The sequence below is a fragment of the Aphelocoma coerulescens genome, chromosome 26 (assembly GCF_041296385.1).
Source record: "Aphelocoma coerulescens isolate FSJ_1873_10779 chromosome 26, UR_Acoe_1.0, whole genome shotgun sequence".
Taxonomy (NCBI): Eukaryota; Metazoa; Chordata; class Aves; order Passeriformes; family Corvidae; genus Aphelocoma; species Aphelocoma coerulescens.
In genome coordinates this window covers 1,073,700-1,134,647 of record NC_091039.1, presented here as the reverse complement: position 1 = coordinate 1,134,647, position 60,948 = coordinate 1,073,700, and the positions used below count along the sequence as shown (strand labels likewise).

Below are 60,948 nucleotides of genomic sequence, written 5' to 3'. Positions count from 1 at the left end.
ACCTTTTGTAATTAAATCAAAACCCAATGAAAATGCCTCGGCTCATCCCTGGGGAGGCCCCTGGCTCTGCCACCCCAACCTCAGCTGGTCCCTGAGGGTTCCAGGTCTGGCCCCCACCCTGAAAACCCAGCGGGTGCCTTGGCTGGTCCCTGGGGGCCCCTGGCACTGCCTGCCCCCTTCCAAAACCCAGTGGATGCCTCAGCTCATCCCTGGGGTGGCCTTGGCTTTGCCCCTGCCCCCAACCCTGGCTGGCCCCCAGGGGGAGCCTGGCTCTCCCCTGCACCCCCTCCCCCCCCATATTGCATGAGATCTCCCAGGAAGGGGGGGTCCGGGTGGCCCCAGAGCCTCTGGGTGGGTGTGGGGTGGTTTGGGGTGTCACCTCGGGGTGCTGCTCACCGCCGTCTTGCGGGGAGGCCGCAGGCGGGCGGAGGGGGGTCCTGGTTTGCACCCCGTGGCAGCAGTTGGGGGGGATGCCCGTGCCACCCCCGCGCCTGCAAAGGGGAGAGAAGCCGTAGGGAAACTGAGGCATGGGGGAAGGGGCATCCCCTGTGCCCCCCCAACCCCACTTCATCCTTACCTCTGGGGGTGGGGGTTCTCCCACCCACTGCTGGAGTCCGGGAAGACACCTTGGGGAGGGCAGTGGGTGCCGGGGAACAGCCGGAGGGGACAGGGGTGGTGGTGGCTCTGGCGTGGGGCTGGCGGGTGGGTGGGGGGCAGGGGACTGTGCCCCCCCTCGCCCTAGGCTGCCCTGGGGAGAGAGGGGGGGTTGGGGCACGGCCCAGGAGCCCCCTTGGCCATGGTGTCCCCATCCCCTGGCCATCACTACCTGCTGTACCCCCCCGGGGGGGCTCCGACCTGCCCCGGGCACCAGCCCCCTGCCCCTGGGGAGGGCACGGCCGGGGGGGGCCCACACGGCTGGGAGGGAGCCCCCTGCCCCCGGAGGGTCCCTTCGGCGCTGCTGTGGAGTGACGGCTGGGGGGTACCTGGAAATAGAGGGTGGGGACATGGGGACATCACTCAGTGAGTGCTCCCCATCCACAGGGCTGGGGGGGTCGCGATGCCCCTTGGAGAGTGGGGAGGCACGCACTGCCCCCCATCCAGGATGGCTTTGTGGGGGAATCTGGGTGTTCAGCTCGGGTGGGACACGGCCAGACTGGGACCCCTGTCGCCGGGGGTCTCACCTACCTTGGGGCCACTGGTGGCAGCAGAGGCACCCCGGGGCTTGGCGGGGGGGCAGGGGCTGGGGGCAGGTCCCCGCGACTCCACGGTGGGCAGGAGCGCCCGCACCGGGCTGTCCTTCACCACGAAGGTCTGGCGGCGGGGGCTGCGGGGGGTGCCGGGGGGCGTGGCGCCGGGTCCCGGGGGCTCTCCGGGGGCGGGAGGGGGCAGGTGGCACCCCTCCAGCTGTGCCGCCAGGCGTGTGGCCTCCCGCACCATCTCTTCCAGACGGGCCCCGCGCAGGGGACTCCAGCGCCCGTTGCCGCCCCCGTGCCGGCACCCCCCGCCCGGGCTCTCCTCATCCTCCTCTTCCTCCTGGCTGCGGATGGGGCGGGGGGAGGGGGAAAGGTGGTGTCAGCCCTGCTTCCCCTGCTGTGTCAGCCCCCAACGCCACTGCCAGGAAGTCATCCAGGATCCCATCCCTGGGGTGACACGTCCCCAGGGACCCCCAGAATTGCATCTATGAGGGGGGCACGTCCACCGGACCCCCCAAGACCCTGTTCATGGGGTGACATGTCCCCTAGGACCTCATCTTTGGGGTGCCATGTCCCTCGTGACCCCCAGGACCCCAACTATGAGTTGCCACATCCCCCACAACCCCATCCATGGAGTAACACGTCCCCTAGGACATTGACAATGAGGTGCCATCTCTCCCTGTCCTCCATGTCCCATCCTATTCCTCATGTCCCCAACTATAAGGTGCCCTGTCCCCACTACCCCCCCCATACCTGTCAGACGGGGACAGCACCCCGAAGTCGAAGCTCTCCTCGGTGACAAATCGAACATCTGGGGGGACACTGAGGGTGAGCCCCAGCCGCCCCCCCACCCCGGGGGGGAAACACGGGGGACATGCAGCGCTGGTGCTGCCGTACCTCGGTCCTCGGCCATCTCCTCGGGGCACCGGGGCCACCTGCGGGAGCTGGGGGGTCACCACCGACCCCATCGGGGTCCCCCACCCCTGTTCCTACCCGCCCCCCGTATCCCCAACCCCCCGCGGGGGCCCGGTGCCACCGGGCAGCGTGCGGGTGACGCGGCCGGTGCCAGGCGCCGCCGGGCTCGGTGCCACCGGCACGGGGACAGGGACGGCTCCGCCGGCGCCAGGAGGCGGGGATAACATCGGCGACCCCCGCCCGGGGAACCCACAGCCCAGCACCCCCAGCCTGCGTCCTCAGGGCCACAATGGGGAGTCCCAGGCCTGCACCCTGATCCCTGCGAGTCCCCAGTGCCACAACGGTGGTTCCCAGCCCCTATCGGGGGACCCCAGCCCAACACTGAGAGCTCCCAGCACTGGGAGGTCGCAGCCCCACACCCGATCCCGGGGGGTCCCCAGCGCCCCATTTTGATCCTCAGGGGGTCACAGCCCCACACCCTGGGGCTCCAGCCCCACACCCCGTTCCCGGGGGGTCTCCAGCCCCACATTTTGATCCTCAGGGGGTTCCAGCCCCACACTAGGGGGCCCCATTCCCGTACCTAGGAGTCCCAGCCCTTCACCCCAATCCCTTGGGGACCCCAGCCCCACACTGAGGGGTCCCAGTCCTGCATCCCGATCCTGGGGGGTCCCATCCCCATCCCTAGGCCTCCCAGGCCCTACGCGGAGGGTCTCGGCCCCATAATGGGGGGATCCCTTCCCCACACCCGGGGAACCCCCCAGCCACACACCCCCAGCCGGGAGTCCCAGTCCCACACTGGGGGGGTCCCAGCTCCAGACTAAGAGGGTTCCAGCCCCACCGACGAGTCCCAGTCCCACACCCCAACCCCTTGGTGACCCCAACCCCACACTGAGAAGGTCCCAGCCCCCACGGGGGATCCAGGCCTCACAGCCCCATCCTTGGGGGTCCTCAGCCCCTACCAGAGGGTCCCAGCCCCTCACCGCGACCCCACGTCACGCCACCCCCGCACGGGGCGGTTCATCCCCGCGCCCTGTGCCCCGCTCTCCCCCCGCTCTCCCCGCAGCCTCCCCCCTTCCCGGGGGTCCCGCTGCCCCCCGCTCCCCTCCCCACCTCACCGCCCCCGGCTCCCGCTCGTCGCGCGCGCCGAGGAGGCGTGGCCCAGCGTGGGGGGCGTGGCCTCGTTCGAATTCCCCCTCCCCTTGCGGCTCAATCGCGGCGCGCCCGCCCCGGGTTCCGATTGGTCGGTGCCCTTTAAACCGCCACTCTGACTGGCCCGTTCCCTCGCCCTCCGCCTCGCTGATTGGCTCTCCCCTCTCCCGCGTCCCGCCTCCCATTGGTGCCCGCCGGGCTGGGGGCGTGGCCCGGAAGCGCGGGGTCCTTCCGCCGCCGGTGCCGCCGCAGCATGGCCGCCGTCCCGCCCGACTCCTGGCAGCCGCCCACCGTTTCCATGGAGACCACGTAAGGGCGAGGCCTTGCCCCGGTACCGGCACTGGCGCGGGAGGCCCCGCACACCCCTGGTCCCGCCCCCTTCCGCCGCACCGGGAGTACATCGGTGTCCGCCCCCTCCCTCCCCGGTTCCGGGCAGCCCCCGGTGTTCCTGAGTCCGCGGTCCTCCCGGTACGGGGCAGTCCCCGGTGTCCGTGAGCTCCCGGTACCGGGCAGACCGTGAACTCCACAGGTGCTAAGAAGCTTCCAGTGTATCCCGGAACGGGACAGCTCCGTTATCCCCCAATATCAACCAACCCCGTGTCCGCCCCGGCACTAGAGAGCCCCTGGCCCCCCTCCCGTGTCCCTCATGGTGTCCGTAACCCCTAGCCCCCCTCAGTACGAGGCAGGTCCCAGTGACCCCGTGGTGTCCCGTTAGCCCCGGTGTCTCCCGGTACCGCACCGGAGCAGCCGGTCCGGGTTGTTTCCCCTGGTACCAAGCGCCATCCGTGTCCTCCGGGGGTCCCATTATCCCCCAGCCCCTGCAGCCCCCATTGCCCCACCCCCTCTCTCCCCTGTGCTCCCTGTCCCTGACTGGCCCTGCCGGGGGGGAGAGGGGGTCACGTTGAGGTGTTTCCTGGTACCCTTCCCGTTCCTGTTCCCATTCCCAGTGTTCCCATTTCCCATTCCCAGCAGGGCCTGCTGGTGCTGGAGCTGTACTGACAGCATAGCCTCCTGACTTGGGTCTGAAACTGGGGCTGGGGGTCGCAGTGGGATGACCCTGTCCCGCAGCTGCAAGAACTGACCCCACAGGCGGAAGACTTCACAGCAGGGTGACCCCATCTCCTGTTTCCATTCCCGGTTGTGTTCCCCATTCCCACTGCCGTTCCTGTTCCCGGTTTTCCCATTCCCAGGATGGGCCTGCTGGTGCTGGAGCTGTACTGGCAACACAGCCCCTGGCTTTGGCCTGAAGCTGGGGATGTGGGTATCACTTTGAGATGACCCCATTTCCTTTTCCCATTCCCATTCCCATTCTGGGTGCCCTTCCCGTTCCTATTCCCTGTGTTCCCATTCCCAGGATGGGCCCACTCGTGCTGGAACTGTACTGGCAACATGCCCCCCGTACCTGCAAGAACTTTGCTGAGCTGAGCCGCCGCGGGTACTACAACGGCACCAAGTTCCATCGCATCATCAAGGACTTCATGGTGCAGGGAGGCGATCCCACGGGTACCGGTGAGCACAGGCCCCTGAAATCTCCCTGGGACTCTCCCCGGTGCCAGTGGATCCTGCTGACCCCCCGAATCCCCCTGCAGGCCGTGGTGGTGCCTCCATCTATGGGAAACAGTTTGAGGACGAGCTGCACCCTGACCTGAAGTTCACTGGTGAGCAGGGCCAGCACTGGGAGAACACTGGAGGGGCACCCCGGGGACCCCCAGGATCTCACCTATAGGGGGGCAGGACCCCTGGGAACACACCCGTGGGATGGGATGTCCCCTGAGTCCCCATCCATGGGCTGACATGAGTCCCAGGACTCCAGTCATGGGGTGACGTGTCCCAAGGAGGCTGGTCATGGGATATGTCCTCCAGGACCCTGGCCATGAGGTGGCATGTCTCCCCTGTCCCCCAAGACCCTGTCTATATGGTGACAAGTCCTCTGTGTCCCCCAGAACCCCATCTATGGAGTGACATGACCCCCAGGAGCTTGGCCATGGGATGCCCTGTCCTCTATTTTCCCATTCCTGGGGTGACGTGTCCCTGTGTCCCACAGACACCAGGATCCTGGCGATGGCCGGTGTGGGGCTGGACACCAACAGGAGCCAATTCTTCCTCACTTCCCCTAAGACCTCTCCATTGGGTGACATTTTTCCCATGATGCCAGGACCTCAGCCATGGGATGACATGTTCCTGAGACCCCATCCATGGGGTGGCATGTCCTCCATGTCCCCCAGGACCCCATCCCTGGAGTGGCATGTCCCCCAAGACCCTGGCCATAGCGTAGCATGTCCCTCAGGGTGCCAGGACCCTTGGCCCATGTCCCACAGGCACTGGTATCCTGGTGATGGCCAATGTGGGGCTGGACACCAATGGGAGCAAGTCGTTACTGATGTCCACTGTGACCCCTCAGTCGGGTGACAGGTCCCCCAGGAGCCTGGCCATGGAGTGAAATGTCCCAAGGATCGCAGCCGTAGGATGATGTCCTCCAGGATCCCAATCTTGGGGTGACATGTTTCCCATGATTCCAGGATCTTGGCCATGAGATGACATCCCCCACGGGATGACATGTCCCCCATCATGCTGTGGGGTGGCTTGTCCCCTATATCCCCACCCATGAGATGACATGTCCCCGTGTCCCCCAGGTGCCGGGATCCTGGCAATGGCCAATGCAGGGCCAGACACCAATGGAAGCCAGTTTTTCCTGACCCTGGGCCCAGCACAGTGGCTGGATGGGAAGCACAGCATTTTCGGGAGGGTATGCCAAGGAATGGGGGTGCTGGGGCGCCTAGCCATGGTGGAGACCAACTCCCAGGACCGACCCCTCGACGATGTCAAGGTCATCAAGGCGTATCCCTCGGGGTAGGGGGTGGGGGGTACCCTCTCCAAATTGTACTGCTCGTTTGTAATAAAAAAGGTTGGATGTGGTGGGGCCCCCCCAGAGTGGTGGTTTTTGGGGGAGGCTATGGGGAAGGTGTCTTTGGCATGGTGGGGGTCAGGGGGGTTGTGAGCCTCCCCAGAAGGGCTTTGTGGGTGCCCTTGCAGGGGTGGGTGTCTCTCCCTTGGGACATGGAGCGGCAGCCAGACTGGAGTGGCCCCAGTTCCTGGGGGCAGAGTGGGTGCCAGAGACCCAAATTTACCCCTACTGGGTTGTGTCTGTGTGTGTCCCCAAAGTTTCCTGGGACCCCCCACCATGGACCTGTTGGATCAGTGAGCTTTGGGTGGAAAGGGGGGGGATGGTGCTGTCCCCCAGAGTGGGCTCCCCACACAGCACTGGGGACCCCCAAACTGGCAGTGGGGTCCTCATGCCAGCACACAGTGGGTTCCCCCAGTGGGTTCCCCCCCTGGCGCTGGGTGACCCCCCCAGCACTGGGTGTCCCCTCTGGCTCTTGATGTCACCTAGTGCAGGACCTGGGACAGTACTGGGAGCTGCTGGGTGTTACTGGGAATGGTGCGGGGGTGATACTGGGAGCTACTAGAGGAATAGCAGGGGACTGGGGGACTCTGCGTCTGCAGTTGATGGGGCTGTGGGGATACTGGGGGGGTTCTGACTAAGGGGAACTAGGGCAATCGGGGGCTCATCCTGGGGAGTGGGTGGTACCGAGAGTGTCACTACAGCACAGGGGGGCGCCCTGGGAGTACCGGAGGAGTGCTGGGGTACCAGGGAGGGGGCACCGGGGGTTCGGTCTGGGGGTGATCCCGGGGCAGTACCAGTGGTCCCTGGTGTACCGGGGTCTGGAGGCAGCCTCGGGGGCAATCCCAGGGCAGTAGCGGTGGTCTAGGGGCGAGCCCGAGGCTGATCCTTGGTACCGGCATCCGGGGGGTACTGGGGATGGGGAGGCGGCACCGGGCGCCTGAGGGTGATGCCGGGGATCTGAGGGCTATCCCGGGGACAGTACCGGCGGTCCGGGGCGGTACCGGGAATAGGGAGGAGGCCCCGCGGGCGATGCGGGGGAGGTGCCGGCGATCATGGGAGGTACCAGGGATTTGGGGTTGATCCCGGGGCAATACCGGGAATCTGGGAAGGATCCCGGCGACAGTACCGGGCTTCCAGGGGGAAACCGGGCTATGGAAGCGGCTCTGGGGATGGTGCGGGGGGCCATCCCGGGGATCTGGGGGCGATTCCGAGGCGGAACCGGGGCGGTCCCGGGGATTTGGAAGTAGGCCCGGAGGCGGTGCGAGGGTAGATCCCCGGAATCTGGGGGTGATCCCGAAAATTTCGGGGCGGTACCGGGGAAGGGGAGGCAGCCCCGAGGGCGATCCCGGAGGCGGTGCCGGCGATCTGGGGGCGATCCCAGGGGCGGTCCCGCGCCGGTCTCGGTCTCCCTGCTAGCGGTCCCAAAGAAGACCGGGGCAGTCCCTCGGTGCGGGGCCGGGACCGGGAGCGGGCGGTGACCGGGTCCCGGGCGGGGACAAAAGCGGTCCCGGTCTCCCGGCGGGCGGTCCCGAATAAGACCCCGAGCAGTCCCTCGGTGCGGGGTCGGGGCCGGTGCCGGGAGCCCCGGGCGGTGCCAAGGGCGGTCCCGGGGCGGAGCCGATCGCGATCGCGGTGCCGGTGCCGGTGTCGGGGCAGCGGCGGAGCCGGGGGTATGGCGGGCCTGGGTGTCCCGGAATCGGGCGCCGGCCCCGGCCCCGTCCCGGCCACCCGCGTGGAGCTCACGGTGTCCTGCAGGTAGCGGAGCCGTGGCGGGAGCCGGCATCGGGCGGCGGGGGCGCGGGGAGGCGCTGGGAGGCACTGGGGAGCAGCGGCAGCTGGCGTTGGAAGATGCTGGGAGGCACGGGGTTGCACTGTGGCGTAGGGGTAGCTGGCGTTGGAGGGTGCTGAGATGCAGAGAGGCGCTGGGAAGCACTGGGGAGCGGCGGCAGCCGGCGTTGGAGGGTACTGGGATGCATTGGGAGGCACTGAGATCCCTTGGGATGCACTGGGAGGCATTGGAGAGTTGGGAGCAGCTGGCGCTGTAGGGCACTGGGTTGCACTGGAGCGCAATGAGATGCACTGGGAGGCATTGGGAGGCACTGGAGTGCCGCAGCTGCTGGCGTCGAAGGGTGCTGGGGTGCACTGTGATGCACTGAGATCCCCTGGGATGCACTGGGAGGCACTGGAATGCACCGGAGACTGGGAGCAGGTGGTGGTGTGAATTGCTGGGCTGTACTGGAATGCTCTGAGATGCCCTGGAAGGCAGCGGGAGACACGAGGGAACGGGGAGCAGTCGGCGTTTTAGAGTAGTGGGAGGCACGGGGAGGCACTGGGGAGCAAGGCCGCTGGCGTTGGAGGCGCTGAAATGCACTAGGAGGCACTGGGATTCACTGGGAAACGCTGGAATGTGCTGGGAGGCATTGTGGAGCATGGGAGCACAGGCGGTGTCGGGTGTGGGGACAGAGGGGCACTGGGTGACCCAAGGGTGTTGTGGGTGGGGGGCCCTGAGGGGAGTGGGGGTCACGGGGGGGGGCATTTGGGGGTCTCTGGGGCCAGGGTTGCAGGGGGGTCAGGTTGGACCCTGTATCCCCTGCACCCGCTGTTACTCCTTGCCCACCCTGAAACCCCTGAATACCCGGCCCCCACTGCAGCCCCTGTGCCCCCTGCCCACCCTGCACCCCCTGTACCCTCTCTCTGCAACCTGGGGTCCCGCTTTGGTGTCCTGACACGTGGCACTCTAACATGTGTCATGCTGTGCACCTTGTGCAGATGTGTGTGTGCACCCCAACGTGTTGTGGGGCACATCTGGCAGTGCACCCCAACACCCAGCCATGCTCACCAACACCCTGCTGTGCACCCCAATACACGGGTCCCCAGCGCATGGCCCCCCAACGTGCGTCAGTCATGCTTTGCACCCCAGTCCGTGTCCTGGGGCACACCTGGCTGTGCACACCCTGCCACGCACCCTGTCACACAACTGGGCACAACCTGACACGTGGCTGTGCACCCCAACGTGTGTTCTGGGGCACATCTGGCCACATAAGGGCTACACACAGTCGCAGGCACAGCCAGGTGCTCACACTCACACTCACACTCACACACTCACACTCACACTCTCACACACTCACTTCCCGCTGCTCCCCCAGGCAGCTCCTGGACAGGGACACCTTCTCCAAGTCGGACCCACGTGAGTGGGGCAGGGGGGATGGGGTGTGTTTTAGGGTCTCTGGGGGTGTTTTGGGGGGACTCTGGGGGGGTTGGGGTTTCTGGGGATTTTGGGGTCTCTGGAGGGTGTTGTGGGCTTGGGGGATGTTTGGATCTCTGGGGGGTTTGGGGGTCTCTGGGGGGCTGGGGGGTCTCTGAAGTATTTTGTGGGGTATCTGGGGGTTTTGGGGGGGTCTCTGGGAGCATCAGTGTCTCTGGGGAGTGTTGTCTGGGGGTTTGGGGGATCTCTGAGGTGTTTTGGGAGGTCTCTGGGAGTGGTGTGGTTCTATGAGGTTTTGGGGGTCTCAAGGATGTTTTGGAGGGTTCTGGGGGTGTTGGAGCTCTGGGGAGTGTGGGGGTCTCTGGGGGTTTTGGGTGGTCTTTGGGGGTTTTGGAGGTCTGGGGGATTTGGGGAACCTCTGAGCTGTATTGGGGGTGTCTGGGGGGATCATAGGGGCTCTCTGGGGGGTTTGGGGAGTCTCTGAGGTGTTTTGGGGGAGTCTCTGGGGAGTTTTGGGAGTCTCTGGGGATGCTGGTGTCTCTAAGGGTTTTGGGGGTCTCTGGAGTGTTTGGGGGGGGGTCTCTGGGGGTGCCCTCCCCCCTGACCCCTCCCCCCGCAGTCTGTGTGCTGTACACGCAGCGCCCTGGCAGCCACCAATGGCGGGAGGTGAGTGACCCGATTGGTGGGGGGCAGCCAATCAGCATGTTGGGCTGTGCTCAGCTGGCCAATCAGCATGTTGGGGTGCACTCAGCCGGCCAATCAGGATGTTGGGGTGCTGGCTGGCCAACCAATCATCAGCATGTTGGGGCAGTGGCCAATCAGCATGTGTGTGTGCCAACCCGATGGCCAATCAGCAGTCAGGGGCCCTGGCCGCCCCCCAGCCAAGCAGCGGGAAGGACTCTGGGCTATCGGCTCGCTGGGGTGCTGGCCAAGTGGCCAGTCAGGGTGTTGGGGTGGCGGGCACTTGGCCAGTCACCAGTGAGCAATCAGCGTCTGGGGGTGCAGCACCTGGACAATGAGCACGCAGCCAGTGCCCCGGGGCACAGCAATCAGCCAGCCGGCGCCCTGGGGATCTGGGGAGCATGGCGAGGTGCTAGGCAGCCAGCCAATCAGCTGTCGGCACGCAGCCAGGCCCCGTCCCCCTGTAATTAACAGGGTGTTAATTGCGGGGTAACGAACAGGGGGTGGGACCGGGGGAGGGGCGGCCCCGCGGCACAAAGCGGCACCTGGGCCCACCCCGCCCCTGTCCGCCCCATGTGCCCCGGCCCGAACCCGCTGTCCGCCCTTGCCCCGCCTCATCCGCCCACGCGTGTCCCCATGTCCGCAATCCCATGTCCATATGTTCTCATGTCGTTGTGTCCCCATGTCGCTGTGTCCCCATATCTGTATGTCCCCATGTCCCACTGCCCCCATCCCTGTGTCCCCACCCTCATTCCCATGCCCCTGTTTTTCCTGTCCTGTGTTCCCATGTCCTCATGTCCCCATCCCTATGCCCCCATGTCTCTGCATCTTCATGTCTCCATGCCCCTGTGCCCACATCACCACATCCCCATGTGCCCATGTCTGTGTCCCCATATCCCTGTATCCCCATCCCCCATGGCCATGTCCTGTGTTCCCATGTTCCCATCCCTACGCCCCTGTGTCTCTGCATCTCCATGTCCCTGTGTCTCCATGTCCCTGTCCCCACCCTATGTTGTCCTGTCACCCCATTATCCCTGCTGTCCCTGCATCCCCCAGTTTGGCCGGACCGAGGTCATCGACAACTCCCTGAATCCTGACTTCCTGCGCAAGTTTGTCCTTGATTATTGCTTTGAGGAGCGGCAGAACCTGCGCTTTGACCTGTGAGTGACCCCTGTGGCCCCAGTGTCACCCCCAGTGTCACCTCCATGTCCCCCAGGGTCACCCCCTCACCACCCCAGCACAGGCCCCCAGAGTGTCCTTGTCTCCATCCCTGTTCTGTCCCCACTCCTGGACCATCACCACCCTTGTTCATAACCCTGTCCCCATCCTTGTCCCATCCCATCATCATCCCTATCCTATCCAGTCTACATTCTGTCCCTGACCCATCCTGTCCCTATTCACATCCCATCCCTGTCCATTCCATTGTGTCCTTATTCTACCCCATCCTGTCCCTGTACCTATCCTTGTCCCATCCTACCCCTATTCTTTTACCCATCCCATCCTGTCCCCACACCTAATCCATCCCTATTTGTGTCCCATCCCTGTCTCATCCCATCCCTGCCCCTCCCTGTCTGCCTCCCATCCCATCCCATCCCATCCCATCCCATCCCATCCCATCCCATCCCATCCCAGTCTCCATCCCCATCCCTGTCCCATCCAAGGCCCCCCATGTCCCGTTCCATGCCAACGTGTCTCCTCTGTCCCCAGGTATGATGTGGACTCCAAGAGCCCTGACCTCTCCAAGCACGTACGTGCAGGATCAGCTCTGTTCCCCTGGCCTCCCTGGGATGGGCATCCCCCTGGTAACACCCAGTGTTCCTGATCCTGCAGGATTTCCTGGGCCAGGCATTCTGCACCCTGGGGGAGATTGTGGGCTCAGCCGGCAGCCGCCTGGAGAAGCCCCTGACGTGAGCCCCCCCTTTGCCCCAGTGTCCCTATGTCCCCGTGTCCCACCCCAGTGAAGCCCTTGATGTGAGCCCCTCTTGTGCCCCCAGTGTGCCCAGCGCCCCCAGTGTGACCGTCTTCCTCCTAGAGAAGCCCCTGACATGAACCCCCTCATCTTCAGTGTCCCCATGTCCCACCCCCAGAGAAACCCCTAGTGTGAGCCTCCACTGTGGTCCAGTGTCCCCAAGGTTCCCAGTGTCCCCATGTCCCCCCACTGGAGAAACCCCTGATGGTCACCCCCCTCAGCCCCAGTGTCCCACGGTGCCCATGTCTCTGCCCCAGGGAAGCCCCCAGTGTGAGCCACCTCCCCCACTGATCCCAATGTCCCCATGTCCCCCCCTGGAGAAGCCCCTGACATGAGCCCTCCCTGGTGCCAGTGTCCCCAGTGGTCCCCAAGTCCCTGACATGAGCCCTGCCTGGCTCCCATGTCCCCCAAGGTCCCTTTTGGTGTGCCCAGGATGGACCCAGACCCCAGAGCTGACAGTGGCATTTTGGGGGACTGGCTGTTTGTCTGCGGGGGGGGGGGTGGTTTTGGCAGGAAAGACATTTTTGGGAGTCTGGCTTTTTGGTGGGGATTGATGGGTCTGGCTTTTTCTTGGGGTGGTGGCTTTTGGAGGGAATGTGGTTTGGAGAGGTCTGGCTTTTAGAGGGGTCTGACGATTTTGGGTGTTGGCTTTTTTGGGGGCAGTTTGTTTTGTGGGAACTGACTTTTTGGGGGGCTGAATGTCTTTTGGGGACAAGCTTTTTTGAGGGGAGGAACAGCTTCTTTTTAGGATGCTGGAATTTGGCAGGGGGCGGGGCTGGTTTGTTTTTTTTTTTGGACACTTCGTTTTTTTGGGAGGGGGTTTTTTTCTTGGGTGGGGATCCTCCCCATGACCCTTCAGCATGCATCCCTGCAGGATGGGGACAGCCAGTACGCACCCCCGGGGCAGAAGACCCGCCCCGGCCGCCTCCAATGGGTGAGTTTTGGGGTGCCCAGTGCGTGGGGGACACCCCCAGGACACCATGTGTGCCCCCACCATGCTCACATCCCATCCCGGCAGTGGCATTCCGGGGAAGAAGTGCGGCACCATCATCCTCCTCGCTGAAGAGCTGGGAAACTGCCGGGTGAGCCGCGGCAGGGCAGGGGAGGGAGCGTAGCTTGGGGACCCCCCAATATCGGGGGTGGCTGAGACACACCAGCCCACACCCCAAAGATGAGGGTGATGGCTGACTATCCCCACCCTGTGTCCCTCCTGTCCTGGATCCCTTCTTCCCTCATGGAGCAGCCGCCCCCGCAGGATCCCACGCCTCAGGGGGGTGCAGGGTGGATGACGCCTCCCGATTCCACCCCCCAGGACGTGGCCACACTCCAGTTCTGTGCCAACAAGCTGGATAAGAAGGATTTCTTCGGAAAATCTGACCCCTTCATGGTCTTCTACCGCAGCAATGAAGATGGGACGTGAGCGACCCCCTTTCAAAAACACAGTGACCCTGCCACACCCCACGGGAGGGCTCAGCCCCAGCACAGGACACCCCGATGTCCCCATGGGCTGGCATTGGAGGGGGTGTCCAAAAACCCTCACTGCGCTGTGGGGGTGACAGATTGGGGGATGGGAGAGTGACCCCCTTGTCCCCCTCTTGTCCTCCCCCCAGTTTCACCATCTGCCACAAGACGGAGGTGGTGCGGAACACGCTGAACCCCGTCTGGGCAGCCTTTGCCATTCCCGTGCGTGCCCTCTGCAATGGGGACCATGACCGGTGAGCGCCAGGGGACTGGGACCCACTGCATCCCCACTTTGGCCTCAAAGACCTCCTTCCCCTTCTTTCCCCCATCTCTAGGGTCCACTAGGACCCCTGAACCCCCTTCCCCCATCTCTGTCATACCCAGGGACCCCCTGCACTCCCATCTCTGTGGTCCTCTGAGACCCCCTGAGCCCCCTTCCCCCCCACCCATGGTGCCCCAGGACCTGCAGCCCAGTCCCGTCTCTATGATCCTCCAGGACTCCCTTCCACCTGTCCCCCCATTTCTGTGGGCCCCCAGAACCCCGTTTTTCTTCTTTCCCCCATCTCTCAGGTCCTCTGGGAACCCCTGCACCTCATGTCCCCATCTCTGTGGTCCCCAAAGACCCCTTTCACCCCTTATTCCATCTCCATGGTGCTCCAGGATGCCCTGAAACCCCTTCCCCCCCTCTCTGTGGTACCTCTGGACCCTCACTCCATGTCTGTGGTACCCCAGGACCCTCTGTCCTTTCTTTCTGTTGTCCCTCAGAATCCCTTCCCCTGTGTCTCTGGTACCCCAGGACCCCCTTTATCCCCTTCCCCCCATCTCTGTGGTCCCAAAGACCCCTGCACACCTTCTTCTCCATCTCTGTGGTACCTCAGGACGCCCTGCAGCCCCTCCACCCTCTCTGTGGCCCCCTGAGACCCCCTTCCCCCACCTCTGTGGCCACCCGAGACCCCCAGAACCCCTTCCCCCGGCTCTGTGGTACCAGCAGCACCCACCCTCCCGGTGTTACCCGTTTCTGCCTCAGTTTACCCATCTGGGCAATGGGCATCACTGCTGTCACCGAGCCATTCCCCCCCCCCCCCGCCCCAAACCAGTGTCACGAGCTGTTGTCCTCGCAAACAGCTCCTCACGCCGCTTTGGCCCCGTGTTGGACGTTGCTGTGGCAACGATGGATAAAAATATCCCAACGAGGAGGAGGAGGAAGCAGGAAAAAGCCCACAGAGGCGTCAAAACAAATCCCACAGGGAGTGGGGGGTTGTGTGTGACTGGTCCCCGGGGGAGAGGGGGGGGATGGGATTTGGGGGTGTCGGGGGGTGTTGGTGACCCTCCCCCCGCCTTGCAGAGCCATCAAGGTGGAGGTGTACGACTGGGACCGTGATGGCAGGTGAGCTGTGTGTGCTCCTGGGGACCCCCCACACCCTGGACCTGCACCCCCCGGGTTACGGGGACCCCCCAGGTGATGGGGACCCCCCGAATGGTTGGGAGCCCCCCATCCCTGCATCCACGGGGAGATGGATCCCCCCCGGGTGATGGGAATCCCCCCTGGCTATTTGGGACTCCCTGGCTGATGGGAAACTTCCTGGGCAATGGGAAACCCCCCATTCCCACCCCCCCGAGTGATGGGGATCCCCCGGCTGATGGAGAATCACCGGCCTCACAGCCACGACTTCATCGGGGAGTTCACCACCAGCTACCGGGAGCTGGCACGGGGCCAGAGCCACTTCAACGTGTACGAGGTGAGGGGGGATGGGCACATGGCTGGGGGGTGCTGCACCCCCCGTGGGGGTCACAGTCCCACTACTGCACCCCCAGGGGTTACGGTCCCCAGGGTTCCTGTGCTGCATGCCGGTGTGTTGGGGTCCTAGCACTGCACCCCTTGGCGGGTACGGTCCCCAGGGTCCCTCTCTCTGCTGCACCTCTGGGCGTCAGGGTCCTTGTGTGGGTGCTGCATACCCCAGGGTCCCCATGATGCAATCCTAGGGTGTTGTGGTCCCCAGGGTCCCTCCCAACGCTACACCCTGGTGTGTCATACACCCAAAGGTCCTCCTCCTCCACTCTGAGGTGTCATGGTGCCCAGGCTGCTCATGCTGCAGCCATGGAGATTTACAGTCCCCAGGATCCCTGTGCTGCACCCCGGGGTGTTGGGGCCCCCACACTGCACCCCTGGAGTGTTATGGTCCCCAGGGTGCAGCACCCACAGCTGCTCCCTTGAGGGTCCCGGGTCCCCAGCCCCCACCATGGATCTGCAGCTGCACTACAATCCCCAGGGTCCCCACATGCAGCCCTGGGTGTCTCAGCCCACCATGTGCTCCTCAGGGTCCCTCTCTGCACCTCAGCACAGTGCTCCCACCGCTGCCCCCCGGGCATTCTGTGCCCCCCTGTCCCCCAGGATGTGACAATCCCCATGCTGTTCCCTGGGGCCTTCTGTCCCTGTGAGGAGCAGCCCCCTTCCCTCCCCTCCCATCCCCGCAGGTGGTGAATCCCCGGAAGAAGATGAAGAAGAAGAAGTACCTGAACTCGGGGACAGTGAGGATGGGATGTGCGGAGGGGGGGACACAGGGGGTGTGGGCACTTTCCCTCCTGAACCCCATGTCCCCACAGGTGACCCTGCTGTCCTTTGCTGTGGAGGCCGAGCATACCTTCCTGGACTACATCAGGGGCGGGTGAGCAGGGGGCCCCCAGCACCCCCAGCTGCACCTTTGAGGGTCCCCAACACCCCCAGCTCCTTCCTTGGGGGTACCCAGCACCCTGAGCTGCTCCCTCAAGGGCAGGGAATCCCCAGCATCCCTAGCTGATCCTGTGGGAGTCCCCAGCATCCCCAGCCCCTCCCTCACTGGCAGGGAGGTCCCCAGGACCCACTGTTGCTCCCTTGAGGATGGGGGGGGGGGCGCTTCCTTCTATCCCCAACTCCTCCCTGTGGGGTCCCCAACACCCCCAGTTGCTCCACTTGGGATCCCCAGCACACCTAGCTCCTCCGTTGAGGGTCTCAGCACCCCCATCCAGATGCCTCCTTGAGGGCAGGGGGTCCCCATCACCCACAGCTGCTTATTGGTAGTCCCCAGAACCCACAGTTGCTCCTTTTGGAAGTCTCCAGCACTCCCAACAGCTCCCTTTGGGGTCCCCAACACCCACAGCTACTCCTTTGTGGAAAGAGAGTCTCCACCATCCCCATCTTCTCTATTTGGGGTCCTCAGCACCCCCACCCAGATGCTCCCTCGTGGGCAGGGGCTCCCCAGCACCCCAAATTGGTCCTTTGGGGGTCCCCAGCACCCCCAGCCACTCCCTTGGGTGCAGCATGGTGACACCTCAGTGCAGGGACACTTGGGGGTGCTCTGAGTTGGGGGATGGGTGCACCAAGTCCAGCCTGTGGCCCCAGGGGTGTCCCCACCCCAAACCCATGGGTCACCCCGTGTCACCCCAAGGCCACTTTGCCCCCCCAGGACCCAACTCAACTTCACAGTGGCCATCGACTTCACGGCGTCCAATGGTGAGTGGGGGCTGTGTCCCCCCAGGGGGATTTATTTGGGGCAGTTGTAACCAGTTTGGCGTCATGGTGGTGTTATCCTTGTCACCAGTTTGGGGCCATGGTGGTGTTGTCCTTGTAACTGTGTTGGGGACATGGTCGTGTCTCCCTTGTCACTGGGTTGGGGTCATGATGGCATTGTCCTTGTCGTGGGTTTGGGGCCATGGCAGTGTTATTTTTGTCACTGTGTTGGTACTATGGTGGTGTCATACTTGTCACCAGCTGTCACTGGGTTGGGGATTTGGTGGCACCATCATTGTCATTGAATTTGGGACAGAGCGGTGCCATTCTTGTCACTGGGTGGGGGTCATAGCAGTGTCATCTTTGTCACTTTGTTGGGGACAGAGTGTCATCCTTGTCTCTGTGTTGGTTTCATGGTGGTGTCATCCTCGTCACCAGCTGTCACCAGGGTGGGGATGTGGTAGCATTTGGGGACATGATGGGATTATCCTTGTCCTTGTCACTGTGTTGGAGAGATGGTGTCATCCTTGTCACTGGGTTGGGGCCATAGTGGTGCTGTCCTTGTCACTGTGTTGGGGACAAGATGACCTCATCCTTGCCACTGGGTTGGGGCCATAGTAGTGCCATGGTTGTGGGGGTGCTGGGGATGTTTTGGGGGTGCTGGGGGGATTTTGAGGGTTCTGGGGGGGGGCTTTGGGGGTGCTGGGGGGTGCTGAGCCCCATGCCCGTGCAGGGAACCCCTCGCAGCCCACGTCCCTGCACTACCTGAGCCCCTTCCAGCTGAATGCCTACAGCCTGGCACTGCGGGCTGTGGGGGACATCATCCAGGACTACGACAGTGACAAGATGTTCCCAGCCCTTGGCTTTGGTGCCAAGGTCCCCCCGGATGGGCACGTGTCCCACGAGTTCCCACTGGTGAGGGGCCAAGGAGGGACAGGACTGCGGATGAAGGGTGGTGTCCTTGTCACCCAGTTGGGGACATGGTGGGCTAATCTTGTCACATTGTTTGGGACATGGAGGTATCATCCTTGTCCTTGGGTTGGGGCCATGGTGGTGTCGTCCTCATCACTAGTTTGGGGCCATGGCAGTGTTGTCCTTGTCACCAGATTAGGAAGGGGCATAGTGGTTGTCCTTGTCACCAGTTTGGGGTCATAGTGGTCTCATCCTTGATCACCAAGTTGGGTAAATGGTGTGTTTGGGTTGGATTTGGATTGGGGATATGGTGGTGTCATCCTTGTCCTTGGATTGGGAATATAGTGGCATCATCAGTTTGTCACTGTTTTGGGGTCATGGCAATGCCATCCTTGTCACATTATTTGGGACATGGTGGTATCATTCTTGTCACTGGGTTGGGGACATGGTGGTATTATCCTTGTCACCGTATTGGGGATATGGTGGTGTCATCCTTGTCACTGGGTTGGGGCTGTGGCAGTGTCATCCTTGTCACCAGATTAGGGACATGGTATTGTCTTTGTCACCGGGCTGGGGACGTGGTAGCATCATCCTCGTCACCAGGTTGAGGATGTGGTGATGTGGTCTTTGTCACTGTGCTGGGCATGTGATGGCGTTGTCCTTGTCACCAGTTCTCACTGTATTGGGGACATGGTGGCATTATTCTTGTCCCTGGGTTGGGGATGTGGTGGCATTTTCCTTGTCACTGGGTTGAGGCCATGGCAGTGTCATCCTTGACCCTGAGATGGGAACGTGGTGGTGGTCTCCCTTGCCACCACATTGTGGACATGGTGGGATCATCCTTGTTAGCATTTGGGGGCCATGGCAGTGCCATCCTTGTCTGTGCGTGGGGTCTGTGGTGTCACCCTGTCCATGGCTGGGGGCTGTGGTGTCACCGTGGTCCTGGTGACCCTGCGGCAGAATGGGGATGCATCAAACCCAGCGTGCCGCGGCATTGCGGGGGTGCTGGAGGCATATCAGCGCAGCCTGCGCCGCGTCCAGCTCTACGGCCCCACCAACTTCGCCCCCGTCGTCAACCACGTTGCCCGGTAAGAGGGGCCCCGTGCCCCGGGGTGGGGTCCCTGTGCCCTCTGGCGTCACACAGGGTCCCCCCAGCTCGGCGGCCACGGTGCTGGACGGGTCCCAGTACTTTGTCCTCCTCATCATCACCGATGGTGTCATCTCTGACATGGCCCAGACCAAGGAGGCTATCGTCAATGTGAGACCCCTGTGGTGGTGCTGGGGCAGGTGGTGGCACCCCTGGTGCTGGTGGGGGGAGCTGTAAGCCTTGGGTGATGGGGGCAGTGGGGAGGGATTGGGACCCTTGGTGGGGTAGGAAAGGTTGGGGACCCCTGGGTGCTGGCGGGTTGAGGAGGGGCTGGAACCCTTAGCAGGTGGGAAGGGGCTTGGACCCCTGGGTTCTGAGGGGTTGGGGGTGGCTGGGACCCTTTGGGTGATGGGGTGGGTGAGGAGGAGCTGGGACCCTGAAGCTGGGTGAGGGGGGTGGGTTGGGACCCTTGCTTGCTGGAGGGATGGAGAAGGGGCTGGGAGCCCTGGGTGCTGGGGGAAGGTGTGGACCCCTGGGTGTTGGAGGCAGTGAGGAGGGACTGGGAGGTGGGAAAGGACTCCTGGGGTCAAGAAGGGGCTGGGACCACAGGGTTTGGTGTGTAGGGGTGTCTAGGACCCCTGGGTGCTGCAAGGAAGCTGGGGAGGTCCTGGGACCCCCCCAGTGCCGGTGGGGGGGGGGTGTCTGAGACCCTTGAGTGATGGGGGGTGCTGAGGGACTGGAATCCTTGGGGGAGGGGGTGTTGGCACCCCTGGGTGCTGTGGTGGGGGCGCGGCTCATTTGGTGGTAGCATCATTAAATTTCGTGAGACTCCTTTCACCCCCCGGCTCCCTCAGGCTGCCAAATTGCCCATGTCCATCATCATCGTGGGGGTCGGCCAGGCCGAGTTCGATGGTAAGATTTGGGGGCTGGGGGAACTAGGGGAAGGCTGGGGGGATGGGGGGGTCCCTTGGCCACTGGAGCTATGAGTTGAATGTATCAGCATATAAGGGGCTCAGCACACCCCAGTGAGGGGACTTGGGGGTTCTGGGTGTGGGGTTGGGAGGGACATAATAAGATCCCACCCTGAAGTGGGGAGCACTGGGGTGCTGCTGACCTCCCCCCTGCATCTCCCCCAGCCATGGTGGAGCTGGATGGGGATGACATCCGCATCTCTTCCCGTGGCAAAGTGGCCGAGCGTGACATCGTCCAGGTACCGACCGACCTCACCAATGAGAGATTTGGGGACCTAGCAGGGTGGTGGTGGGGGGTGCCCTGGGGACCTCAAATCAGCCCCGTCACTCCTGGGGTGCACTGGGTGGGACTGGTGTGGAGGGATGACAAGGTGGACTGGGATTTGGGGGGCACTGGGACATGAGGGGGATGCTCTGGGACAATGGGATGCAATGGGTTTGGGATGCACTTAGATGGGGGAATGCACTGGGATTTGGGGGTGCACAGGGACATGATGGGGGGGCTTCACTGGAAAAAGAGGGTGCACTGAGATTTGGGATGTACCTTGGAATGGGGATGCAGTGAGACATGGTGGTGTATTAGGATATGGAGGGGCACTTCAGCATGAAGGGGGTTGGTACTGGGAAATGGGGGGCCACTGGGACATGGAGGGGCAAGTACTGGGATATGGGGTTGCACTGGGACATGAAGAGGGGGTGTACTAAGACTTTGGGGGGGGCTGTGCTGTGAAAAAAGGGTGCAATGAGACTTAGCATGTTCCTGGATGTGGGGAGGAGCCTGGGACCTTAGGAGGCACTGGGACATGGGGGAACATTGGGATATGGTGGGGGGGCCACTGGGATATGGGATGTACCTGGATGGGGGGGCACTGGGACATGAAGGAGGAGTGTATTGGGGAAGGGGGGATGCACTGGGGAATGAGGGGGGCACTCGGATGCGGGGGCACTGGGACATGAGGAGGGTATGCTGGCAATTGAAGGGGGCACTGGGGTATTGGGATGGACCTGGATGTGGGGGGCAGTGGGACATGGGGGTGTGGCAGTGGGAAATGGGGGGGGCACTGGGATGTGGGGGCTATGGGAAAGGGGAGGCACAGGGATATGGAGGGGCATTGGGGCTTAGGATGCACCTGGATGTGAGAGACACTGGGACATCAGGAATGGGGAGGGGACACTGGAGCTGCCGTGTGTGAGACACACGGTTCCGGGGGCTTCCCGGCCCTGGACCCCCTCAACTGCTCTGCCCCCTTGTGCCCCCCAGTTTGTTCCATTTCGTGACTACATGTCGGGGGGTCCCGGCGCGGGGCTGAGCATGGCAGGGTTGGCACGGGAGGTCCTAGCCGAGATTCCTGACCAGCTCCTCTCTTACATGAAGGCACGGGGCATCAAACCCCCCCCCGTCCCTCCCATACCCCCTGAAACCCCCCCACCCTGACTGCCCAGCCCCGACACACCACATCCCCTCACCCTACCCCAGGACCCTCTATCCAGGGACCAAAGGCAGCCATACTCTGCCAGGGACTTGGGACTGTAGGTCCCTCTCCTCCCCTCCACAACCTCGGGGTCCCCCCCCGATCTGGGGTCCCCTCCCCAATCCGGGTTCCCACCACCACCCCCATAAAACAGCTTTTGGGGTTTCCCAGGGGGATTGGGATGGTGTTGCCTGAGCAACACCTTGGCCATGGGACCCCCCCCAATATCCATCCAGGACTGTCCTGCCCGCCCCCCAAAAAGGGGCAGGGGGTCTTCACCCTCCTGACCAGAAAGCCGGGGTGCGCAGGAGCCTCCCCCAAATGTGGAGTGCCCCCCCCCCCAGGGTGATGCATGACCCCTTCTCACCCCACCAGCTCCCCCAAATCCATAGACCCCCCCCCTCCACTTCCTGGGCTGATCCCAGTGGGGTCCCCGGTGTTTTTTGTGTTCCCCCTTGCCGTGTCGCGTGTGTCCATGTGGGTTTGTATTGAGTTGCCTTAAATTGCAATAAATGATTGTGGCTTTAATTACAGCCCCCTCCCCCAGGACTCCCCAGCACCTCCCCTAAAAGGCCCCCCCCCCGTGTGTGACCCTCCCCAGCTGTGTGATAACACCTCCTGGGACTGTGACAACTCCCCCGCTCACCTGTCTGCCTGCCCCCTCCAGGTCTGACTCCCCCAGCTCTGACCCCTCCCCATCTGTGTCTGCCCCACCAAGCTGTGACCCCCCACCCGCTGTGTCACCCCCACAACCTGTGCTCCCCCCAGCTGTGTGTGACACCCCAGCTCTGACCCCTCCCCAGCTGTGTGACCCCACACACACTGTGTGAACCCCCCCCAAATGTATGACCTCCCTGGCTGTGCGTGACCCTCCCCCCAGCTGTGACACCCCCCAACTGCGTGATGGCCCCCATGTCTGATATCCCCTGGCTGTGTGTGATGCCCCCACACGGTGTGACCCCCGGGCTTTAGCATCCCCCCCCAGCTCTGATCCCCCACCAGCTGTATGACCCCCCCTCCCCCCACTGTGTGACTGTGTGTGACCCCTCCAACTGTGTGACACCCCCCCCACTGTGTGACCCCCAAAATTGCAAATACACAGAAACCACCTGGGGTGCGGGAGGGTTGGGTTATTTACAGGACTCTGCCCCCCTGCACCCCAAAACTGCTTGAACGGGGCCCTGAGAGGCATAAAGCCCCTGAAACCCAAGTTGGGGGGGTTACAGAGACCCCACATCCCACTGGGGGATTCACAAAGTATCCACACCCCAGTTAGGGGGGGTCACAAAGCCCTCACACTCCACTTTCAAGGGGTAACAAAGCACCCCCCAACTGCGTCTGGAGGGGGGTCTCACAAAGCCCCCAACTGTGGATATACTCACAGCACTCTTAGCCAGCCAGGCTCATAGTTCAGTGCTTTAGAAAGCCCGGAGCTGCCTAGAGAGGCTGCACGGGCGATCTGGCCCTTCCGTAGCTCCAAAAGGGGCAAGCGGTAGCTGCAGAGCTAATACCAAGAGCAGAAACAAAGAGGTAGAAATGTAGCCCTCGCTCTGTGCTTTAATCCTGCCAGGAGATTGCGCTCGGTCCGAGACAGAGACACACAAGCTGGCAGCAGAAGGGGCAGCAGAAGGGGCAGCAGAGCCAGAGAAGGCGGGCCCACCCCGTGCTCTTTCTTTTATTCAGGGAAGGGCAAGGGGAGAACTGGGGGCGGACTGGGGATAAGCGGCCAATCAAACTCTGCTCCGGAGGGTCTGAGTTACTTTCGGTTTTACCCGCGCTTAGAACAAAGGGCATTCAGAGCACATGGCAGGGGCAGGTCCCGGGAGGGGCAAGGGCAGCTCCCTCGGGCAGGCAGCAACACCCAACCCCAACTGCGGGGGGTCACAAAGTGCCTACGCTCCAACTTGAGGGGGTTATAAAACCCCTGCACCCAAACTGAGGGGATCACAGACACCACACATCCCAGCTGGGTTGAATCGTGCCTCAACCGGGCCAGGAGACACTTCAGAGACAGAGTCAGAGAAGTGGGTATTTGCTTTATTCGGCGCGCCGGGTGTGTGGGGATCGCTCCTCCAAACACACACACCTGGTGCTCTCTACAACACAGTATTAAGGGTTAAATTATGAATATTCATCACATTCCTTGGGACAGGTGTGGTTACACAAATTATTTCTCGGAAGTCATTAGCATATGGGCCACGCATGCGCTGTGTGTCCTGGTGGTCGCGCTGAGGAAGGCCTCTCCTCTTCCTCGGGGGTCTTTCTGATGAAGGCCAGTAGTCATCCTCGCAGTGAACTTTTCACCTTTCTCCCTGAGCATGCGTAGTCCTTTGAGGGATGATTCAGCAATCTCTGAGATGATCCTTGTCCCTTCTATCTTGACAAGATTAGGGTGAATTCGGCTTCTCAGGCTTTGTAATTAACATCTTCGGTCTGAACTAACATTGCTGTCTCCCAATAGTTAACTTGTGCTTACATGAGTTAGTTATTGACTGCCCCTTCTTCAATCCCCCCTTTTCTTTGGTTATTTGTAATTCTTTACAAATCTTGTATGTCTTTAAAGTAAGAACCCTTCTCTATCTTATCTCTAAGTTTATGCTTGTGCCACTGAGCATAAGCATCGCGATTCCAAGTACATAGTATCATACAACAGTAACTACTAATACAAACAGTAAGTAGGAATGCAATAACACAAATAGCTATTACAAACAATTGTTTAAGCCAGGATAAGTTGGGTAACCATGATGTAAGTTTGTCCCATACCTCTTTAAACCCCCAAGAAGTGTCGTCTAAAGTGATCTGATGTAGTGTCTGTGTTTTTTCCAGAATTGTCTGCAAATCTGTTTCTATTCGTTTGTCTAAATCAACATAACTGCAACAGCTTGTGTTTATTACTGTACATACTCCTCCTTCTTTGACATACAGCAAATCTAATGCAAGTCTATTCTGTATGGCTAATTGTGAGATGCTCTTAATCTCGATTTGCTGTGCTCTTATGGCATCTGCACTGGCATTCATTATAGTTTCTACAGTAGCAGAAAGGTTCACTATTGCTTTCTCTAGTTCACTTACTCCGAGTCCCGGTATAAACCATCTGGCAAAGCTGTGAAATCTAGTGGGCCTATCTATTAAGGGGTTTGATGTCCTTTTGGTCCTCCGTATAAAGGTTCGGAGCAAGCCTTGTAGTTGAGAAACAACAGTAATGTGGGGAAACACTGGTCCTATGGCACAGCGGCCTTGCCATCCTAAGGGTAAAACTTTATAGGCGCTGTGACCACATATCCAGTACCAACCCCGCCCTGTGGGCACCGGCCAACCCTTGGGCTTTGGTCCTTGTCTTGTTTGATTCTTATTCCACATGTTGGCCCCCCCATAGGTCCAGAATTCCGAGCAGTTGGGGTAGCTGCCTATAAATGTTAAGTTCCCGCATTTGGAGTCTGTCTTATTCCCCCCTGAGTTTTTAGGTACAGATTCTTCCCAGCACCTCTGCACACAGGATACTGGTGAGGACCCAAGTATTGGCTCTTCAAACTCCAACTTCCACTGAAGTTGATCTAGGGATATGTTGACATAATGTGAAAGCCTGTTAGTACTAAGTGCAGCATAGATTTCTGTAGTATTAGGGAATGTTGCCCCAACCAAAGGAAAGCCTCTAGCAGAATTCTCAGGCAGCTGAGAACATATCCAGCAATCAGTTAGATTAAAATTTTCAACAACACCTTTGAGCAATCGAAGGTATGTGTTCTGGTCCCATGCACCTGCCCCAATTATCAATGTTACCAGTATGGTCCAAATCATGTTGTGTTGATTTTTCGTAGCTGAAGGCGCAGAGGTCCTGTTCTTCTTGCCTCCCACTCTGGCTTTGGCGCAGGTTTGGTCCTGGTATAATGGATCCAGGTCGGTTTTCCTTGTACTTTAATTGCTGTATGAGTGGTCAGCAGTGTCTGATAAGGTCCTTCCCACTTCTCCTGGAGTGGATCCCCTGAAAAAGACTTAACATAAACCCAATCCCCTGGTTTCACATTATGAAAGGGTTTATCAGGTGGTGGTGGTTGACAATTAACAACTGTAGCGCGTATTGACTGTAATTTTTGACCTAAATGCTTTACATAATCTATTAGGTAGCTTTGCCCTACCAGAGCCACACTGTCATTGTGAATCACGTTTGTTCCATAGGGCCTTCCGTACAGGATCTCAAAGGGGCTTAATTTTTCTTTGAGCCGTGGTTTTACCCTAATTCTTAGCAAAGCCATGGGGAGAGCCTGATACCAATATAAATTAGTTTCTTGACAAATTTTGGCTAATTGTTGCTTTATTAAGTGATTCATCTTCTCCACTTGTCCACTTGCCTGAGGCCTGTATGGTGTATGTAACTGCCAGTGTATGCCTAGTAAATGACTGACTTTCTGCACTACCTGTGCTACAAAGTGTGATCCTCTGTCAGAATTAATTTCTCGGGGTACCCCAAATCGTGGAATAACTTCTTGTATTAAAGCTTTAACAACTTCTCTAGCTTTATTTGTTCTACAAGGGAAAGCTTCCGGCCAGCCTGAGAAAGTGTCTGTGAGGACTAGAAGGTACTTGTATCCCCCCTTCCTAGGTAATTCAGAAAAGTCAATTTGCCACACATCCCCAGGTAAAACTCCTTTAGTGATAGTTCCTGTGTTTAGCCTAACAGTGGTATTAGGATTGTTTTTAAGACAGATTTCACAAGTGGAAGTTATGTCCTCAATTGTTTCCTTCAGTTTTGATGCTGTCACTTTGTCCCTCAAATGGTTATATAGAGCATCAACTCCCCAATGTGTCTTTGAATGTTCGCTTTGGATGAATAATTTTAGCAGTTTTCTGGGTATCACAATGAGGTCTTTTATTTTAGCCCACCCATCAGATCCTATTTGTCCCTTTCCTTCTTGTACCCAATTTAGATCATCAGTGTCATATGGTGGGGGTTTTTCACCCATAAGGATGTTAGAAGGGATTAGAGCAAGGGCTTGAATTTGATCCCCACCAGCCACTGCCTTTGCTGTTTTGTCTGCCATAGCATTTCCCAGTTCAGGGATAGTGTTACCCTGGGAGTGTCCCCTACAATGCATTATAGCCACTTTTGAAGGTTTTTCCACTGCTTCCAGTAACTGCATGATTTCCGTAGCATGCTTGATTTCTTTCTTCTGTGAGGTTAATAAACCTCTTTCTTTCCAGATAGCCCCGTGAGCGTGTACCACCCCAAAAGCATACCTCGAATCAGTCCAAATGTTGAGAGGTTTTCCTTTGGCCAATGCCAAGGCTCCAGTTAGGGCTGTTATTTCAGCCTTTTGAGCTGATGTCCCCACAGGTAATGGTTTTGCCTCAATGACAGCGTCTGTGGTTATAACTGCATACCCAGCGAGCCGCTTACCGTTCTTGACATAACTGCTCCCATCAGTGAACCAGCTGTCTGCATTTTCTAGTGGAGAGTCCTTTAGGTCCAGGCGGCTGGAGTAAACCGCCTCCACGGTTTCAATGCAGTCATGCTCTACAGGCTCCTCAGTAGCCCTGCCCTGAAGGTAAGCTGCTGGGTTTAAAATGTTAGTTACCTGGATACTCACATCCTCTGATTCTGCCAGGACAGCCTGGTATTTGAGAAAGCGAGATGGGGTTAACCAGTGATTTCCTTTCTGTGTGAGCACTGCTGACACTGTGTGAGAGACAAAAACAGTTATCTGCTGTCCCAGTGTGAACTTGCGGGCTTCTTCTATGTTCAGGATCACAGCTGCCACTGCACGCAGGCAGGGGGCCATCCTTGGCTGACCACATCTAGCTGCTTGGAGAAATAAGCCACCGGCCTTTTGTATGGTCCCAGCTTCTGTGCCAAAAGTCCCAGCGCCAGTCCTTGTCTCTCATGTGAGAACAACAGAAAAGGTTTAGTGACATCTGGTATGCCCAGTGCTGGAGCTTGCATCAACTCACGTTTCAGAGTTACAAATGCATTATTAGTCTCTGGTGTCCAGCATAGGTGAGTTCCCCCAGTCTCTTTTAGGAGTTGGTATAAAGGTTTCACAATGAGTCCATAGTTATAGATCCATAATCTACACCATCCTGTCATTCCCAGAAAGGTTCTTAGTTCTTTGGTTGTGGTTGGCCTGGGCAGTTGACAAATTGCCTCTTTCCTGTTGTCTCCCAAGGCTCTCTCCCCTCCTGCCAGTTCATACCCCAGATATGTAACTTTCTGCAGGACTAGCTGAGCCTTTTCAGGGGAGACTCTATATCCACTTAGTCCCAGAAAATTTAAAAGACTTACAGTCTAGTTCTTGCAGTCTTCACGGGTCCTTGTTGCTATCAGTAGATCATCGACGTACTGCAGAAGTGTACCTTCTCCAAGTGGCGGTGTCCAGGCTTCCAGTTCCTTGGCTAATTGACCTCCAAATATCGTGGGGCTATTTTTGAATCCTTGTGGCAATACAGTCCATGTGAGCTGACTTTTTCTCCCTGTTCTGGGGTTTTCCCATTCAAAGGCAAAAATTTCCTGACTGCTTTCAGCTAATGGCAGACAAAAGAGAGCATCTTTTAAATCTAAAACTGAAAACTACACTCAGTCACTTTGTAATTTTGTGAGTAAAGTGTCCTCAGGTCCTGAACTAATCAATAACTTTTATTTGGCTTCTGTACTGGTAGAATTGGGGTATTGCAGGAAGGTCTACACTCTCTCAACAACCTCTGATTAATAAATGTAGTAATTATTGGTTCTATTCTTACTCATGTTTTATGCCTTAGTGTATACTGTTTAATTGACACTGGTTGTGCCCCTTCCAGTAGTTCAATAATCACTGGGGGAGCCTGTTTTGATCTCTGGAATTTCACTATCTCCTACTAATGGGATCACTTGATTTGTTATTTTACTATCTATGGGTATTTCTCTTTCCTTTATCTAATCTTAGTGGTTTAACTTACACTTTAAAGTCTTAGTCAGGTATCTTCAGGAGGCTTCTTTGGTTGTAGCCTTTTTATACAGTTTTTGCTATAATAATATTCTTACTCGGCTGTATGATTCTATACATTATGAAGGATTAGTTTTTATGATACAAAACTAGCACACAAAACATTTTCATACAAAATGTTCTCATGCAAACATATCTTTACATTAGGGCTATGCTCTGTTTTCCAGGAGACAGATTATAGCACTCTTGTCATTTAATCTTGACAGAAACTACAAACTGTGGCTTTATTTTGGTGGGATTAAAAATGAAATGAATTCTCTTTCAAACCTAGTTTTTTTTTGTTTGTTTTTGGTTGTTTCTTTTTTTGTCTTCATCCCATTCTGCACCTACAACTGAGATTGCAGAATGTGCTATAAATAGGAGGGGTGAGGAAAAGTGAAAACATCCTCTTAAGACATATGGCTTGAGATTGAACAGCACTTTAGTTTGAGAGCTGGTAGAAGGCTTTTCTGTATCCCTCTTGGTTTAGGAAGGGGGATTCAATCATTTCTCATGTAGCATTTGCTTGTGTTTTGTCAAGATTCTTTAATTCACTAATTAGAAAATCCAAAAATTTAGCCAGATTATAATAATTTTGAAGCCTTCTGAGGCAGAGCCAGGAAGGTTAGTTCACATTTGTAGGATTTCAAATATGTATAAATTCTTATACCAACTCTCAGGATAATATTGGTTGAGACAAATTATACATCTATAAGACTTTAACCACACCATTTTTCAGTAAAAAGACAAAACAAGTTAGACAAAAATTAAACTCAAGAATATTTAGAATGCTTTAACTTCTATTTGATCTCTCACCAAGTCACTTGCAATGAAAACACAAACAAATTATAAACATTAACCAACTGACAATGCGAGCAATTATGGTGACACTTTACATTTCATTGGTTTTCACACAGCTCCATCTCATGTGTTGGTAGATTCCTATAAAAGAAAAGTGAAAATTTGGCCCACTAGACCAATTATTAAAAAGAAGTAAAACTTTTTGGGGCTAACACAAAGTGACAGTGAAGCAATGGTTATCACATTTAGATGTGATTTTGCTGCTTGCAGTTTCCGTGCTCTCAAACTGCTTTCTTTACCTTTGATGTCGGGACATTTGACATTCCTAGAGAAGAAAAAAGAAACAAACTTCCCCCCCCCAAAAAAATGAAAAATATGTCTGAGTGAAACAAGAGTTTAATTGCATTAACTTATTCAAGTGGAGTTTTAATATTTATTCTATGGAGTGCTTGTTGCACCACTTTTGTTGTCTCCCACAGGTTTTCGGTGGGGTTTCTTCCAACTGATTCTTCAGTGGAGGGAGTGAGACTGCTTTTAAAAGTTTTGCAAGAGTTGCAGTCTGTGAATCAGGCATTTGGATTGCTTTTTTTTTTTTTTTTTTTTTTTTTTTTTTTTTTTTTTTTTTTTTTTTCTTCAGGGTTTTAGTAGGCTTCTGCTTTTCGCCCTGGAGCAGTTTGCCTTATCAGTTTGCTCCCTTTGTTCTAGTGATTTTCCCTTTGGACAAGATCAAGTTCGGCAGCAAGCAATGCTACTGCCTAAAACCCTTTTTTTTTTTTTTTTTCTTTTTTTTATTACCAAGTCCACCCCAGGAGTAGAGAGGTGATTAACAAATTAACCACGGAAGAATAGCAAAACATTTTCTCCATAGGTTTCTCTACAGCCCCCGCAGACAAGGCTGCATGACAAATACCTAGGCCTGCACAGGGACAGCACCATCCCCACAAGGCAGCAGCTGCAGAATTGGCTGCAGGATTAGAATCTGCCAATTCTAGTTTTCCACAATAAACCACAGACTGGTGGCGGGGTTCCCCACAAGATAGGAGCTCCGGATTCGCCTCAGGTCTGAAACCTGCCAATTTTGGCTTTTCACAACAAAACACGAAAGGCACGGGGGCACGGGTCCCCTCCAAACAGGAGCCTTTCAGCTCTGCACAAGCACCACATAACAGGAGCCTTACAGCTCTGCACACCCAAACCTGTTAATCACGTCCACAATTCTTACAACTTCTGCCATCACCTTTGCCATCACTTTTGCCTTTTCCTCATCTCTTCTTACATACACATACACTTGCTGTACTTTTCTAACCGGTTTCTCTCAAATTTCTCACTATTCTCTGCCACTCTCCCCTTACTCTAACATTATCTGCACTTTCATTTTTTTTTTTTTTCTTGCTCTTTCTAGTCTGATACCAAGCTCTCTCCTCTGGCAGCTTGGACACCACCCACTCCATCTAGTAGAAGTACAATACCACTTTCTCTCACAATTAATACATGCACAGAAATACAAGCTTCACAACTGTTTTCATACACTAAACACGGGATTTCAAAAGGGAAGTCAGATGGAGCTACATTAGAAAGGTGTTGGGGGTCTGGATGTTTTCAATTCAATAGCTAAAATCTTTTCTCCTCTAAAATCTGCCCCCCCTTCGGACAGTAAGGTTGAATTCCAAACCAACGGTTTATATGATTTATCCTCATTCACTCTTTGCCAAACGCTTCGCTTTTCTCTGGCCGAGCCCGTCGCCGGGGTACGGAACCGCAGATAGAGCCCCTCACTCGCTTCGCACCTTGACAGCGCGTCTCATCCACTCTCACTCACACAGCAGCACAATAGCAACAGACAAAACGCAAATAGCCGTACGCAAATAGCCGTACAATATCGCATCACAGCGGGGTCCAACCCCTTGAAGGTACCTTTTGCAGTGAGGTCCAACCTCGGGGGGGTCCAACCCCCTTAAAAGTACTTTTCACAGTGGGGTCCAACCCCGGGGGTCCAACCCCTTAAAGTACTTTTCCTCTTGCCCAGGACTAATTTTGGGAGACCCAGTCTTCCTCGGGACTTTCAACCCACCCTCAGGGACTCGAACCCCGGACCTGCAGGTATTTTGTGTTTAAAAGGAATAGCAAATACCTTAATTTGGTGCAGATGGTCCTTGTCTGCCCCCGCCGTGAGCCAAGGGACAGCTGAGCTCCCCCTGAAAATTCAGGGTCGCGACTGGGAGGTCTGCTTACCCCTGGATCCAGCAGCCAGGCAGAGAGGGTCCCATCTCGGGGTGCCAGATGAATCGTGCCTCAACCGGGCCAGGAGACACTTCAGAGACAGAGTCAGAGAAGTGGGTATTTGCTTTATTCGGCGCGCCGGGTGTGTGGGGATCGCTCCTCCAAACACACACACCTGGTGCTCTCTACAACACAGTATTAAGGGTTAAATTATGAATATTCATCACATTCCTTGGGACAGGTGTGGTTACACAAATTATTTCTCGGAAGTCATTAGCATATGGGCCACGCATGCGCTGTGTGTCCTGGTGGTCGCGCTGAGGAAGGCCTCTCCTCTTCCTCGGGGGTCTTTCTGATGAAGGCCAGTAGTCATCCTCGCAGTGAACTTTTCACCTTTCTCCCTGAGCATGCGTAGTCCTTTGAGGGATGATTCAGCAATCTCTGAGATGATCCTTGTCCCTTCTATCTTGACAAGATTAGGGTGAATTCGGCTTCTCAGGCTTTGTAATTAACATCTTCGGTCTGAACTAACATTGCTGTCTCCCAATAGTTAACTTGTGCTTACATGAGTTAGTTATTGACTGCCCCTTCTTCAGGGTGAGGTCGCAAAATGCTCACCCCCTAGTTTGGGGCTCACAAAACCGCTGCACTCCAATGCGGGGGTGAAAAAGCTTCCTCCCCCCTGGCTGCACGGTGGGGGCTGTTTTAGGTCCCCCTCTCCCAGTAAAGAAGTGGCTTTCCAGTATAAGGAGACTACCAGTGCTGAGACCAAACCTATCTGGGGGTACTGGGAGGGAAACCCCATGATGGGGTGGTTGCTCTCAACCCCCCTTCCTGCACCCCTTCAGGCTGCAGGGGCTCTCCAGACCCCCAAATGGCTTCAAGATTCCATTCTTTATTGCTGCATTTCCTTCGGCCAAGGTCAGCCCCGGGGAAAAGGGGAACAGATAGCGAGGGGGCACAGACCCGAACTGGCACACCAAACATGCGGGACCTCCCCCAAATTGGGCAGTGGAGTGGCATCATGTTGCTGTGGAGAAGGAAAAGACAGGGAAAGCTCCTGAGCCCCTGAGCCCTCCCCATAGCAGGGCTGACACCACGGGGGTCATCTTTCCCCTGGAGGCTGTCAGGGGTTGTCCCCTGAAATAAAACACTCCAAGTAAAGTGTGAGGAGGGGCAGATGAAACCCTGCATGTATGCCCCCCTACAGAAGAGTAGGGAGAGGGTCCTTGACTGTTTGGGGGGGCCCTTCCAGTTTGGAGAGGTCCCTGACTGTTTGTGGGGGTTCCTGACTGTTTGGGAAGGTCCTTGCCTGTTTGGGAGGACCCACGGGGACGAGGGGAGGGCGGGGGGGGGGGGGTCCAGAAAGGCATCTCCAGAGGCTGCTACTCCAGGAGATCGTGAGGAGGGATGGAATTGTCACACACCGGGGTCCCTCCACATTTATCCATTGGGCCTGCCCCAAACACTCACCTCTTTAGAATCATTGCGGAATAAACCCTTGGGTTAGGGTTAAGGTTGAGGGTTAGAGTTGGGGGTCTGGGTTAGGATAAGGCTTATGGTTGGGGGTCAGGATTAGGATTGGGGGTGAGGGTTGGAGGTTAGGATTAGGGTAAAGGTTAGGGTTAGTTTTTCACTCAGATTTCTGTCTAGAGCATACCCAGAAATGTCCCATTGGGGGGGGAGGTCCTCCTTTCCTACAGTCACTGCCATACCGGGACCAGACTCGGATTGGGGGTGGGATGTGTGCTGGAGCAAACTCCGCAGTCAACCCCTTCCCCCTGAAAGACAGGGCAGAATCTGGAAATCTCTCCTCAAAGTCATCTCTGCTCTTGCACTGCTGAAAGCCGAACCTGTGTTCGTCTCAGCCAAGAATCTAAGAGCCCCGGCATGCTGGCGCCATAAAGCCCTGCCCCACTCCATCACCCGCCGGTAGCCCCGGGCCCCCTCACGCCCGGCCCTCCCCCGGCCGGCCCGCACCTGCGGCCGGGGCTGTGCCCGTGTGCGGCCCTGCGAGCGCTGCCATTCCCCGCGCTGAGCGGGGCCAGCAGGCTGCTCGCATTGACAGTCGAAAGGGACTTTGCATGGCCGCCCCCCCTCACTGGCCCTCCGACTCCGCTTTCGGCCCCAAGCAAAGCCCACCCTGCTCCTGGGTCCCGCGGCACCGCCCCCGCGGCCCTCCCCTGTCCTCCTAGCCCCATTTGGATTGGCCGCTCGCCCGCCGCCGTAGGCATTCCCTCTGGCAACGGGGCGAGCGGCGGCGCCTGCGGAGCCACGCGAACCCCTCCGCGCTGGGTCCGCTCCTCGCTTCAGCCGCGTCCCGTTTGGCAGCTGCAAGGCCGCGGGGATGAGGGCGGAGGGAGGGGGGAGTAACGGGGGAGGGGCTTTCCATATACCCGGGACAGCGGCTACTGAGGGTCCCTCCACCTCCGCGGGGGCTTTTGGGGGACACGGGAGGGACCAGTAGGGGCGGAGCAGAGCCTACAAATAGAGGGGGGAGATTTGCGGGTGGGGGACACAGGGATTCCCCAGAAAGCCTCTCAAATTGTCCCTTTGCGCTCCCCAAACCGGCCTCATTCACCCTTAAAATGGTTTCAAAGTGCCCCAAATCTTGTCCACGGGTGGGGGGGCTGGCAGGGGCATCAGGACACACCCGTGTCCCAGCAGCTGGGTGCCCAGCCGGGAGCAGGAGCAGGGCTGGGGCTGCTCCCAAAGTTCCCCCGTCCCAATGCCACAGCCAGACATGGGCTGAGGGGGGGCTGGATCAGGCTTTATTGTCCAGCTGCATGCCAGGAGTGAGCACAAAATCTACCTGCATTCTCTGCAGCATGCCATCCTGGAGCAGAGCCATTCTCAAAGGAAATCATGAGCCCATGGCAAGCCACTGCTGGAGTAGGATCCTGGCAGGGCCTGTGGAAGCCAAGAGAGAGGAGCCCACCTGGAGCAGGTTCCTGCCAGGATCAATGATGCCATGGGTTCCCACCAGGGTCCTGTTGCTTCCAAAAGGCCCCACAGTGTCACTGTGGCCCCTCGGTTCCACCAGGTTTCATTCATAGTGTCACAGTGGTGCCCAGAGTCCCATCAGCTTCCCTAGCATCCCCACGGTCTCCAGGGTTGCCTGAGTTTCTGTGGTGTCCCAGTGGTCCCCAGGGTTCTGTCAGATTCCATAGCATCACCACAGTCTCCAGGGCTCCCTGAGCTTCTGTGGTGTCACAGTGGAGGCAGGGTTGCATCAGGTTCAATAGCATCAGCACGGTCTCCAGGGCTCCCCTGAGCTTCTGTGGTGGTGTCACAGAGGAGCCAGGCTTCCTTGTAGTTCCCCAGCATCACAAAGGCTCTCCTGGGAGCCACGGGTCACAAAGCACCGTGGGCTCTGTGCAGCCCCGCTGTGTCACAATGGCCGCTGGCTTCCACGAGCCCCCGCAGTGTCCCAGTGGGCCCGTGGCTTTAGGAGTGGGTGGCTGGGAGTTGCTGCTCCCCCATGCTGGTTTGGCCAAATTTAGTAATATATCCTCTGAGAGAAGGCAGGTTACAAACCACCCCTCCCCCACCAGGTTCGGGAAAAAAACCCTTTTTCCTCAAAGGAAAGTGAAAGAGATAAAAACTATTTATTTAACAAATACACAGGAAAAAAAATGCTAATGCTAAAAAATGAAACCTCTCGCTGTAGAGAGAAAACCTGGGAAAATTTCAGAGTCCTTCCGTAGTCTCTCTCTCTCCCCCTCCTTGGAGCTGGGACAGGGTGGTGGCCCCACCTCCAGGTCCAAGGTCTCAGTGGAAATGCCTCCCGATGTATTCTGATGTTGAAACAGTCCAGCAGAGAAGAAGGGGAAAAAAAAGAAGTCCCAGGAAAACAGAAGTTCAACTCAGTCTCTCTCCAGAGAAAAAGAAAGCAGAAAACTGGCTGGAAAGCAAGCTGCTTCCTCCCGCTCCCACCGCTGCAGAAGCAGACAGGTTTTGTCTCTGTGCCCTCGGAACGTGAAAACAATCTGCTTTGGAAAAGTACACTTTTCTCTCTCTCAGGCTCAGTTTAAAGGCATAGAAAGGCATATATACTAATTTCTGGGCATAGTGCAGCAATAGGGAATACAACATCAAATCACCCCAAGACAACAGGAGAAGCAGCAGGGACTGTGTGCGGACAGTGCCATGGCCACTTGTGTGGCCACTGGTGTCTCTGTGCCAGGCACAGCCGTGGTGTGTAACACCGGCTCCGGGTCCTTTGGCTGTGCAGGTGACAGTCACGGCCTGGAGCAGGGCTGCTCGTGGGGGATGTCCTGGGGCATGAGGACAGCAGGGATTTGTTCCCCACATGCTGCAGCTCCTGGTGCCAGATGAGGCCCAGCCCCTGTGCAAAGCCAGCCCTCTCCGAGAAACCACCAGGGCCGTGCAGTCCTGCAGCTCCCTGCACGGCCCAGCTTTGGCATCTTCGAGGCCCAAAGGCCAGTGCCAGACAGTTTGCCCCTGACATTTCTGTCTAGAGCTGAGCCAGAAATGTCCCATTGTGGGGTGCCCCTTTCCTGTCACAGTCACTGCCATCCCAAGAGCAGATCTGGGGTGGGGGATGGGGGGGAAGTTGGGTGGGAGCAAACTCTGCAGTAAACTGCCGCCCTGCAATAGAGGCAGAATCTGAAAGTCTCTCCTCGAGGCCATCTCCGCTCTTGCATTGCTTAAAAGCCCAAAGGTGCACTTCATGTCAGCCGGGAAGCCGAGCCCCGGCATGCTGGCACCATAAAGCCCTGCCCCACTCCATCACCCGCCGGTAGCCCCGGGCCCCCTCACGCCCGGCCCTCCCCCGGCCGGCCCGCACCTGCGGCCGGGGCTGTGCCCGTGTGCGGCCCTGCGAGCGCTGCCATTCCCCGCGCTGAGCGGGGCCAGCAGGCTGCTCGCATTGACAGTCGAAAGGGACTTTGCATGGCCAACCCCCCTCACTGGCCCTCCGACTCCGCTTTCGGCCCCAAGCAAAGCCCACCCTGCTCCCGGGCCCCGCGGCACCACCACCCCCGCCAGCCCCTCTTCTCCTTGCCATCTTTGGATTCGCTGCTGACCTGCCATAATTGGCGTTTGTTCCGGCAGCAGCACTGGTCAGTGGTGCCTCTGGAGCCTCAGGAACCCCCTCATGCTGGGCTGGCACAGGGTCCCCTCTTCTCCACGGCCTTGTGTCATTTGGTGGCTGCCAGCCTGTGGGGACAGGTCAGGATCAAGTGTCAGGGTCAGGGGTCAGGGTTAGGAGTCCGCGTTAGGGTTAGGGGTCATTGTTAGGCTGAGGGTTAGATTTAGGGTTGGGGTGCTGAGAACAGCGTGTGTGCTGCTAGTCTGAGGGGTGCAGTTGAAGTTGTAGGCAGCAAGATCTTCCTCAGCTGGCACTATTGTGAGCTCTCTTTTTGCCAGATGGTTTCAAGTTGGTGGCTGGACTCTGTGAGAGGGAAAAGATTTGTTGGGGCAAAGGAGTTTGTCCTGCTCTTGTAGTGTGGTGCAAAGAAGAGTCTGCACTTGGAAGGGGAAGATTAGGCAAATCTTTTTGTCCTGACACTGATGCCTTAAATTGCCACCTAAAAACCAGAGACTAGAAAGGAATAAGGGAATAAAGGTAGGCATTTATTCGAAGGGCCTTCAAAGGTACACCCTGGGGAGTCCAGAGGCTGTTGCTGAGATGGACCCCAAGATGGACTGCAGGTATCGAGTTCTTCACACTTCTATATGTTTGGTTCATTTGCATATCAAGGTGAATTCTCCAATTAAAGCTTCAGTTAATGATGTAATTTCTCCTCCGCTTGCCCCCCCTTAAGAGACTTTTGGTTTATACTTTTTGGGTTGTGGACTGTCTCAGCATCCTTGGAGAGCTGGCCCGGAGAGGCTTTGTTATGTCTGCCTGGCACGAGAGAGCAGAAGTTTACGGGCTACAAGAAACTTCAGAGTTACACACCAGGCAGAGCAGATTTTGAAAAATATGAAAGTTAAAATCTTAGGCATCAACGCCGTTGATTTGAGTGCAGGGCCGTTTGCAGTTGCCCCTGTCTGCCCTTGGGGTGGTTTCGAGCTGGGCCCGGTGCTTGGCCTTCTTTTGCAAGTCCTCAGTGCCATCGTGTGGTTGTTTCCATGAGCGCTGACAGTGCCCGGCAAAAAGCGCTTGGCTGGCGCGGCCCCAGTCGTGTGGGAGCAGTTGGTGGAAGAGCTCCGCTGTGCATCCTGCCTCTTGGAGACATAAAAGGATGTAACCCTGCGCGTAGCGGGGAAGCAAGAGGAATCTTTTCATTGTTGGCTGAGCAGTTTCTAAGCCGCAAAAGTAAAGGCAGTTTCAGCACGGCCTCTTTCTTTCAGAACCTTTTCTGGGCCATCATGAACATGCTCAACATGTAACTCACACCCACTGAACTGCATCAAAGGCCCTGGAGATAGGCACTTTCCTTCAAGCTCTATGTACCATCCTACCCTCCACCTCTGGCGGATCCCAAAGCCCTTCCAAACATCCAGCAGCTGCACGCAGAGAACAAGTGCTAGAACAAGGTGTTCGCCATCATAGTCCCTCTAAAGTCTGTAAACTAGGTGAAACATTCCAGTGAGCAGCACTTTTCTTCACAACTATATATAGAGCATCATCACATTCTCTCACAATGGCAGAATCCACCCTTACAGCACAGCTTCTCCAGCTGCAGCTCAGACTGAGAGATGGGCCAGGTGAGAAAGCATTTGACCTTCCCTCTTCTCTGTAAAACTTGATACCGGCAGTGCAATCACTTTCACACACCTTCAGTGCCGCCGAGTTCAAGCAGCTAGAGCTCACAGAGACGGGAGTGTCAGGATAAGAGACATTGCAAAGGTTCCCAATTCTTCTAGCAGCATTAAAATTGTGCTCAGCAGTCTGCAGCACTATAGCTTCCTTCTCCGACAGACGTGCCATCCCATTCTTGGCTCTCACAGCTTGGTTGCAAGCTGCTCTCATGAAGAAAAGAACTAGAAGAAAAAGCCAATGCTGGGCTGCACCTTCCCCTTGCCTCATGTAAAGCCACCTAAACTCCCCCTGCACTCTGTACTTCCCTTCTCCTCGGCATCGACCACTGTGTTTTCTGTATCTCAAAGCCTAAAGGTAAGCGCCATTTTTATCAGGGAGGGCTGGAAGAGGAATAGGCAGCAGCACAAGTAGCTGCAGTTGAACTTTCTGTTTCTGACTGCTAACATGAATTCGGCAGGCAGGCGAGTGCCAGCCACGCTCCTTTCTCAGTTTGTACGCTGCGGACACGAGCCCAGTGCTCTGCGCCTTCGTTCGGCCTCTTTAGTACCCATGTCGTGCTTTCATTCTGCCGGAGTCGAGCCATCGTCTACTTGTCGCCCAGAGAGCACGGTGCTGGCAGCGAAATGCCCCAGCTGACTGCTTCTGCCGACACACGCCTGGTCTATGCACTTTCCCTCTCAGTGCTATACAGCAGCACATTCTGCCTCTCTTGTCATCCGAATGTAAAGGGAAAGATTCTCCGCTACGTCTCACACAGGGAACAGTGCCAGCATGTTGTTCATTACCCCTTCTCGTTGCCCAGACTATGGTGCTGTGTTGAAAGTCTTGGACATTGAAAGGCTAATCCAGCAAGTGTTTCTCTCCTGACACATTTCTCTGAGCAAGACCTAGACAGAGAGTTTGGACTCATTGAATCAGAAAGACCTGCATGCACGTTGCGCTCAGGAAAATCCGTGCACAGCACACTGTGGATGCGTGCAGTACATGCGCCGAAGAGCGGCAAAGCTGAATGTCATCGCTGGGCTTCGGTTCTGTCCAGCACAGGTAAGGAGAGGAACGCAGCAGCAGGGTACGGGGCTCGTGTGCGCATCGCACAGTTTGCAAGAGGAAGCTTGGCTGCCACTCACTCGTTTGTGGATTCACTTTAGCAGTCAGAAACAGAAAGTTCAACTGCAGCTACTTGTGCTGCTGCCTATTCCTCTTCCAGCCCTCCCTGATAAAAATGGCGCTTACCTTTAGGCTTTGAGATACAGAAAACACAGTGGTCGATGCCGAGGAGAAGGGAAGTACAGAGTGCAGGGGGAGTTTAGGTGGCTTTACATGAGGCAAGGGGAAGGTGCAGCCCAGCATTGGCTTTTTCTTCTAGTTCTTTTCTTCATGAGAGCAGCTTGCAACTGAGCTGTGAGAGCCAAGAATGGGATGGCACGTCTGTCGGAGAAGGAAGCTATAGTGCTGCAGACTGCTGAGCACAATTTTAATGCTGCTAGAAGAATTGGGAACCTTTGCAATGTCTCTTATCCTGACACTCCCATCTCTGTGAGCTCTAGCTGCTTGAACTCGGCGGCACTGAAGGTGTGTGAAAGTGATTGCACTGCGGGTATCAAGTTTTACAGAGAAGAGGGAAGGTCAAATGCTTTCTCACCTGGCCCATCTCTCAGTCTGAGCTGCAGCTGGAGAAGCTGTGCTGTAAGGGTGGACTCGGCCACTGTGAGAGAATGTGATGATGCTCTGTATATAGTTGTGAAGAAAAGTGCTGCTCACTGGAATGTTTCACCTAGTTTACAGACTTCAGAGGGACTATGAAGGCCAGCGCTGGCTTCTTGTTCTAGCACTTGTTCTCTGCGTGCAGCTGCTGGATGTTTGGAAGGGCTTTGGGATCCGCCAGAGGTGGAGGGTAGGATGGTACATAGAGCTTGAAGGAAAGTGCCTATCTCCAGGGCCTTTGATGCAGTTCAGTGGGTGCGAGTGGCATGTTGAGCATGTTCATGATGGCCCAGAAAAGGTTCTGAAAGAAAGAGGCCGTGCTGAAACTGCCTTTACTTTTGCGGCTTAGAAACTGCTCGGCCAACAATGAAAAGATTCCTCTTGCTTCCCCGCTACGCGCAGGGTTACATCCTTTTATGTCTCCAAGAGGCAGGATGCACAGCAGAGCTCTTCCACCAACTGCTCCCACACGACTGGGGCCGCGCCAGCCAAGCGCTTTTTGCCGGGCACTGTCAGCGCTCATGGAAACAACCACACGGTGGCGCTGCAGACTTGCAAAAGAAGGCCAAGCAGCGGGCCCAGCTCGAAACCACCCCAAGGGCAGACAGAGGCAACTTGCAAACGGCCCTGCACTCAAATCAACGGTGTCAGGACAAAAAGGTTGCCCTCATCTTCCCCTTCCAAGAGCACACTCTTCTTTACACCACACTCCAAGAGCAGGACAAACTCCTTTGCCCCAACAAATCTTTTCCCTCTCACAGAGTCCAGCCACCAACTTGAAACCATCTGGCAAAAGCAGAGCTCACAAAAGGGCCAGCTGAGGAAGCTCTTGCTGCCTACAACTTCAACTGCACCCCTCAAAGCAGCAGCACACATGCTGCTCTCGGCACTTTCCTTCTCAGCTCTACGCACCATCCTAAGCCTTGCCTCTCCCACACTCAGGATCCAAAGACAACGGCACCAGGGACTGCTCACACACTAAAGGCACCAGGACAAAAGGCTCACCAGCTTGGCCTTTGCATTCCCGCTGACAGCTCCACAGCTCGAACCCAGAGAGAGCTCTGCCTGTTGGGAAAAGCCTTTAAAATCCCTAAGAGCACCTGATGTGCACATCCAAACCTGCTTTCCTTGCCAAAGAGAGCAACTACAAGCCCATCTCCAAAGAAACGGCATCCCCTCCTCCAAAGTACAACACATCCAGCGACTGATCCACCTCCGGTATTGAATATGTCCAACAATTGCCCCCACACGCACAGGGGCCAGAAGAGAAATGTCTTGCTGGACTATTCCTCCCCATGGTACCTTAACATCTGCTCCAGCAACACTGGCACTATGTCCTTGCCTTCCCAAGGAAAGGCACTCCGAGTCTCTTGGCCTTGCCTTGCCTTGTCTAGTTCTTCTTAAGCAACCTTGCTCTGCTTCCTTTGCCTACGTCTGCCTTGCCTCGCACTGCCTCCAACTTGCTGGCTTTGCTTTGCCCGGCCTTCCACTCTTTCCCTTGCCTTCCATGCAGGCAAGGCGCTGCAAACCAAGTGCAGGCAATTGTGGGCAAGTCAAGGGACAGGTAGGCAAGGCCAGAGCAGTGAGGGGCAAGCAAATGGAGTGGTAGGCAAGAGAAGGCCCAGAAGTTAGAGGCAAGACTGGCCATAGGAAGGAAAGTCCACTGATGGGAAGGCCAGGCAGAAACAGGAAGGGCTCGGCAAGCCAAGGCCCTGGAGGAAAGCAGTAGGCAGGTCATGTGCGGGGCATGGCCATGCAAAGGAATGCAAGGCTACAGAGGGCTAGCAGGGCAAGACAAGGAAACTGTTGTGTTGCCAAGGCAAGGCCAGGCAAGGCAGGTGAGAAGTACATTCAAGGACTGCTGGTACACAGAAGTGGCCAGGACCAAGTGCTCTGTGTGGCCTTGATCCCCCGTGGGTCATCTCTCCTCTGCACCTAAAAGACTTGAGCTACCTGCTTTCCTTTGTATGCAAAAAAACTCTCCTTCTGATCCTGAAGCTCAAGGGCAAAATGTGAATTGCCCTTCCAAAATTCAAGACATGCAAGGATTGGTCCCAGACAAAAGCTGGGATGAGTGTGGCAACATGTCCTGCCCTGGTCTTCCTCTCATGGGATCCTGAAACACCGGAGATGCTTGAGAGCTTTGAGATTCCTCGGAGGAGCAGAAAGGGCAGGGCAAGGCCCAGAAATGTCATTGAAAAGGGGTCTTGAATTCCAGGTGGGGGAGGGGTGAGTAAGGTCATGCAAGGCAAGGGAGGGGTTCAAGGGCAAGGCAAGGCAAGTGGTGGCTTGGCGAGGCGAGGCAAGGCAATGAGGGTCCTAGAGGGAAAAGGAAAGGTGAGGCCAGACCTAGACGAATGTGAAAGGAAGTCAGGTGGGGGATAGGTGAGCAAGTCAATGCGAGGCAGGGGAGAAAAGGCAGGTTGAGGGAAGGCTACAGAGGGGGCAGCAAGGAAATGCAAGGCATGGGGAAGCATGCGAGGAGTGGGTGCTGCCAGCCGGCGGGGATGGCAGGGGCGGGGCCACTGCAAGTAGCATGGTGGGGATGTGGAGGGGGGTGTTCGTGTGCGGGAGGGGTGTGTGTGTGTGTGTGTGTGTGTGTGTGTGCAGCGGAGTGCAGGGTAAGTGCAGGTGTGTGTGTGCGCATACGGGGGTTTTGTGCCAGGTGCTGTGCCGGGGGGAGCCGTTCCACCGCAAGGAAGGTGTGAGAGTGAGAGGAGTAAGATAGATGTGTCTTTACAAAGAGACCGTGTGAATCCGTCCTTAGACAAGGCTAGGAATTTACAGGGAGGGAAGTAACAGAAGAAAGTATTAGTTCTAGAAACTGGTACTAATCAACAGAGACTGTTGTTTAACCAAGGCCCTGTAAAATTCCTGAACGTTGAGCAAGGCAGCAAAGACTTAATAGAATTAGGAATGCTTTATTTTCTTCCTTTTCCATTCCAAAAGAGGGGTGCATATTAGAGGGGTGCATAGAGTAGGCAATTCGAGAAGTCTGTACCTCCGAGTACCTCAGCAAGTGGGGAAAAGGAGGAGGGTGCTGTGGCCGGGAACTTGGCATCAAAAGGGGGCTGCATCCCGCAACCGTTTGACAGACTCCATGGGAAAAGCCCCATGGACTCTCCCTGTAGTTGAAGAATGTTACAGGACTCCTCTGTCTCCTTTTCGGACATAAACCTCAGGCATCGTGGATTACTTTCCCTAAGGGCAGCGACCTGCCGCGTGGTCCTAGCCCCCCGGGAGGTGTAAAATAGTTCCCAGCGGCTCCCACCGCGCGTTGCAGACGGCTGCGCGGCCCCGGGGCTGCCCGCAGTGCTCCCCTGCCCCGCCAGGGCTGCCCGCGGGCTGCGGAGCCGCCTCGCCACCGGCGCGGCCAGGGCTGGGGCCCTTCTCGACAGCAGCCGAGGGGCTGCGGAGCGGGCGGCTGCCGGACGATCAGCTATTTTATGCCGCGCGGTGCTGCCGCCTCCATCTAGCTCTCCATCGCACCGCCGCCCGCCGCCCGCCTGGCGCGCTCACGCTCGGCCGCGCTCGCCGCCCGCCCAGCCTCGCCGGAAGCTCTCCCGCCCGGGCTGTGCCCCGGCTCCGCCGGCAGCTCGGCAGGGCCCGGCCGCACGCGTGCTGCGTGGCTCGGAGCAGCCGCGTTGCGCCGCAGGCGACGGGGAAGGCGGGGCGGGCCGGCGCCATCGTGGTAGCGCGAGGAGAGGAGCGCCCGGGCGGGGCGGCGAGCGGCGCGGCGGTGAGCGCTTCTGCTTCCTGTCGCTCGGCGGCCGCCCACGGCAGGTGCCGTGTGACCCCGCGGAGCGGCGGGGCCGGCCGGGCGGTGCGCGGCGAGGCTTTCGGCCGGCGGCGGCCGCAGCGAGAGGGTGCTGGCACCGCCCGTGCCGGTGGAGAGAGCGGGGATCCGAGGCCGGCCTTCCCCGGGCGACGAGGGGAGGCCGCCTTTGCCGCGCTGCCCTCCGTGCAGCATGTGGCCGATTCCGGCGAACCCGGGGTCTCCGCAGCGGCGCGGGCGGGAGGGAGTGGGGAGCGCGCTCGGTGCCGTGCCGGCCGCTCCCGGCCAGCGCTGCGCTGCGCCGAGGCGTTTTCCCGCCCGTCCTGGGAAGGACATAAGGGACACCGTAGTTGGAGCTTAGCTGTCAAGGGGAACAGCTTCCCTCCATTGGCGACCTCCTTTTCCCTCTGATTCAGCTACCTTGTGGTAGGTGCGATGGTGCTGAAGAAGGGTGGCGGCTTGGCACGGTTGCTGTCATAGGTGGTGCGAGAGCTCCACGCAAGGAGCTTTGAGTGGCATGTGTGAGGGTGGGAGGGTACGGCACCCATAGCTGAAGGCAAAAAAGGTCAGGGCATGTCATCAGCCGCAGTCGTGCTAAGTTGTTCATCTTTGCAAACTGCTTGCTGAGTTGTTCCTTTCTTAGGTAATGGGGGTTTGTATCAACCAGAACTGGAAATGGTCAGTATTTGCAGAGAAGGTTACTTGGACTGTTGTTGAAGTGAGTGTAGCAGTTTCTATGGCATTCTGCAAAAAAGTGACAGGTCTCTCTGTGGTCCCCAGTTCTTAAGACAATTAAGTTACCAAGCCCCTGAAAAGAGGTTTTGCAAAAATTCTGGTTTCTTTCCTACTAGTACTGTAGAGACAACCATAGACACCTTGTCTTTCCAAAAGTGAAGGTTACCTATTTTTGTCCAAGAGCATCAAGTGCTTTTGATCAGCGTTTGTGTGCATGCATTAGCTTTGTTCTTGTTCTTCCTTGGAGAACTTTTACAATACTCAGATGATCTGTGTAGGCTGCAGATTGCAGTGGTGAACTTCAAGGCTTCCAGCAGAAGGGAGATGCTGTCCACGTTTTGGATTTTCCTTAGTCTGAACCTTCAGTGTCCAAGGCTTCACTTTTCAAGCAGTTGGAAGAGCTCCAAATTAAGACATGAACAGGTCTTAATTGACTTTGTCACCACCTCAGTTAATCAAGTTATCCTGTGCATTGGATTTGACTAGTGAAGCATTTATTAAAAATATATAGAGTATCTCCTCAATTACCTTCCCAGAAGGGTTTGAATGGAGAACAAGGAGTTCTGAAGACAACTATTTTAGTGTACGAGAAGTAGAATTTAGGAGGTGATTGCAGAGCACTGCATGCACAAATGTCTTAAGGAGGATCCATCTTTTGATGTCCCATCTATGCTTGTTCTCATTTGAAATCCTGAACATTCTGCAGGTTGGTTTTTTTAGGGTTGTGGCTGGGGAAGGGGCGGTGGTGGGGGAGGGGTGGGTGTTGTTTCTGATTTTTTAAATTTCCAGAATAGTGTGCAAAGAACTTGTGCCCAAAACCAGCAGTATGAAGCAATGCAGGTATAAAAGAAGGTCACAGAAATGTCAGATAATATGAATCTGAAAGCGCTTCAGTATTTTACTCAGGAGTTTCACTCTAACAAGGTGATTTTCCTTCACAGAAATGTAGTGGCAGGCTTATGCCATGCTAGAAGTGATGACCTTTCTGTGCCCCAAATTGAGCAGCAAAAGATTTTGGCTCTTGATTTGAACCCCTGAGCCAGCTGTGTTTCAGGCTGCAGAAGCTGCAGCTGTTGTGGCAGACGCGGGGTGCAGCCCTGCCTGCCAGTTCCGAGCTGGCCTGCGCTGGTGGCAGCCGTCAGCGCCCGGGGTCCCCTGTGCCACCCATGCCAGGGCTCTGCCTGCCTGCCTCTCAGCCCTGGTAGCCTCAGGGAAACATCGCACTACTCCATCTGCTTTAAAAACAAACAAGCAAACAAAAAGCTCACTGTAAAAATATGTAAAAGTCTTGAAACTAATTCTCAGCGCTTGCTCAGAGTTTGTTGATGGAGCAAATGGATTTTGGATAAACTGGTATTGCTAGTACTACTTTTAAATTAGGTTCCTAAACTTCAGAAAGGAGGCTATGGTAGTCACGTACCCCTGAGGAATGTTGGAAACAGTAAGACAGCTCAGTCATTTAAAGGTGGCCAGAAAATGGGTGTGGCAGTGGAGTGGACACTCTGTGAGTAGGTAGCCTTAAGTCATGTAGCGACTGGCACTCAGTGGGAATTTCGCATCAACGCCAAGAGATCGTGTCATGATGTGTTGCATGACAGCAAATTGGGCCAAAATTCTACTGACTTTGACCAAGGTGGATGGGCCACCTTCACTTAACTCGGCAAAGGGACATAAGTCAATGATGTTTGAAAAGGAGCCATAAAACACAGCCCCTTTAGTTTGTTGGACTGTTGCAAGTCTGCAAAGCTCTGTTGACAGATCATTGTGATGCCTTATCCAGCCTCCTAGAAACAGAGACTAGACAGGAGTAAGGGAATAAGGTAGGTATTTATTTGAAAGGCATTCAAAGGTACCCCCGGAGGATCCAGAGGCTATTGCCAAGATGGACGACAGGTTACGAGTTCTTCACACTTTTATAGGTTTTGTTCATTTGCATATTAGGGTTAATTCTCCAATTAAAGCTTCAGTTTAATGATGTAAGTTCCCTTCCGCTTGCCCCCCTTAGAGGCTCTTTGGTTTATACTTTTTGGGCCTAGGATGGTCTCAGCATCCTTGGAGAGCAGGCCTGGAGAGGCTTTGTTTTGTCTACCTAGCACAAGAGAGCAGAAATTAACAGACTACAAGAAACTTCAGAGTTACACACTAAGCAGTACAGGATTTGAACAATTATAAAAGTTAAAACCAAAGGCATCAATTGGAAGTAGCTGTTGGAATCTTACTGCAGTTGGACGCTTTGTCAGTCAGCATCAGCAGGAGGCTGAACGGTTTAGGTTGAGAGGTGGTGCATGTTTTTTTCAGAGGAATGGCCCAGTGAAGAGCAGTGTTCACTGCTATGACTGCCGTTGTAGCCTTCAAGAGAAATGGGGTAGGCTTAGCACTGTGTGAGAATTCTTGGTTCATTCTGTCAGAACTTCCTGGGTTCTGCTGGTTTGGTTTCACAGCTGGAGCAAAGGTACAGCACTGGAAGCAATTCCTAGGGCAGAAGGGGAAGATATCCAAAGCTGGAGTTCGTTGTCCTTCAGCACAGTGTAAGTGAGTGTAGTCTAATTGGAGGAGTGCTGAGCATCAGTGATATCAGAATTTTAAAAATTTTCTTAATTCTGTCAAAACAAGAAAGAAGGAAAGTGATGAAAATGAAATCCTTTCCTCTTAAATCTGTCTACGCAACAACTTCAGGGGTAGTTGTAATGTGTATTCACCTTTTTTGAATCGCCCCAAACCAGGCCAAGGGACACTTCAGGGACAGTTGGAGAGGCGGGTAATACCGTCCCTGCCCGGCTCCGTGGGGTCCCGCATACACCCACAGAAGCACGGGTGGGTTCAGTATTATAGTCCGTAGCAAAGAGTCAAGAAGGGCACTGGCGTGCGTTCTGGCAGGAGCATTTATTGCTGCTACACTGTCGGAGGTTGCAGAGGCAAATACGCATGCGATCCCAAAGCTCACAGTTTTGTCCGGGGTGGGGAAAAGGCAGAACCAGGGAATGGGGACCAATGGGGAACTCTGGGGGAGTGACGAGGGATAGAGGCCAACAGCCAACCGGGGAATCCAAGCCGGGACAGATCTATACAACAGAACAACATGCTGGGAGAAGCCCTTCGGCCACCCTAACATGAAGTGGTTCTTGTGGTACTGGGGACTTGTCTTACTGAAAACTCTCTGTCCCTTGTAATGTATGTTCACCAGCCACCACAAGCAGGTATTTGCTTTATTTGGTGCCGGGTGCGTGGGGGATCGCTCCTCCTAACACACACCCACGCACACACACACAGAGCACTCCATACAGTCCAGCATTACGTGTAAAATTTATGAATATTCATCACAATTCTTGGGATAGGAGTTGGGATACAAATTACTTCTCGGAAGTCATTAATATCATTAGCATACATGCCATGCATGCGCTGTGTACCCAGGTGGGCGCACTGAGGAAGGCTCCTCTTCTTCCTCGGGGGTCTTTCTGATGCAGATCAGTAGTCTTTGTCACAATGCACTTTTTACCTTTCTTTCTGGAGCACACGCAGTTCTTTGCTGGATGATGCAGCGATCTCTGTGCTGGTTTTCAAAAGATCCTGTTCCTCTTATCTTGACAAGATTAAGGTGAATCCTGCTGCTTAGGTTTTGTGATTAACATTTGCTGTCTCTTAGTAGTTCACTCGTGTTTACATGAGTTAACTATGGATCAACCCCCTTCTCAATTTTAGCACTGAAAGGGTATTAGAGTCATTTAAAGAGATGTCTCCTATGGAGTACTATAAAACTGCCATAATGGTAACACGTTTTCATACAGTAGTTTTAGCACAGAAGTAATATATGTACAATCTTGGATGTTTCATCCTGCTGGCTCAAGAGCCAGTGTTGAGCTTTTCTCCTTTAAATCCAGTCTTAGAGCTCTGCAGGGATCACTGCAGCGTGACGCTGTGACAAGGGGATGCTGATTCATGTATAAACCTTTGACGCTTTCCTTCTATCTTCAAGCAGCTTTGAAAACCAATGATTATCTGGCATGTTGCGACTTAAGAGTCATGGTAAAGGTTTCACCAAACACTTTGTAATATCATTGTAGATACAAAAATGCTGCTAGCAAGGATTTTCTTGCTATTTTCTAAGTCCGTGAAAGACTTTTCTCTCTCACAGAAGAGGTAGCAGAGTTATGTAAACAACCCAGACACCTGCAACCTTGAAAAGTCTTGTTTATGGTATAGTAGAAAAATATTTTGACAATGGATGTTTTAGGATTTTAGCCAATCACCCCCAAGGGGTGGCTGATCCTCCTCCAATTAGACTATGAAGAAAAAAGTCTATAAAAGAGTTTGTAAAATAATTAAATAAATCAATCTTGCTGCACAATTCCTGCCTGCTGGATCTTCTCTCCTCCTCATCCCTATGGCTTCGGGACACGGTGATACACCCTAGGGCCTAGGCCTGCGGTAATATATCATGCTACAGCTTTCATTCCTAAGGAAATAGCATCGATCATATTGCTGGCAAAATGCTGAAAGAATGAGCCAAAACCAGAATCTTTTAATGGGAAAGATGGAAAACATTTAGATGTGTTTATTTGAACGAAAATTACTGTGGACCAAGCCTAAATGTATTTCACACTAAATTCTTAGAATTAATTTTAAGGAAAGGAGTGAGAAAGATGAATTCACAAGCGGAATTTTCAGCAGCATAATATTGAACATTTATTAGTAGAATAAAGGCAAATCACAGCACGGGAGCACTTAGCAATATTGCCAGAGGCGTGGCTCCATTCATTTTACTGTGAACTTTAGTACTTCTTTAAACATATTCATTAATCCCAGAAAGTAATTTATACTTCACTCAATTTCCTCCCCCCTCCGTCTCTGCCCCCTTGCGCCAGCACACACCAGCACACTGCCACCAGTGCTCTGGATCGCTTAAGAATTGAAGGCAGGCACCCCCCTCCGGTGCCTCCCCAGTCTCCAACCTAATTTGTAGCTGACAGTTCCCTTGGGAGGTGTGAGTTTTGATGAGATAACAGACTTCCTGGGATGCATGCGGTTTATCTTCTTTGTTTCTTGAAGATGTCTTGGTTTCTGCCTCTGTAATTTCTCAACTTAATGGACATTTATTACCATGTGTTTATTACTACGTTTCCCAACATATTACAACTATTTTGAAGTGACAATTTACTCTAATCTTGTTTTTACTTAACTATATTTTACCTTAACACTATTTCTACATAGTACATTATCACTTCTAAATGTTAAAATCATATATGCGAAAGACAACATTTATCGTTCACTCATTTATCACAGGAGGAATGTGTTAGCTGCTTGTGTTGCAGTTCACTTGTAATCCTGGTCCTTCTCATTTCCTTTTTACTAGAAAACATTTCTCAGGCTCAGTGAGCAGATGTGCGTGCAAGTGGTTCGGTGTGTCCTTGTAATTCAAATAGTCAGGATCAGATGGGTTTCTGCAGTAAGAGGATACAATGACATGGGGATATAGCCTACAGTGGGAACTCCTGTGATTTTGCTACTCTCAAAACATTTCTCCTCTCACAATGGATCTCTGTAGCAAACTTGACACATTCCTCTACTCCTGAGAGTCATTAATAAAGAAACCTGGGGTGTTTATTAGGTGACAGTGCTGTTCCTGCTGCGCACCTTTGCACCTGGCTCACAGACCATTTTCACACAGCCATGGTCCAGAATGCGGGCAAACAAAAACCCAGCAGTTTTCTCTTGCCTACTTGACTTTTCAAATTCTTATTACGTGATTATCACATTACTTTTGTCCATAATAGCTGAAATAATTTGACATGAAGTTTTGAATACAGTGCAAATATGTATTTTACTCTTAGAAATTTGAAAGTGAGTTACATTTAATAGTAGTTTGTGAGTAGTATGGCAATCAAGCCTTAAATATGCCAATCAGGCTTGTAAATAAACCCATATTATCAGTCAATCTCTTTAATATATTAATGTGTTTATACGTGATTTTATTCCTATAGAATAGAAAACTCGGATCAGTGGCAAAGAAGGGGGGGGTGGGGCAGCAGCGTCCGGCTCTGAGCGGGGCAGGGAAAGGCAGGCTCGGGATCCGGGGGTTTCTCACCTGAGGCACCGGAGAAGATGGTGAAGAGTCCCTCTTTTAGTGAAGGTAGACTGTTCATAAGGTTCCAGTGCAACGGCCGCTCTTACGAACAGAGCTGCACTCACGGCAGAAGAAAGGCAGCAGGAGACGGAACTCTGCAGTGGTGACGAATTCTCCCCACAGCCACCGCAGCTTCTCTCCCTTCCGAATGCTGAGAGCACAAGAGCTGGGGGCTGCACCCAACCCCGTTTTCCCAGTCCAGAGTTCGCTGTATCTCTGCCCTCCACGAGAAACCTCAAGTAAAGAGAGAGTAGCCAGCTGCACCCCTCCCTTGAGCGGTGACAACTTCTTTTGTCTCTCTTAAGTATCCAGTCGTTATTGTCTCCTGGCAACACGGATGGGGGGAAGCTCCTTAAGAGAAAAAAAACCCCGAGAAATCAAAAGGAGAACTCCTACAACCTCAAGATACTCTCACTTTCCTTCTCAGCTACATATATGTCATAGGTTAGCAAGCATAGTTCCGGAAGGGATATCCTTGCTAAGGGGTGCTTACAGCTTCCTCTGGGACCTGATAGAACCTATCAGCTGGCCAGTTTGAATATGGACAATTCTTTAAGCCACTTAAAGTTGTGACCGCCTCTGTGATACACACTTAAGAATAGACAAACTCCCCCCCAAGCTCTCTCTCGTTTCCGGCGCTGGGACAAGTGGCTGCAGGCCCCGTGCGGGGGCCAGTGGGCAAGGCCAGGCCCTGCTTGGGCCAGGCCGGGCCGGGCCACGGCCAGCCTGGAGCCATGGGCCTGTTCCAGCCGTGGAACCCCCCCCATTGCCTTGCCGTGGGCAGCCGGAGCAGCTTGGCTCTTCCCCCCCCCTCCACTGCGGCCAAGATTTCAGCAAAGCGGCACCTCTGTCCGGCAGAGGTCAGTGACCAACAGCGATAAGCCACATTCCAGCTGCAAGGCCGAGGTGAGATTAACCCTTTTATTGCTGTGAAGAACTGAAAACCTGAGGGAAGAGAGAGAGGAGATGCTTAAAGCTGAAAGTCTGTTGTGAAGCTATGATATATCAGAGTATCCTGTTGTAATTTCATGAAGATATGGGGGGTGGAGTGTTCAACTCATAAGCAATAGGCAGATGCTGCCGCAGCTGTAATTTCATGAGAAGCTTGGACAGGGAGAGATGAACCAAATGAGGACTGTTCCTAGAGATGCTCCCAGAGATAGTCCTAACAATGAAGATGAGGAAGACCCTTTGCTCCCAGGGAAGGAGAAGGGCCTCTGTTTTTTTTTGTTTCTGAATGGCTCAACCTTAAAATTGTACCCCAAGAAACTTCAAGAGTGGACCCTCGAAAGCAGTTGCGGGAAAAGCTGCAAGTCGGGGGAAGGGACTCACATCGCAAGCAGAGAGACTCCTCTTCCTGAATGGACTGAACAATATTTGGAAGTGGGTGGCTGTCTCATTGTGATACTGTTTTCATAGCATGAGCAAAAAGAGACTTCTCTTTCTAAATGGACTGAACAAGGTTATTATGGAAGTGGTAACAGACTGAACATCTCAAGGGTTGTCTTTTTGCATTGTCAGTGGGAGAAGGGAGGAAGGTGGGGGGAGGAGAGTTCTGAAGGTGGTATATTTTTTTTTTTTTTTCCCTTTTCTTCTTTTAGGTCTGTTAATAAACTTCTTCATATTCTTTCAAGTTTGCTGCCTGCTTTGCGTTTCTCCTAATTCTTATCTCACAGCAGATAAACAGTAATGAGTATTTTGGACCAAACCACTACACTAAATTGGTGTTTCTGCCCGGTTACAAACCCAACCCGCGACAATATAAAAGCACATGCTCTCAGTGTCGCAGAGTCCTCAGCGAAACCAAACAGCAGGTCCACTTCAAACCGCTAAATGTGCCAGGACAGAAAGCTTTCACCGACCTTGCCTTGCCTTTTCCTTGCAGCCTTTCCTCTTCAGAGCACGCACTGAAGCTATGCACTTTGCTTCTCAGCTGAGTGTATTGTCACATTGCCAGAGCCCCAGACATCCATCTCCTTCTCTCCCAGACAAACTGCTTCTGTCGAAACGTGCCGATGCTACATGCTTTCCTTCTCAGCTATTCACACCGTCACATTCTGTGTCCCGCTTGCAGTCTGAATCTAAACCCAGAAGTTTCTGGCACATCTCGCATGCACAGATGCAAGGAGGAAAAAGTTGCTCTGACCTTGCCACTTATGCTCAAAAATGTCCACTGACTCTGCAATGAAATGACAGCTTTCTTTGCTTTACATCCTGCAAACTTCACACTCACACAAACACACGTGTGCACACACACACACACACACACACACTGGAGCTATGTGCTTCCTTTCTTAGCTGAACTCAGCCATCCCCCACCTTGGCTTTCTCTACCGCTTTGCTCTTGGCCTTGCCACACATGGACAACAGATGTCTTTCCTCTTAAGACACCCACGGTGTTGCTTCCCTTACATTGCCTTGCCTTTTCTGCCCAACATTGCATTTCCTTGTCATTCCTGACCATTGCTTTCCTTTGCCTTCCTGACCTATCCATGTCCTTCCCTTGCCCTTCCTACTAATCCAGTTCCTTTCATTGACTTGCTCACTCATTCTGCACCTGACTTCCCTTCCCATTTGTCCAGGTCCAACCTTTCATTTCTTTCTCCTTCTAGGACTCTTATCACAGTGGAAAGCATCGGTGGATCGATGCTGCGTTTTTTCCACAGGGTCCCTCATGGAGACACTTAGGTGGCACTCTGCTAGCACCCACGTATGCACTTGATCTCACCCTCGCAGGTAGTCATGAACAGCCACTCACACATGCACTCTTAACTACGAACCGGAGACAAAAAGGTGAGAGGGGTTCTCTGCATGCAGTTCCGAGGCATTTAATGGAACCAACACAGTCAATGGGAAACAGAGGCAAAAGAACCAAGAACAAAGCGCGTGCACGGTTTTATCCCAAAGGGTCCCAGTGGCAGGCAGAGCATCAGAAGCCAATAGTCTGAGGGCTAGGGGGCAGAGGCAAGGTTGAGTGACATAACAGGGGCCAATGGGAGAAGGGATGGGAGGGGGGAGAGAGCCAGTGACCAGTGGAATCTCGGTAAAGGAAGAACTTTCTAGCACAGTGGTGTGGGGAGAGACCACTTCGAAGTAACATGGGGGGTATAAAGCGGACTTAGCCACCACAATATCTCCCCATAATTTACTTTAAAAGAAGGTTTCCCCAACTTACTTGGCACTAACCAAGGTGAGAACCTGTTGCTGTGACCCAGCCCACTGCGGGGCTGGGGCTGCGTGATGCCAATCACTCCCAGCCCATCCCCTGGATCAAGTTTCCTGAAGAGGCAGACTCAGAGGGTGGGTCCAGGGGCAGCCTAAGCTGCACCCCCTGGGCAGTGCCTGGGTCCAAGCCGCCTCCCCCGGTTCGGGAAAATTCTCGGTTACTCAGTTGTTCATTGGTTCTGTTACACCTCCCGCCTCTCGGTTTACCACAGTGGTTCTTGTTAAATTGTATCTTCCCCCTGGCCTGTAACTCATTGGTTGTTTTCCCCTTTCACCGCGATTTTCAAACTCTGTAAAACTGAGGACAAGCCTCGGGGAGGGATCCCATCGCACTGCATCCCTTCCGAGCTTGTTCGGGTTGTGAAACTTCTGACAATAAACCTGTTAGGAGGCAGACCAGAACAGCCTCTCCCTTCCTTTGTCTCTGAGCTAACATGAGCTGATCCCATCAGCTCCTGCCGTGTTCCCTCTGCAAAGAAGCCAGCGAGCTAGCCCAGCCAGCAGCACTTTTCCTGATGCCAAAGTCACTTCAGCAATGCACAGAAGAACGCAGCTGGGCTCGCTCTGACCTGGGGCACACCAGAGCTCGTGCTTCGAGCACCAAGAACTGTGTTAGGAGTCATTCTTCCCCTTTCTACAAGTGGGGTGTCATATATGAAATGGAGTGTTGGCCTTTGCATCTTAAGTGTTTTCAACTTTTAATTGTTAATTGTTTAATTATTGTTTATTCAAATTACCCATCAACCCAGTTAAGAGTTATTAAGTTCCAAAGTTACTCCCCTGATTAGTTGATTAAAGTGTTTTACATAATTCCTCATTAAAAATCCCTTGTTAATAAAGGTCCACAAGTTTGTTCCTCTCTTTAGTCCCTAAAAAGTGTAAAAACCCACAATGTCTTAATTCCTATATGTGTCAAAGTTCATTACCCTGTTTTTAAGAGTTCTCTGAAATACTTAAAAGCCCAGTTTTAAACCTTTTACCAAGTGTTCTTAACCTTTTTAAGTTTTGAGTGAGTTTTAAGCTTTGCCAAAGAGGAGACCTTCTAACTGACAGGGAGCTATTTTTAGAACCTGGCCAGTTAGCCTGCAACTCAGCACCATGGCAACCTGGAATATTAATGAGGACTTCTCCCTCCTCTGGAGCCGATGACATCTTTCCCTTAGACAGCAGCGAGCCATTGGCAGACTGAGATGACCTCACCTCAAGATACCACCAATCATCCAGGACCGTGGAGGCTGGACAGTGGGCGGTCATGGGCAGGACCCGGACCTGATAAAACTGCTGGACACCAGCTCAGAGGTGCCATTCACCTCAGATGAGCTGCTGGTGAAGCCTGACACTGGGAGCACAGGCCTCTACCTCTTTCAAAAGGCAATTTAACCTTTCTGACTTTGGGCTAGCTGAAGTCACCCCAGTGTTGTAATGTCTCTGCTTTGGGACTTTTGAGTCGGTTCGGCCAACAAGGTCTCTAATCACTGCAGACCCGTTTGTTTTTTTTTTTTTGGTTTTCTAATTCTTTTGTACTTGCAATTTTTTTTTGCTGATTGTTCTTTCAATAAATTGTTCTTAATTATTTTAATTAAGAACCAAGAGTTGTCTCATTCCTCACATGGGGAAAGGGTATTTTGATTTTAACAGTGAGGGTCCATGGTTGTGGCAATATTTCAAACAATGAACAGATAGCAGAACAACCAGAAACACCCGCAAAGCCCCCGAAAGGAGGCAACCCCTCCCCCGAGTTCCCAATCTCCCAACAAGTCCTGAGTTCCTTTGATGGTGCTGGATGCGGTGGACCTTTCTGGGCTAATGAGGCTTCTATTTCCATGCTCTTATCAGCCACAGCACCTGTAGCCACAGCAGCATCTCTGGGCACTTGCTCAGATTAGGGACATCTAGAAGATGGCAGGGTGACAGGTGCCAGATTCCATGGGGGAGTTGGGGCAGGTTTCTCTGTAAGGGTCTCAAACAAAGTTGTTAAGGATCATGGCAAGATTATTGAAAGATCTAATCACTCGAGGAAAATACCTGAAAATGGAAATGGTTGTTCTTCCTTTATCAATTTCCTTTTTCCATCCCCCCTTTTCAAAAAAAGAAGGTAGGTATGGGGTATGGGAAGGGTAAAGGATTATTTGGGCGGGGAAACCATGAGGGAAGGTCAGAGGGGTTCAGGGGGATTTTAAACTGAAACTGTCTGGAGGGGGCGCAAATTAGATGTTCACATGACCTGTCACTTTGTGTCGACGTCACCCCCAGGTGGCACTAGTGTCGTCTTTGTCTGGTTCAGCATCAGGGTTATCTGTGTTTTTTGTTGTGTCCTCAGGAGCTGTTGTCAGTGGTCCAAGGTAGGGCTTGATATTCTTTCCCAGCATCCATTTCAAACCTGCTGGTGTGGAAACACAAGCATATTCCCTCCCACAGGTGGGGAAAGGGTCCCTGAATTTGACAGTCCTCTGGATCCTTGACCAACACCGATGGCTGTTCATTTCATTTGGCTTGTGTTGAATTGGTAAAGTGTTGGAATACAGGTGGGAGGGGTTCTGAGAAGTTGTTTAAGAAACTGATAGTAAAGAGAGCTTTGCAGCGTCTCGCAACAGGAGAATTAACCTGTGCACCTCCATGTTGTTAGTCAAGGACCCTCTTGAGAGTTTGGTGGGTCCTTTCAACAATAGACTGTTGACAGTTAGGGCACATCGCTACAATTGCCTTTGCTTGATCTCTGTGGATGTTAAACATCGTCATGAGGGCAGGAACATTGTGGTGGAAAAACTGATGGCTTAACTTGGCTTGTGCAAAGGTGTCAGGTAAGTTGGGACTGCACAGCCATGGTCAGGGCATCAGCTCTCCGGTTTCCCTCTGCAATGGGTGCTGGCAGATCTGTGTGTGACCTTACATGCATCACATGATAAGGCTGCTCTCAGTGAGAGAGAAGGTAGACCAGTTCTGAGAGTAGTTGATATAACTGGGGATTTGCCACTTCTTTTAACAGGGCATGTTCCGCTCTGATGGTCACACCAGCTACACAGGCTGAATCTGCGACTAAATTGAATGGTTCTTGAAATCTTTCGAATGCTCTAACCATGGCCGCTAATTCAGCAATTTGTGGGGATCCCTCCACCACCGGGATATCAGATTCCCACATCTGTGTCCTGGGGTCCTTCCAAGTCATCACAGATTTCTGAGAGCCTGAACCATCTGTAAAGACCGTTAGCTTTGAGAGGGGTTTGGCTTAGCAGTGATTTTGGAACCAGATTGAATGCTGTGTTAAACAGTTTATGTTTGGGTTTGTGGACTGAAATTTGGCCTGTGTAGCTGTCCAGAGCGTACTGGAGATGTTTGTTTGTCTGGAGCAAATGCTCCAAGTTAACAACTATTAATGGCAGGTGTATGCATACAAAATCGCACCCAGTGAGGGTTTGGAGGCAAGCCCTGGCCCTCATGATTAATTGGGCCATTCGTTCCTGTGGTGTTACGATGCTTTTGGGCAGCTGATACGACAGAAAGATCCACTCTATGAAGATTAGAGGGTCCTTCTGCACTGCGTCCCACTGAAAGATCAAGCCATGAAATCTAGGTATGTTACCTAGAACAATTAAACTGAAAGGCAGGTGTGGAAGGGTCCAGTGGGCTTGTTGAGAAGACAGGGGGAGCTGCACCTTACTGATGGCTTCCGGGGCTTGCGCAGTGACGGCACGTGGCGAGTCCAGGTCCTCACAACCTTTGAGAACGTCAAACAGGGGTGAGAGGTCTTCCGTTGTAACACCCCGCAGAGGATGTACCCAGTTGATGGACCCACAATGCTGATGCAAGTCCCGGAGGGTCCTAGGGTCGTCTTGGACGGTGAGCTGCTGGGGCACGACGGTCCGTTCACCAATGTGGAGTCCAAGGTAGGTCCACGGGCAGGTACACTGGATCTTCTCAGTTTGAATCTCAAACCCTGCTTTCTCAATGGCTTGGACAGTCTCTTGGAGGGGCAAGTCCAGGTAATTGTTGTCAGGCGCGCAGATCAAGACGTCATCCATACAGTGGAGTAGGATAGCCCTGGGGAACTCCTTCCTGATCAGGGACAGGACATGTCCAATTTAGAACTGGCAGACTGTCGGGGAATTTTTCATACCCTGGGGTGGAACTCGCCAATGGTACCTGCGCATGGGGGTCTGCCGCTTCAGGGATGGCACAGAGAAAGCAAACCGAGGGGCGTCACGTGGGTGTAAGCGGATGGCAAAGAAGCAGTCTTTAACGTCTATGACAGTGAACTTCCACTGTTGGGGGAGCATTGAGTGAGTAATGCAGCGCTTGGTGCTCGAGGCACCACATCTGGCGTGCCCCAGGTCAGAGACTGTCCAGCTGCGCTAATTCTGCAGGTTGCTGAAGCGACTTTGGCATCAGGAAAAGAGCTGCTTACTGGGCTAGCTAGGTGGCTTCTCAGCAGAGGAAACACGGCAGGAGCCAATGGGATCGGCTCGCGTTAGCTCGGAGACGAAGAGAGAGGCTGTTCGGGTCTGACTCCCAAAAGGTTTATTGTTAGAAGTTTCGCTACCCAAACAAGCTCGGAAGGGATGGAATGTGATGGGATGTGATGGGATGATGATGGGATCGTCCCCTGAGGCTTGTCCTCAGTTTTATAGGGAATTTGAAAATCGCGGTGAAAGGGGAAAACAACCAATGAGTTACAGGCCAGGGGGAAGATACAATTTAACAAGAACCACTGGGGTAAACCGAGAGGCGGGAGTTATAACAGAACCAATGAACGACCGAGTAACCGAGAATTTTCCCGAACCGGGGGAGGCAGCTTGTACCCGGGCACTGCCCAGGGGGTGCAGCTTAGGCTTCTGAGCCACCCCTGGACCCACCCGCTGAGTCTGCCTCTTCAGGAAACTTGATCCAGGGGATGGGCTGGGATTGATTGGCATTATGCAGCCCCAGCCCTGCAGTGGGCTGGGTCACACCAACATCTCCCCCTTATTTATTACTTAGAAATGAGGGGGAGGCTTAAGGGATTTCAAAACCAACCACTTAAAAATGGGAAGGGCTAATAAAATTAACAACTCCATAAGGAAACCCCATACAATGTCCTTGATAATGGAAGGAATCCGCCTGCTGGAGCTCCCGGTGCAGAGGAGGAGCTGCAGCAGCAGGTGGGACAGCAGCAGGTAGGATGTCATCACGCTGTCAAGGGAGGTACCTTTAAGAACAGTGTAACACAAATAAAATTAATACAAATAAAATTAACTTAAATAACAATGGATCCCTTGGACTCCCCCTCTTTCAAAACAAAACTGAGGGGACATTTTGGGAAGGAAGACACATTTTAAGGAGACTGGGAGGTGGAGGGTTTGTTTTTCAGGCCTGGAGGAGGAGTTTTTTTCCAGGTGGCTTGGTTTTTCTTCTTTTCCAGGCTGTGGCAGCTTCTTTCCTTTGCTTGGCATCTGCAGGAGGAAGTTTGATCCACTTCCCAGGGATCCATCTTGGACCCTCTGGGGTGGAAACACACCCGTAGCCTCTACCCCGGGTGACTAGGGGGTACAGGCCACGTATCTGTAAAGTATCAGGGTCTATTTTAGGACCTCAGGTCTCTCAGTCAGTTTATGTTTGGCAGAGTTTGTGAAGTGTCTCATGATGGGAGGATCAGGTTCCTCATAGGAACAGTTTAAAAAGTTCAAAGTGAACAACTCTTTGGACAGTCTTATGATGGGGGCAGTGATCTCATGGCCACCTTTTTGTTGTTCTAGCAGTCTTTTTAGTGTCTGATGCTTCCTCTCTATGATGGCTTGGCCTGTGGGCGAGTGAGGGATGCCAGTGATGTGATCTACACCCCACTCACTCATGAATGTTTTTAACTCTGCAGAGGTGTATGCTGGGCCATTGTCAGCTTTTATTTTATTTGGTGTCCCCAACACAGCAAGGGCCTGTACCAGGTGGCTGATGACATCTTTGGCCCTCTCCCCACGGTGAGCTGAGGCAAAGGTTGCACCAGAAAAGGTATCCACAGAAACATGAATATATTTCTGGCAGCCAAACTGGGGGAAATGGGTCACATCTGTTTGCCATACCTCACAACTGCCCAGGCCTCAGGGGTTAACCCCCTGACCTAATGATGGAAGCTGATGTTTCTGGCAGTTGGGGCATGTTGCCACAATGGCTTTCGCCTGGTCTCGAGTGAGGTGGAACATTCGAATGAGAGCTGGAGCATTCTGATGGAACATTGCATGGCTCAGCTGGGCTTGCTGGAATCTGTTAGGCAGATTTGCTAACTCGATGGGCATCATTTTAGGGCATCTGCTCTCCTGTTCCGTTCGGCAATAAATCCTGGCAGGTCAGTGTGTGATCTCACATGCATGACATAGAATGGGTGCTTCTGGTGGGAGATCAGTTGAATCAATTTCAAAAGCAAGTTATGAATTTTTGGGTTTGCAACCTCCTTTAGTAAGGCTCTCTCTGCCCTGGAAACTCCACCTGCTACATAGGCTGAATCAGTTATCAAATTAAATGGCTCACTGAACCGCTCAAATGCCCTGAAAACGGCTACAAGTTTTGCCACTTGTGGGGATCCTTCAACTACCTGCACATCAGACTCCCACCTCTGGGTGTGAGAATCATTCCATGTGATGACTGATTTGCAAGAACAACTGGAGGCATCTCAAAAGATAGTCAAGGCATTTAATGGTTTTCTGCTTTGAATTTGTTTTGGAATCAGTTTGAAGACTGAAGTAAACAGTCTTGTGTTTTGTGTATAGAAATTTGGCCTGTGTAGCTGTCTAGGGCATATTGGAGGTGCTCATTGTTTTGAAGGAGGTTATCAAGTGAATCAGTTGCCAATGGTAGGTAGATGCATGTAAAGTCACACCCTGCAAGAGTGAGGAGGCGGGATCTAGCCTTCACCAGCTGAGCCATGAGCTCCTGTGGCATTGTGATACTTTTGGATGGCTGGTGAGAGAGGAAAACCCACTTGATGATTAACAGGGGATCACTCTGCACCTCATCCCACTGAAATATCAGCCCGTGGAGGTATGGCGTTTCCCCTTACACAATAAATTGAAAAGGCAGACCTGGGGCGCAGCGGTGTCCCTGCTGGGACAACAGCGCTTCCTGTACCTTACAGATGGACTGTCTCACCTCCTCTGTTAGATGCCTGGGTGATGTGAGGTCATCTTTCCCTCGCAGGAAGTTGAACAGAGGAGCGAGATCTTCTGTCGTCAGCCCTAGGAGTGGCCTCACCCAATTTATGGACCCGCAGAGCTGATGGAGTTCCTGCAAGGTCTTAGGGTTATCATTAA

General features: G+C 54.5%; 3 protein-coding genes across 7 annotated transcripts; 2 read left to right on the top strand and 1 right to left on the bottom strand.

The window, feature by feature from the left end:
* Positions 1 to 375: 375 nt before the first annotated feature.
* Positions 376 to 3,266, bottom strand: PSRC1 (proline and serine rich coiled-coil 1). 3 transcript variants are annotated; one of them, XM_068995910.1, is made up of 8 exons: positions 3,219 to 3,265; positions 2,091 to 2,128; positions 1,947 to 2,004; positions 1,435 to 1,537; positions 1,186 to 1,324; positions 827 to 983; positions 578 to 748; positions 376 to 491 (listed from the first exon to the last, which is right to left on the bottom strand). In XM_068995910.1, exons 3-8 carry the CDS (start codon positions 2,002 to 2,004, stop codon positions 376 to 378), a joined length of 744 nt encoding a protein of 247 aa, XP_068852011.1. In that variant the 5' UTR covers positions 2,091 to 2,128; positions 3,219 to 3,265. The 3 variants fall into 3 exon arrangements, with proteins under 3 accessions (XP_068852011.1, XP_068852010.1, XP_068852009.1); XM_068995909.1 differs by having other exon boundaries at positions 1,186 to 1,537; positions 3,219 to 3,266; XM_068995908.1 differs by having other exon boundaries at positions 578 to 983; positions 1,186 to 1,537; positions 3,219 to 3,266.
* Positions 3,267 to 3,480: 214 nt separating this feature from the next.
* On the top strand, positions 3,481 to 6,172 carry PPIL1 (peptidylprolyl isomerase like 1). Of its 3 annotated transcripts, none has more exons than XM_068995682.1 (4): positions 3,481 to 3,566; positions 4,612 to 4,766; positions 4,847 to 4,915; positions 5,891 to 6,172. In XM_068995682.1, the coding sequence occupies exons 1-4, from the start codon at positions 3,511 to 3,513 to the stop codon at positions 6,109 to 6,111; spliced, it is 501 nt and encodes a 166-aa protein (XP_068851783.1). In that variant the 5' UTR covers positions 3,481 to 3,510; the 3' UTR covers positions 6,112 to 6,172. The 3 variants fall into 3 exon arrangements, with proteins under 3 accessions (XP_068851783.1, XP_068851781.1, XP_068851782.1); XM_068995680.1 differs by lacking the exon at positions 5,891 to 6,172 and adding an exon at positions 5,302 to 5,884; XM_068995681.1 differs by lacking the exons at positions 3,481 to 3,566; positions 5,891 to 6,172 and adding exons at positions 4,246 to 4,514; positions 5,302 to 5,884.
* Positions 6,173 to 9,042: 2,870 nt separating this feature from the next.
* Positions 9,043 to 21,370, top strand: LOC138098774 (copine-5-like). The gene is made up of 21 exons (XM_068995570.1): positions 9,043 to 9,059; positions 9,309 to 9,349; positions 9,987 to 10,033; positions 11,105 to 11,208; positions 11,756 to 11,795; positions 11,879 to 11,955; positions 12,892 to 12,951; positions 13,036 to 13,099; positions 13,330 to 13,433; positions 13,628 to 13,732; positions 14,824 to 14,865; positions 15,142 to 15,217; positions 15,954 to 16,007; positions 16,083 to 16,144; positions 16,922 to 16,968; positions 17,699 to 17,880; positions 18,838 to 18,965; positions 19,033 to 19,135; positions 19,819 to 19,876; positions 20,101 to 20,174; positions 21,197 to 21,370. Exons 1-21 carry the CDS (start codon positions 9,043 to 9,045, stop codon positions 21,368 to 21,370), a joined length of 1,659 nt encoding a protein of 552 aa, XP_068851671.1.
* Positions 21,371 to 60,948: the final 39,578 nt, after the last annotated feature.

What these genes read in the sequence shown, in the direction of transcription:
- PPIL1 (XM_068995680.1), top strand. Translation starts at nt 3,511, where the DNA reads ATGGCCGCCGTCCCGCCCGACTCCTGGCAGCCGCCCACCGTTTCCATG. An exon ending in ACCGTTTCCATGGAGACCAC is followed by an intron (nt 3,567 to 4,611) that starts GTAAGGGCGAGG and finishes TCCCATTCCCAG; the next exon opens with GATGGGCCCACTCGTGCTGG. An exon ending in AGGCGATCCCACGGGTACCG is followed by an intron (nt 4,767 to 4,846) that starts GTGAGCACAGGC and finishes ATCCCCCTGCAG; the next exon opens with GCCGTGGTGGTGCCTCCATC.
- PSRC1 (XM_068995908.1), bottom strand. An exon ending in GTGCTGTCCCCGTCTGACAG is followed by an intron (nt 1,538 to 1,946) that starts GTATGGGGGGGG and finishes CCCCATCCGCAG; the next exon opens with CCAGGAGGAAGAGGAGGATG. An exon ending in GAGAACCCCCACCCCCAGAG is followed by an intron (nt 492 to 577) that starts GTAAGGATGAAG and finishes TCCCCTTTGCAG; the next exon opens with GCGCGGGGGTGGCACGGGCA.
- LOC138098774 (XM_068995570.1), top strand. An exon ending in CTTCTCCAAGTCGGACCCAC is followed by an intron (nt 9,350 to 9,986) that starts GTGAGTGGGGCA and finishes CTCCCCCCGCAG; the next exon opens with TCTGTGTGCTGTACACGCAG. An exon ending in CGCAGCAATGAAGATGGGAC is followed by an intron (nt 13,434 to 13,627) that starts GTGAGCGACCCC and finishes TCCTCCCCCCAG; the next exon opens with TTTCACCATCTGCCACAAGA.